Source organism: Carassius carassius, chromosome 42 (genome assembly GCF_963082965.1).
Source record: "Carassius carassius chromosome 42, fCarCar2.1, whole genome shotgun sequence".
NCBI classification, from domain to species: Eukaryota; Metazoa; Chordata; class Actinopteri; order Cypriniformes; family Cyprinidae; genus Carassius; species Carassius carassius.
In genome coordinates, this window is record NC_081796.1 from 25,808,277 (window position 1) to 25,872,493 (window position 64,217).

General features: G+C 37.7%; 4 protein-coding genes across 5 annotated transcripts in view; 3 read left to right on the forward strand and 1 right to left on the reverse strand.

Moving 5' to 3' along the window:
* Nucleotides 1–4,291, forward strand: part of LOC132124433 (receptor-type tyrosine-protein phosphatase eta-like) — an 8,522-nt gene extending 4,231 nt beyond the window's left edge. Inside the window, exons 4-11 of the mRNA XM_059535424.1 lie at nucleotides 530–784; nucleotides 874–1,131; nucleotides 1,886–2,248; nucleotides 2,873–3,124; nucleotides 3,239–3,505; nucleotides 3,630–3,727; nucleotides 3,890–3,957; nucleotides 4,067–4,291. Of these exons, the coding sequence (XP_059391407.1) occupies nucleotides 530–784; nucleotides 874–1,131; nucleotides 1,886–2,248; nucleotides 2,873–3,124; nucleotides 3,239–3,505; nucleotides 3,630–3,727; nucleotides 3,890–3,957; nucleotides 4,067–4,082 (1,577 nt within the window). The 3' untranslated portion in view covers nucleotides 4,083–4,291. The remainder of the gene's footprint in view (nucleotides 1–529; nucleotides 785–873; nucleotides 1,132–1,885; nucleotides 2,249–2,872; nucleotides 3,125–3,238; nucleotides 3,506–3,629; nucleotides 3,728–3,889; nucleotides 3,958–4,066) is intronic.
* Nucleotides 4,292–14,739: 10,448 nt separating this feature from the next.
* On the forward strand, nucleotides 14,740–55,018 carry LOC132124431 (receptor-type tyrosine-protein phosphatase eta-like). Of its 2 annotated transcripts, none has more exons than XM_059535423.1 (11): nucleotides 14,740–14,818; nucleotides 14,918–15,003; nucleotides 18,367–19,128; nucleotides 20,545–20,799; nucleotides 20,889–21,146; nucleotides 22,454–22,816; nucleotides 23,188–23,439; nucleotides 23,557–23,820; nucleotides 23,916–24,013; nucleotides 24,350–24,414; nucleotides 54,186–55,018. In XM_059535423.1, the coding sequence occupies exons 2-11, from the start codon at nucleotides 14,973–14,975 to the stop codon at nucleotides 54,199–54,201; spliced, it is 2,364 nt and encodes a 787-aa protein (XP_059391406.1). In that variant the 5' UTR covers nucleotides 14,740–14,818; nucleotides 14,918–14,972; the 3' UTR covers nucleotides 54,202–55,018. The 2 variants fall into 2 exon arrangements, with proteins under 2 accessions (XP_059391406.1, XP_059391405.1); XM_059535422.1 differs by lacking the exon at nucleotides 24,350–24,414 and adding an exon at nucleotides 54,049–54,113.
* On the forward strand, nucleotides 35,257–53,900 carry LOC132123884 (receptor-type tyrosine-protein phosphatase eta-like). The gene is made up of 9 exons (XM_059534576.1): nucleotides 35,257–35,335; nucleotides 46,844–47,593; nucleotides 50,712–50,966; nucleotides 51,056–51,313; nucleotides 51,910–52,272; nucleotides 52,626–52,877; nucleotides 52,995–53,258; nucleotides 53,411–53,505; nucleotides 53,880–53,900. Exons 1-9 carry the CDS (start codon nucleotides 35,305–35,307, stop codon nucleotides 53,898–53,900), a joined length of 2,289 nt encoding a protein of 762 aa, XP_059390559.1. The 5' UTR covers nucleotides 35,257–35,304.
* An 8,505-nt stretch (nucleotides 55,019–63,523) lies between the features above and the next one.
* The window catches only part of LOC132124434 (glucose-fructose oxidoreductase domain-containing protein 1), a 21,639-nt gene continuing 20,945 nt past the window's right edge, over nucleotides 63,524–64,217 (reverse strand). Inside the window, exon 2 of the mRNA XM_059535425.1 lies at nucleotides 63,524–64,217. This exon is cut by the window's right edge and continues 1,194 nt beyond it. The gene's annotated coding sequence lies outside the window, so the exon portion shown is untranslated.

The window sequence follows — 64,217 nt, forward strand, 5'->3', positions numbered from 1 at the left end:
AGGCCAAGATCTTTAGCCATTTAAAATTACAGTCAACCACTGCATTATAATTACGATCCACACACCTGCACGAAAGCATCTTGGCATCAAGAACTTAAGATCATTTTTCCACTACAAAAAAACTTTTGTGAAATGAATGAAAATGCTAAACGTTCTTTATTGGCTTTGGTGTTTCCATGAAAAAGCTTTAACATCCATGGACATTTTTTAATCCACAAAGTGTTCTTTACAGTGAAAAGGGTTCTTTAGATTAATAAAACACTCCTCCCTCTTATAAAATCGGTTTGTTTGGGAACTGTTTACTGAAAGGTTGTTTAGGGAACCCAAAATGGTTCTTTATGGAGAAACTTTTGTTTTTAAGACTGAAAAAAAGTTATTTAAATGTTCTACAATTTTTTTAAGAACTTCTTCACCGAATGTTTCTTTGAGGAACCCAAAATCAAAACTCCTTTTTGAACCTTTATTTTTAAGAGTGTAAATAACTTGTAAGTTTCTGTTGATATTCGTCTTTGCATCTATTTGTCCGCAGAGCGCTTTTTTGGCCAGATAAACATTTCCAGCGTGACCACAAGCACAGGCAATGTGAGCTGGTCTGAGGGACCCGGTGCTAAGAACATCAGTCACTACAGAGTGGAGGTCACTGGGGACAAAAACCAGACATTTAACCAGAAAAATCTCTTTCAATACATAGAGACTCTGACAGCAGGAACTCTGTACAAAGTTCAGGTGTTTCCTGTGAAATGTGACAGGGATCTCAATCCGCAGAATATCTCCTTCTACACTTGTAAGTAGACTCGGTTTTTTGACTTCATTGTGTGCAACATGATTTCAACACGACTAATGATCAAAATGACCCATGCTGTCCCTTTTTAGTGCCCTCTGATGTGCAAAATCTGATTGTGGTGAGTGTGACAGATGTTAGCGCCAACCTCAACTGGAGTAAACCAGATGGAAACCATGACTTCTACTCAGTAGCATTCATAAATGCATCGAAAGGTGAAGAACACAAGTGTGATAATGAAGGGTGCACTATTACGGATCTTATTCCAGGAACCGAGTATGAATTTACAGTTAAAGCTGTAGTGAATAAGACGATTCAAGGTGTGCCGAGCAAGGTTTCTGATTACACCAGTAAGTGCAGAAAGTTTCATTTCTGATTATATTCATCCATCCCAAGCTCTAAACATTTCCAAATAAAGCATTGCTTCTTGGTTTTAATTCTATTTGAGTTTTAGTATAGCTTTATTGATAAATTAACTTTTATTTTTTTTTATTTTTAGGTTAATTCCAGTTGTTGTTGTTTTTTTTAGCTTTGTGCTTTTCCATTTTTTTGTAAGTTTTTTTCCCCATTTTTAACTAATTAATTTATTATTATTATTAGGTTTTTTTTTAACACTGGTTGAAGAAAATAAAATTGGCACAAAACAAATTTATCAGGAATAGCGTTAGGGGAAGCCACTTTTTTCATGCATCGTAAATATCATGTGGCTCTGAGAGTGCACTGATGAAATATTTATACCAAATCATTTTGATGACTGATTTTGGCAACGAACATCTGAGATGCTGTGTGATGCGATTGGTCAGCTGGTTAGTCCAGTTATCCAATCACATCCTCCGTTGCGCATCAAGGGATTTATTCAGTAAATGTGCTTTCATTGTAGCTTGTGCATCTTGTCAATTAAAATGCTTTTTTTTCTAATTAATGTATAACTTGGCACTTCCATCCAGCGTGCGATAACCTCAGATTCATATAGGCTTTAACAGGTGGATGGAAAACTTAGCTATTCTCAAAGTAGCATGCATTCCCGTGAATACAAGGCAAATTTGGGATAAAACTACATGCTTTTTTATAGACTAACTGCTTTTTTTGGTATTTACTTTTCAGAGCCTTCAACTGTCAGGAAGCTAAGATCAGCAGACAATGACAGTACAGTCATAATGGCCTTTTGGGATCCTCCTACTGGCAGTCATTCAGGTTACCGCTATTGTCTTAAAGAAGTCAATAACAGCCTCGAGTGTACTTACTGCAACATCGCATCAGACATCAGCAATACAGCAAACAACAACATCACAAACAGCAGTGATACAACAACTGTCAGTATTACAGACTGCAAAACAGTGCATAGAACAGAAACATTTATCAAAGAGAGTAATAAATCAGACGGCAGCATGTTTTGTCTGTGTGTGGCAGCACTAACAAAGAGCAACAATCTGTCAGGAGAAATGGTCACAATCTTAGCATACACACGTGAGTCTCATGTTAAATTATTACATTCGTTCCCTAATTAAAGGGAAATCATGCATGTACTGTTAATTCTAATGGACCATTTCTAATTGACTGTCATCTTAGTGAGTTAGATAAAGCTGTGAGTTGTGAGTTGAAAGTCAAGCAATTATGGAAGATTGTTTCTATAATAGAGTACAAGATTAAACAGTTATCTTTTTTTTTTACTTGTTTTTCCTCACAATTGAGGTTACACGTATCTCAAAAATCTGACTTATTTCTCATAATTACGAGTTAATATCTCCCAATTAAGAGATTTTGCTTAGAAATGTGAATTTTATTTTACAATTCAGAATTTAGTTTTTACGTATATCTCCCAATTGCAAATTCAATCTCAAGAGTCTAACTTTTTCTTTCAATTGCAAATTCTCACAATTTACAGGGTTGTACAAATCACACTTTAGTTTCCATTTCACAATTCAGACTTTTTCATAGAATCGCCTCTTTACATATACATTTTTTTTTCTTAGAAAAATGTCACAATTACCTTTTGTCATTTTTATTCAGAAACTTTTTATGACTGCTTAGATTTTGTTCAAGTCTGCATTCAACGCCGTTGTATTCTCCTCTCCTATTGTCTTCTCTTAGAACCAAAAACTGTGACCCTCTTTTTGAAACCCAGCTCACAAACCATTTTTGCCAACTGGACAGTAAAAGGGAAGTATGAAAAATTTGAAGTTAGTATTACAACGGATGCATACAATTATACTGCCCAGATTACTACTGCAAACTTGAATTACTCGTTCGATAATCTGAAGGCAGGAGTGAATTACAACGTTTCAGTTGTCACCCTTAATGGTAAACTGAGAAGTAATCCTGCTAATAAATCAGAGTTCACCCGTGAGTAATTATATTGCAATCACAATTTTTTAAATCATTTGTATAGTAGTTTAAATTACTGTCTCCATCAGCTTTTAAGTTCAGCTGTATAACATCTCACAAATCATTTCACAGGGCCTGCTAAACCTCGTGGCGTAAAGGCCACCGCTAACAAAACTACCGTACAAGTAAGCTGGGAAGCTCCAACTGAGTCCGAGGGTGCCTTGATTAAATATACAGTCAAATGTTACACTGCTTTTTGGAAAAAATCTCATGAAGGTCAGACAGCTGATAGAAGCATTCCCTTTACTGGTTTAAATCCAGGAACAAAATATGAGTGTAATGTCAGTGTCGTGGCTGGAAATTTGGAGAGCCTTCCAGAAACTGTTAACGCAAACACAGGTAGAGATTACATTTACTTTATTTCTGAAGCAAAGATTTAGCTTTGCTGTTTGCTTCTATTGTGCTTCATGATTGTGCTGCTATATCCTGGTGTTTAAAACTGTATTTCTTTCTATATTTCCAGAGCCTGAGAAGAGGACACTGGTCTTCACGATGTTGTGTTCCTCTAAAGACCCACTTCATTGTGACGAAATTGAAACTCGGTTTGAACTGTTTGAAAAGGTGAAGAAATATTCATTGACTACATCAAGCTTGTTGCAACTTTACAACACGTTTTACCTTTTACCTTTAAGGCTAAAAAAATAATAATAATCTAAAACAGCTTTGTGCAAATAGCTGTAAAAGTTGACTGAAATTAACTAACATTTCCATTCTGTCTTTCAGCTGAAAAACATAACTTATGACAAATTTCAAGACTTGGTTCACTGGAATATGAGTTGGGCAAAAACTGGGTTTGTAAAATCAGCTGAATCTCAAACAAGTCATATTTGTTGTCATATACAATATATATATATTACAAATTAGTATGATTTATATTTAACTCTGACTCTCATTTCACAGAAACAACATCCTTTGAATCTCTATGACGTGGCCTAAGAGGACAAATCACATACTGACATTTTGTGTGATTTCATGCCTGGTGAATTCTCCATTTGTTTTCTTACATTTACATTAATGCATTTATCTTACAAAAGAGGAACAAAATGAATTAGTCAAAGAGCCAACAATATTTGTTATATACAATGCCAGGTTTATTAGACTAGATTAGGAAACAAGTAAGAGAAGAGGAGAAATCTTGAGAATAAAAAGTTTTGGTAAACACTGCCTTATGGGAAACAAATATTATTATTATTTTTTTGGTCTCCATGAGGAAAACAGCTTATAAATCATACCAAATGCTAAAGGTTTTCTGTGTGGGTTATGGGGTGAGGGTGTAGAATATACAGTATAAAAACCATTTGGTGTGCATTGGTTGTTAAGAGGCTGTTAAGTGCTTGTTTTTAGCTTCTTTTGAAGGTTTTGTTTAGTTTCTTACTCGTTTTTGATCCTGTATGGCATTTTTTTGTTCTTACAAATTGCATATTGACATATTTACTATAAATTGAGTGGTGTGATGATATTTGCTATAGTTCTGGGAGCTATAATTTATCTACAAAACTGTAACATGAATACCTTTTTCTTAAAGACATTTGCTGTAGCTTCATGTGAATTCCATTTTAATGTTCATAATGGATTACTGCTGATTATTTTGGGGATTGGTTTCATTATAATTAAAGATATTACACATGGGTTTGTTCACTTTATTCCACTACTTTATGCAAGTTCTCTGCATAATTACTTTCTTTTCTTTTTTTTAACTTTTCTTTTTACTTTGATATCAGTTTACAGACTCTGTTTTCTGTGATTCTAAATATAGATGAGTCAAACCTGTCTGTCACAGGACAGATCACAGTCTGTTTCACACATAGCCTACTCCGTCTGCACTTGCTATGCATTGCATTTTTTTATGCACCCATGTTAATGGATTAAGGCTGATTTATTCTCAATGTGTCTGCAAGTTTGCTTGGGTGTGAAATGCAAATACGACGTCATCGTGGCCAGAAGTTCGCTTTGAGTGTGCACAAACTCAAATGCACGCATTCTTTTAACTCTCCGCGCAGCTCCGCATCCGAAGGTGCACAAGTTAAGGGCGATTCTAGCCAAAGATCTGGAACCGTTTTTTGGTGTGATTATTATGTGTTTGTTATGGGGCTCTTTAAGAGAGTGGTCAAGGGAGAAAACAAGTAAAAACGGTGTGAAGAGAGGAAGACACATAAATGTTGGCAACTGAGTTAACATGTTCAATGGACCTGCTGTCTTTTGTTTAAGAACATGACAAATTTCACTTCTGCTCATGGAGTCAGTAGTTTATAAGACAGGGTTTTCAAGAATACATTATGATTGTATAAGGTATGTCAAGTCAAGTCAGGTTGAGTTTTATTGTCATTCTGCTACATGTGGGGACATACGATGGAACGAAATGTTGTGCCTCACAGGACTACGGTGCTCCATAAATATAGACATAAAACATTTAAGTAAAACAGTATAAACCTAAATGCAGCTAACCTACAATATACTATATAAATCTTAATATACTCATAAGTAAATAATTAGACAAAAAATATTGATTTGAGTTGAAATACTTGAATGCAAAGCTTCCTTGAAGACAGCTGTTGCTAGCAAGCAGCAAGTTCAAACTAGACGGACATTTAAGGGAAAAATTGCAGTCAAACCACTTATTACATAACATTTCACCATACAAATAATTAAGGCAATAAAAGAATTAAGACGAAAATGTTTTAAAACCTTAGCAGTTTGTTAGTTCTCTTATAATCCATTACAGCGTACAAAACAATCGTAGCAAAATGGCAGCAGCTGCGTTTGTATGAAACGATAGAGGATACCAGAATTACATATAATTAAATAATTGTACAGTACATCATTTTGAATCAAGTTTTAAAATTTTATTAGCTAAACAAACGCAAAGCTTCCACCAAGAAAAAATAGTTAAAGCAAGAGTATAGCGCTGACTGCTGTTATCTGGATGAGCCTGTGTTATTTGCTTTTATCGAGGGATAAAATACTTCGGAATGTCACGACTGACCAATCAGAATCAAGTGTTCCACAGAGCCGTGTGATAAATATAAATAATAATCTATGCATAAACTAGAGAATACAAACTGTACAAATGCTACAAATAAATACTTTACATGTGCAAAGGGAAAGTCAAGCAGCTGGCTGGGGAACCGTGCAAGATGATTTGCAGTGCATGAGAAAAAACATACATATGTTGAGTTATTTCAGGGATATTGTACACAACAGTGTGTGTGAAAAGTGTCTTGTGCGCATAGAGGAGAGTGTGTTACTACAGGTGGTTTGTACAGGCCCATTTGTACAGCAGCTGCAGCATCAGTTCAGTCACTTTGACTCTGACTGACACAGGTTTTTGTACGATGCTTTATCGCTCATGTAAAACACTCTCTCTATGCAAACGTTGCAGTGAACAGTTTGAAGTTCGTCTTATGATCTGTTTCAATGAACAGGAAAATAAACTGAGGTCACTGGAAACTTCACTGACAGATGTGCTGTTGTATTCACAATATAACTGTTTACAGTTTTTTAATGCTGTGTAATGACTGATCCAAAAATAAAGTAACTAACAACTTGTAATGATTGTGTGCAGGGGATTGGGGAAGTTGGGCAATGTGATGTAGGGACTATTTTACAGCAGGGTTACATCTCTATCTTCCAGAGAAAGACTCTGGTTTATATTAACTACAGGTGTGTCTTTTTACAGTACAGTTTATTAACACTATACCGGGGCATTAGGACCCACTCTGAGCACAGGATGAGCTCCACCTGCTGGCCTCACTAACACCTCTTCCCCGAAAGTCTCCCATCCAAGTACTGACCCGACTCAACCCTGCTTAGCTTCAGTGTGTGTGCAGGAGAAAGCTGAAGGTTGATGATGGCTTGTGTAGAAGATCTCCTCAAGCGTCCAATATACAAACCAAAACTTATTTAGACACCAGGAGCCTCATTTATAAAAGGTTGCGTATAAACTGTCCTAAATTTGTTCTAAGATAATTTCTTAAAAATGCTTAAGTGCCATTTAGAGAAAATAAAAACACGTGCGTATGCCTTTCGTCCAGATGTGACAATTATAAATTGCAAATGATCCTCAAATTGTGCACAGCTGACTGGTGAAAATATACATAAATATAGCTATGAAAGAATAAAATAAAAGTAAACAATACAAATATAATAATAAAATGTACAAAATATGTACACTGTAGAATTAAATATAGAATAGAAAATAATGTGCATGAAAGTACACTGTAGTCTTAAATATTAAGATACCCAGGGATGTACAAGAGGTGCATGTGCAAACAGGTTGACACTGTCAGTATGTCAGTGTAAGGTAGTGAATGATGAATATCTTACTGATAAAGTGAATATTAAGTGGAGACATGAAGATGTTAAGAGCCTGGTTTTGAGTTTAGGAGCTTGATGGCAGCAAAGTGAAAAGATGGTTACTGGGGTGGATGGAGTCCTTGATGATTTTAACAGCTCTGTTTTTGCAGCGTTTGAGGTAGATGTCCTGCAGAGAGGGGAGAGCAGACCCGGAGATGCGCTCAGCTAAGCGCACACAGTCTTGACTGGAGCTGTTCCCATACCACACTGAGATACACTGAGTCAATACAATTTCTATAGCCCCTGAATAGAAGGTTTTCAGGATTGCTGGTGAGACCCTGAATTTCCTCAGCTGTGGCAGATGGTACAGTCTTTGCCTGGCTTTATTAACCTGTGTTTGAATGTGTGTAATCCAAGTCAGGTCCTCAGAGATGCTTACACCAAGATACTTGAAGCAGCTCACCCTCTCCACAGGTGTCCCGCTGATCATAAGAGGTGTATAGGGCTGCTGCTGTCTCTTCCTGAAGTCCACAATCAGCTCTTTAGTTTTGCTCGCATTCAGAGAGAGACAGTTGTCATAGCACCATGATTTGAGTTTTCTACCTCATCCAAGTATGTGGTCTCATTGTTGTTGTGAATGAGGCCCAGAACCACAGTATCATCAGCAAATTTGATTATAGATGTGGAGCTGTGCGAAGACACGCAGTCATGTGTGTAGAGAGAGCAGAGCAGGGACTCAGGACACAGCCCTGTGGGGCTTCTACGTTCAGGTTGATGGAGCTGGAGGTGTACTGGCCTAGTTTCACCACTTGAGGTCTGCCGGTGAGGAAATCAAGAATCCAGTTGCAGAGTGAAGAATTCAGGTCGAGGTCTATGAGTTTAGAAGCTAGCTTTATGGGGACTATAGTGTTGAGCTGAGCTATAGTCAATAAATAGCAGCCTTACATAGTTCCTCATATTGCTGTCAATCTGCATAAGAGAAGAGTGGATGTGAGAGATGCTATCATCAGTGGATCTGTTTGGGCGATAGGCAAACTGAAGAGGGTCAAAAGTATCCGGGATGGAGGAGCAGATGACGTTTTTAACCAGTCCCTCAAAGACCTTCATGACTATTGATGTGAGGACAACTGGGCGATAGTCATTCAGACAAGAGGGTTTATAGTTCTTAGGCACAGGAATGAGGACAGATTTTTTAAAGGAGGTGGGAACCACAGAGGTAGCAAGAGACTCATTTAAAAATGGATGTAAACAACCGTTAATAAAAATCTGAATACTATGCAAAATTAATCTTTTACACTGCATCTTTGTTGTTTATGATGAATTTGGTGTTTGCGCGTACAGCACTTTTTTTTTTTTATTGCAGCTTAAATGTTCAACATCTAGCTGAACATCAGTAGTACACCTGCTCAGACCCTGACCTGGATGTAAGTACTTTTCCACGTCAAAGACCGTTTTTATAAAAATTAATGTTGCAGTGGATTTTTCCGTATGCACACTCTTTTTCACAGTGTTTTTTGCTTGATTCAATTTCTCCTTTTCTGCAGTTTGTCTTCTCTCTCAAATGATGCAATACTGCCACCATCTGCTCCGGAGTGCCCTGTTTGTGTCAGAAATCAATTAGACTGATTTCAGATTTAGATTCAATTGATTTCAATCAAAGTGATAGAAATGTGTACAAACAACACTCAATATGAGCAATTAAAATCTACTCGATTAAAGCATGTTCACAGCAGAAATATAAATTAATTGTTTTGAACATACATGTTTAATTTCTTTCATTTCAAAGACCTGCTATATTCTTTTTTTCCCCCGATGTAGCTAATATTTTGTCACATCAGGGGCGTAGCCATCATTTCAGAAGTGACAGAAATGTCAAAAACAATAATTTTATCTAGGCCTATGAATATATATGTGAAGATTTTGTTTCCAAAACGCAATAAATCCATTTGGATTGATTTGAGTAAAAATGTGTTTTCTTTACAAAGAAAGTGGCAAGATGAAAACCACTTTTTTCAGTTTCAAGGTCTCACATTGCATCTATAGGTTACAATAATATAACAAATTTAAATCCAGGTTTTGGTTTTCAAAGATTTATTATAAACTTGTATATTTTTCCCCAAATGCAATAAATCCATTGAATCAATTTGACAATTATTTTTCATATTGAAACTGATGAAAATACACAACATAGTAAGTTGATTTTTTTTTTTTTTTTGGATCCACATATCACAGCCTCTGAACTTGGTCAATACTAATTCTTTTATATCATAATCAATACTTGTATACAGAGACAAGTCATCTTGTTAATGCTATAAATTAATTACAAAATTAAAACGTATTTTGTCAAATTTTCAAAAATTAAAATGCTATAGTATTCAACTTTTCCTCTCCATCGGCGAATGATGATTCTGAAATAAAACGCACACAATGTCTGTTTGCTATAGAAACAAACGCTACTTTAATGCATCTGATTATCAGATAAATATTTTGCTTATTTCAAAACTACAGAAAAGTAAAGGCTCTTCACTTTAGCATTACTTATCACGAGTTCTAAGGAGAGATCATATATCAGCTACTCAAAAAATGTGTCACGTTCGGGATCCAATGAGGCACGGAGATAGAACCAATTGCAGGTAAGTCATTTATTAAAGGGGCAATCCAAAGAATAAACAGTCCAGGCAGGGGTCGATATCCAACAAATCCAAACATAAACAAAACACGAAGACAAGGCAAGGCAAGGCGACGGACATGAATTAACATTAACATTAAACAAGGACTCCGTAACACAGACTCAGACAGACCGGGTATAAATACACAGAAGGATAATGAGGGAACAGGAGACAGGTGGGGAACAATCAATTACTCAACAAGGAGGAAGGTGACCAAATAAGGGAACAGGAAGTGATAAGGTGACAGACACCGTGAGAAAGGGGGACATCTAGTGGAAACCCAGGGACACAACCCAGACACTGTGACAGTACCCCCCCTCTACGGAGCGGCTCCCAGACACTCCACGACAGACACAAAACAGAGACCAGGAGGGAGGCGGACAGGTGGAGGCTCAGGGGGAGGGACGGAGGGCCAGAAAAGAAAAACATGGGGAACCGACACCGGAAGTGTGAACACCAAACAGGGAGACCAGGAGGGAGGAGGACCGGAGGAGGTTCAGGGGGAGGGACGGAGGGCCAGACTGACAGAGAGGAACAGGGACAGGAGTGAACACAAGAACAAAAAACAAAAAACAACATGAAGCCCCCCAGGGCGGAGCAAAAGACCACCACGTCCTTGTGGTCGAAGCCAGAGTCCTCCAGGGCGGAGCGGAAGACCACCACAACCTTGTGGTCAGGGCGGAAGGCCCCCAGGGCGGGGCAGAAAACCACCACAGCCATGTGGTCAGGACCAGAGCCCCCCAAGGTGGAGCAGACCTCCGTGCGGCCGGACCAATGGGATGACTAAACTCTGGTAAACCCCTGGTGTCCTTACTGGACTCCAGAAGATCGGTGCTGGCCTGACTCTGCTCTCGAAGATTATTGGTGACTGGCCTTTGTTCATGAAGACCATCGGTGACTTGCACTTGTACCTGAAGATCATTGGTGACTTGCCCTTGTTCATGAAGATCACCGGTGACTTGACTCAATCCTTGAAAATCACCAGAGACTTGACTCAGTCCTTGAAAATCACCAGTGACTTGACTCAGTCCTTGAAAATTACCAGTGACTTGACTTGACTCTGAAAGGTCAACGGTGTCCAGCCTAGTCTCTGGAAAGTCCATGGTGACTAGCCCTGACTCTGGAAGATCAGCGGTGACTAGCCCTGACTCTGGAAGATCAGCGGTGACTAGCCCTGACTCTGGAAGATCAGCGGTGACTAGCCCTGACTCTGGAGGATCAGCGGTGACTAGCCCTGACTCTGGAGGATCAGCGGTGACTAGCCCTGACTCTGGAGGATCAGCGGTGACTAGCCCTGACTCTGGAGGATCAGCGGTGACTAGCCCTGACTCTGGAGGATCAGCGGTGACTAGCCCTGACTCTGGAGGGTCTTCGGTGACTAGCCCTGACTCTGGAGGGTCATCGGTGACTAGCCCTGACTCCGGAGGGTCATCGGTGACTAGCCCTGACTCCGGAGGGTCATCGGTGACTAGCCCTGACTCAGAAGAGTCCACTGGGACCTGACTCGACTCTGGAGAGTCCACTGGGACCTGACTCGACTCTGGAGAGTCCACTGGGACCTGACTCGACTCTGGAGAGTCCACTGGGACCTGACTCGGCTCTGGAGAGTCCACTGGCACCTGACTCGGCTCTGGAGAGTCCACTGGCACCTGACTCGGCTCTGGAGAGTCCACTGGCACCTGACTCGGCTCTGGAGAGTCCACTGGCACCTGACTCGGCTCTGGAGAGTCCACTGGCACCTGACTCGGCTCTGGAGAGTCCACTGGCACCTGACTCGGCTCTGGAGAGTCCACTGGCACCTGACTCGGCTCTGGAGAGTTCACTGGCACCTGACTCGGCTCTGGAGGGTCAACAGGAACCTGACTCGGCTCTGGAGGGTCAACTGGAACCTGACTCAACTCCAGAGGGTCAACTGGAACCTGACTCAACTCCAGAGGGTCAGCTGTGACTCTCATCCTGTGCAGCGGCGCTGGACAAGCAGCCATCTTGGGCCATGACTCTGGACAGGCGGCCATCTTGTACTGTGGTGCTGGGCTGGCGGCCATCTTGGGTTGTGGCGCTGGACTGGCGGCCATCTTGCACTGTGGTGCTGGACCGGTGGCCAATTTGGGCTGTGGCGCTGAACCGGTGGCCAATTTGGGCATTGGCGCTGGGCTGGCGGCCATCTTGGGCTGTGGCGCTGGAACGGTGGCCAATTTGGGCATTGGCGCTGGGTTAGCGGCCCTCTTGTGCTGTGGCGCTTGGCTGTTAGCCATCCTGGGCAGTGGTGCTGGACTGGTGACCATCTTGGGTTGTGGCGCTTGGCTGGTTGCCATCCTGGGCAGTGGTGCTGGGCTGACGACCACCCCGCCGGAAGAGACAGAAGTGGCTGGGGCATCCCACCGAAGCCGATGCTGCAGGTAGCGCACGAATTCCCAGAATTCCAGTGTCTCTAACAGCGCCATCTCCTCATGAGACACTGGATCATCCAGCCCGCCATTGAAATAGTCCTTGAGGGCCACATCGTTGTAGCCCATGCCATCGGCCAGGGACCAGAACACCTGAGCCAGGGCACCCACTTCATTGCCCTCTTGGCGGAGGGCGGTCAACCGCAGGTACTTGGTTCGCCGCTCCGCCATCTTGGCTGGGGAACGGAAAAATGACATACCGCTGGTTCCTACTGTGACGGACTCCTTCTGTCACGTTCGGGATCCAATGAGGCACGGAGATAGAACCAATTGCAGGTAAGTCATTTATTAAAGGAGCAATCCAAAGAATAAACAGTCCAGGCAGGGGTCGATATCCAACAAATCCAAACATAAACAAAACACGAAGACAAGGCAAGGCAAGGCAAGGCAAGGCGACGGACATGAATTAACATTAACATTAAACAAGGACTCCGTAACACAGACTCAGACAGACCGGGTATAAATACACAGAAGGATAATGAGGGAACAGGAGACAGGTGGGGAACAATCAATTACTCAACAAGGAGGAAGGTGACCAAATAAGGGAACAGGAAGTGATAAGGTGACAGACACCGTGAGAAAGGGGGACATCTAGTGGAAACCCAGGGACACAACCCAGACACTGTGACAAAATGTGTCAGTGAGACGAAAGGATCGCAAGCTCAATCCTGTGACAGTAACTGGAGGTAAACAGTGGAGCATGTGAAGGAGAGATGCGAGGCACAAACAAGGTCTCCATTAATTTGTGCTTGTGGTGATTTAATGTGTATATACTTTGAAAGCATTGAATGGCTATAGAAATCGCGATTAATTCTATTTTTAGAATTTTATATAAATTTCTGTAAAAAAACGACGATTCGTTATTCAAAAAATCAAGTTGCAAGATCGATGCATATGCATCGTCAGGGTTTGTAATCAATGCATTGATAAAACGAGTGAATCGTTACATCCCTAGTAATTAGTAAAACTATTAATGCTGTTTGTGAAGTTGTTAATTATCCTCTGCTGAGATTTTTTGAGATTTAATGTCAAAACTCCCAGCATGCATTGTGGCATGAATAAATTAAGCATTCTGAATTTTCCTATTATTGTCATGAACTCTAACTATTTGCTTTTATTTTTGAAGTTGTTTCTGTTGTGACTTTTAGTAGCTCGTTTTATGATGCCCAGACATGATCTGAACATTTTGTTGATTCTCACCATTGTTGAGTGTCTAAATGTGTACCTAATTTAAAACTCTTGAAAAAAAAAGCATTTTGTAGTATCACAGAGAGATAACTTCTGTATTAATACTTTATGGTGATGTTTCTATCATATTAGTGTCTTAAAGGGTTAGTTCACCCGAGAATGAAAATCTGTCCATCCATCTGTCCAATGTAACTTACATTACAAGTATGCATACCACTTTATTAGAGGAATATAAAATATAAAGAGGACGTCTTGCATGTTTGTAAAGTTCCAAGTAAATATATGCATTTACAGGCATGAGTAGGCAATTGTGTGCCTGATCCTCTTTTATTACATTGTTATATGTTCATCATTAACATCTTCAAAAACCTTCTGGAAAAACTCCCTGGCTCACCTGAGGTTTGCATAACCAAGCATAAATGATGAGTGATATTCCATATATTTGCATTGATTTTACAGTAACAACCATAGCTAGTGAAACTTTAACTGTTCTGTAAGTCTAAGTGTGCTCTAATGCAACTCTCTAATCACAGTGTGGCAAAATAACTTCAGATAATAATTCAAAATTGTCCACTCATGCCTGTAAATTAATATATTTACTTGGAACTTTACGAAACATGCAAGACATCCTCTTAATATTTTATAGTCCTCAAATAAAGTGGTATACATACAATACATCCATCTTCTACCCAGCTTCGAAGCATCATAGGTGTATGTGACTTTCCTCTTTAGGAATAATCCAACAGTGCACCACACCAGTGATACATACATTGATTAGATTATATAGATTATATATTGATTATATTCCACCAATAGATACCCAAAATCATCTGATCTCATTTTTATCTTGGCTTCATTTGTGTTTTATTAAACACACTGTTACAGTAACCAAATCTCAAGCTCAAGAGTCCAAATGAACCACCAAACTCCAGTTATTTGCAAATGTTTAGGGTTGTTATGTAAAGTCACTCTGTGAATAAGTTGTTGTTAGAGGTCAGACTGTAGAGCTCAGGATCAGATCAGGAGCATCCGTGGACAGGAGAGTATTGTGTGCAGTGAGTATTTACCTTCAGTTGATTTATCTGAAGAGTCTAGTTTGTCTTTCTGGTTCCTTTCAGGTTGTTAATTGATGATGTTTTTTATTAATCCAAAAGTTCTCGACTGGACCTAAGATCGACAACCAGCGAATCAACAAGCAGCAGATGTGAGATGCATACACTGTGGCTGCCGCTTCTCCTGAGTAAGTCTGTAAACCTGACAGAGATTTATATGCTTCATACTTTTGTGGAAACAATTATACACTACCATTCAAAAGTTTGGGGTGAAGACTTTTTTATAAATAAACAAATAATACTTCTATTTAGCCAGGATGAATGGAGACAGATCAATACATGTTGTTCTTTGTAACTTTCTATTCATCCTGAAAAAAAATTATCATGGTTTCTACAAAAATATGAAGCAGCACAATAATTGCAATTAATATTAATCAGAAATGTTTCTTGAGCAGCGAATCGACATATTAGAATGTTTACTGAAGACTGGAGTGATGATACTGAAAATACAGCTTTTAACACAGAAATAAATACTATTCTAAAACATACTACAATAGAAATCATGGTACCTGACATTGTATGTATACCACTTTATTTGAGGAATATAAAATAGGATTAAGAGGATGTCTTGCATGTTTCGTAAAGTTCCAAGTAAATATATTAATTTACAGGCATGAGTGGGCGTGTGTTATATTGGCACACTGTGATTAGAGAGTTGCATTAGAGCACACTTAGACTTACAGAACAGTTAAAGTTTCACTAGCTATTGATGTTACTGTAAAATCAATGCAAATATATGGAATATCACTCATCACTTATGCTTGGTTATGCAAACCTCAGGTGAGCCAGGGAGTTTTTCCAGAAGGTTTTTGAAGATGTTAATGATGAACATATAACAATGTAATAAAAGAGGATCAGGCACACAATTGCCTACTCATGCCTGTAAATGCATATATTTACTTGGAACTTTACAAACATGCAAGACGTCCTCTTTAAATTTTGTATTCCTCAAATAAAGTGGTATGCATACTTGTAATGTAAGTAACATTATTTAATTTTTTTGTCAAAGTAAAGGTATGCCATTTTGTAACACTTTCTAGGTGAACCAAGAAATTATATACCATATATATTTGTGTGTGTATATATATATATATATATATATATATATATATATATATATATATATATATATATATTTTCTTTTTTTAAGTAACACTTGTACTCATAACAACATAACAGAAACTATTTTAAATACCATCATAATGTAACATTAATATTACCAGGTCTCCTCATTTCATCATTATACAGAAAAGGCTTAAAATATAACTTTATTAAAATTTCCAAAGGATGATGTGAAGATCGAGCTGCTTGAATAAAATCTACCCGGTCTCATGTCATAAATGTACCTGGGGACACTTTTTAGCGACTTTTTACCAATAAGTACATATTGCTGCAGTTTCCAAAATAAATGAACACTAGAGGCAGTAAAACTCTGATATATTTTATTCCTTTACACTCATATTTACAGAGTTTCGATTAATAAAGCATAATTTTTGCAAAATAACTTTAAAATCAAATTACTTCAAAACAATATTAATATGCTGGGAGATCCCGTGTAAGTACGGTTTGACAAAACATCTGCATATAAGGAAGTTCAAATGGCACGGTTGCATCAACAAATGCATTTTAGTATGAGTTTTGCACTTGTTAACACTATTGGGTATGTTTAGGGTTGGTTTTGGTGTAGGTCATATTTTCAACACGATAGAGCATTAACTTTTAGCAACAGTCCCCAGATATTTGAATTTTGATCAACCGCAATACTTACCTGAAGCAACATACTGTAGCTGTACTATTAAAAGCGCCCTCTACTGTATAACAGTGTACAGTGTAAAAACAGCTACATTTGAGGCGTTCAGTCATTTTTAAGGCAAGGTTAGGCAGTTTCTGGGCTCACCTAGTGGAACTATGAAAATAAAGCTTGCCCAACACAAACATTACAGACTCTTTCAGGTACGTAAATGTGAAAGCATGTCTCAACAGTTAAAATGAAAGTACTTTCTATAAAAGGTCCAACATATTAAGAATGACTTTTACCTAATGATGGGAGTATTATGCTTTTCAAAGCTTCGAATCAGTTGAACTAATTGTTTCGTAAAATGATTTACTGTTTTGAAATGTCTGAAACACAACACACTGGTGACTGCTGGTCAAACAGAGTAAATACAACAAAAACTCTGGCCAAACATGCATAAAAACAGCTTTTAAAAAACCCATTGCAAATGTTTCATTGAAAGTGTAATGTATTAAATGCAATTAACAAATCATCTATGATTATGTGTTCTTTTTCAGGCCTTGTTGTCTTTGTTCTATTGATGGTTCAGTTAAACAGAAAAATGAGATACTATTAACTACTATTATTCCTTTTAATTATACAAAAGTTTCATTAAAACATCTACAAATTTGTACAACTGATCCAGGATAAGGTAATAACTACATAGACGCTTGTTCAATGGATTGCCACTGAGGGCGATCTCAGTAAGTTTCACCTGTTTACAGAGATCATTGCCCCCAGTGGTAATCCATTGAAATTTCAAAATGGTTATGATGTAACGAAGCCTCAACTAAATTCATTTGACTTTGGCAATTTTGGCTCGTTTCCATTGAGCGTTACGGTTCGGTACAGTACTGTATGGTACGCAGAAGTTGTGAAAGGTACCAAAATAGTGAACTGTATCTCGTTCTTGCTACCCTTCCATTGGGGTACCTAGCACAGCAAAGGATACCAAAAGGGAGGAGCCAAATTCACCGCAGAATGTTGATTGACTAGAATTGTCACTTTTGCGTGATACAAGGGAATAAACTCATTAAGCTTTGCTGTTCATGGGTGTTGGGCTTATTGGGTGTATTTTATAATTTTATATTTTCACACAGACAATAGCCGCTTCAATACGTCTTCTTGTCTGTTCTTGTTCTGCATAATTTTGACATTGTGTCATGAAATGTAGTTTTAATAGTAGATAAATCGTAGTTCCTGTGGCTCAGTGGTAGAGCACTAGCAGAAGCGTTAGCAATGCAAAAGGTTATGGGTTTGTTTCCCGTGGAACACATGTTAAGTATAAAAATGTATGCACTGTAAGTCTTTTTGGATAAATGTGTCTGACGAATGTAAATGTAATAGTTTTTCAGGTGAGAATTGAATTGTTTAGAACTCAAATTTCAACTTTATATGTAAAGATAGTTCCTATTTGATCATTTGCTATGCTGATTGCGGAGCTCCAGGTGATCACCGGGCACTCAGTGCTCATTTATCAGCAAAGAGCAGTTCTTCTGACATTTTCCGATGGCTCTGATGTGTCTGTAGTGATTAAACATGAGATACAATTTGGGTTGGCTGTATTTAACAGGCATTCGTGGTCTCATTAATCTATTATTTGTTCCTAGTTTTGTTTAACTTTATATATTTAATTTAACTTTACCGTAGTACAGCGCTGAATTTGTAGTTAATTTTTTTAATCATGACAACTTGTTTCTCAAATGATCACATTCAGGCTCAGTCATTTGGGCAGAGGAGCAGTACTTTCCTCAGTCATACAATGCAACATGGGATGAGGGCAGACTTCACTGTCAATCCTGTTTCAAAGAACTGACGACCATCACCAGCAGAAACGTCCACCTCATTGTCCAGGACCCCTCTTTTGACTGCTGGGTTGGACTACGCAAGAGTTACAATGGCTCCTTCCCATGGGCCGCATGGTCCAATGGGGATCCTGTTAGATATCAGAATTGGTACCCTGGTCATCCTGTTCCAAATAAAGAAAAGAAACTAATTCCTATATGTTCTTCAACTCCACAAAGTCCACTGAGCACCCTAATAACTACCCAAAAATCTACCCCAATGACCTCAACACAAACCTCCACAATCACTTCTGCTTCGTTATCTTCGGTATCTGCTTCGGTATTTCAAACAAACAAAGAAAACGATACATGCCCCATACTTTACAAATTGCTTTTTTGCTTAAATATGTCATGTGATGATCTTGAAAGTTCCATGACTATATGCAATAGAACACCAACTGCTACCCCTGAGACTACAACATACAGCACCACCCCTGAAGTCACAACATTAAGCACCACCTTTAATGCTGCAACAAATGGCACCACAACCGAGAGCAGCACCACCAGCAACTGCGTCTTTGAACCAGAGCCAGATGCTGAAGAATACATTGAGGATGCTTGTGTGGTCCTGCTCAGCTTTGGGATGTGGAAGGAAGAAGACTGTAACAGAAAACTACCTTTCATCTGTTATGAAGGTATAAGGTCTTTGTTTTAGAGCACATTATCGTATTGTTAGTCCCCATTTACACTGCATGGTTCAAGTGACCCAATTCCGATTTTTTTCCTCCTATTTTTCCTCTCATGGCACAGATCGGATATGACGGGTGAACATGTAAGCAGGAAAAAAAACCATGGATTCCGATGTTCTCAGATCGGATTCAGGCCTCATTCATATGTGGTAATACATCGGATATATGAATCGGATACGTGCATTTGCGTGTGCCATGTAAGCAGACAAATCGGAAATTCCCCAGTAAATGCGAGTCGTACGTCATTAAAAAAGTGATGTTAACTCAGGTGGACACCACCAACTGAGGTCACATGACTTATTATAGGCGCGAAATACGCCCAGGCTGCAACAAGGGCTCTCCTCTTTTTTCTCCGCCGTATGCGACCAATGTTTTGCTGATTTTTTTGTTGACTTTTCAAAATATTGTGGAAAGCAAAACACTATATCATTTTATTTGCATCTGCATCCATTGTATTTCGTGCTGTTTTACTTCCTTTTCCGGGTCAGAACATCTACGTTTGGTAGTTTCAGCAGTGTATGGTGTAAATGCAAAAATCGGATACGGGTCACTTTTGAAAGATGATGTAAGCGTGTCGTCAAAAAAATTGGATACAGTCAGAAAATCGGATTTGGGGCATCAAGACCTGCAGTGTAAATGCAGCCATGGATTCATATTGTTAGTACTCAGACAATCTTAAAAAGAAAGGTTCCAAAAGGATTATTTTATTTTTTATTTATTTTTTTTACAGGCAAATTGTATTGTATTGCAGGCCAAGATCTGTAGCCATTTAAAATTACAGTCAACCACTGCATTTTAATTATGATCCAAACAAAGATGCTGCACACATAGAGCACGAACAGTTTCTGATTTAATTAGATTACATACATGAAGCACACCTGCACGAAGGCATCTTAGCATTAATAATTTTTTTTAAATATTAAGATCCTTTTTCCACTACAAAGAACCTTTTGTGGAATGGAAATGCTACACGTTCTTTATTGGCTCTGATGGTTCCATGAAAAACCTTTAACATCCATGGAAACCTTTTATTCAGCAAAAGGTTCTTTATAGTGAAAAAAGTTCTTTAGATTAATAAAACACTTCTCCCTCTTATAAAATTTAGTTTGTTTAGGAACTGTTTACTGAAAGGTTCTTTAGGGAACCCAAAATGGTTCTTTATGGAGAAACTTGTTTTTAAGACTGAAAAAAGTTCTTTAATTATTAAAATGTTCTACAAAAAAAATTTTTTTAAGAACTTCTTCACTGAATGGTTCTTTGAGGAACCCAAAATCAAAACTCCTTTTTGAACCTTTATTTTTAAGAGTGTAAATAACTTGTAAGTTTCTGTTGATATTCGTCTTTGCATCTATTTGTCCGCAGAGCGCTTTTTTGGCCAGATAAACATTTCCAGCGTGACCACAAGCACAGGCAATGTGAGCTGGTCTGAGGGACCCGGTGCTAAGAACATCAGTCACTACAGAGTGGAGGTCACTGGGGACAAAAACCAGACATTTAACCAGAAAAATCTCTTTCAATACATAGAGACTCTGACAGCAGGAACTCTGTACAAAGTTCAGGTGTTTCCTGTGAAATGTGACAGGGATCTCAATCCGCAGAATATCTCCTTCTACACTTGTAAGTAGACTCGGTTTTTTGACTTCATTGTGTGCAACATGATTTCAACACGACTAATGATCAAAATGACCCATGCTGTCCCTTTTTAGTGCCCTCTGATGTGCAAAATCTGATTGTGGTGAGTGTGACAGATGTTAGCGCCAACCTCAACTGGAGTAAACCAGATGGAAACCATGACTTCTACTCAGTAGCATTCATAAATGCATCGAAAGGTGAAGAACACAAGTGTGATAATGAAGAGTGCACTATTACGGATCTTATTCCAGGAACCGAGTATGAATTTACAGTTAAAGCTGTAGTGAATAAGACGATTGAAGGTGTGCCGAGCAAGGTTTCTGATTACACCAGTAAGTGCAGAAAGTTTCATTTCTGATTGTATTCATCCATCCCAAGCTCTAAACATTTCCAAATAAAGCATTGCTTCTTGGTTTTAATTCTATTTGAGTTTTAGTATAGCTTTATTGATAAATTAACTTTTATTTTTTTTTATTTTTAGGTTAATTCCAGTTGTTGTTGTTTTTTTAGCTTTGTGCTTTTCCATTTTTTTGTAAGATTTATTTTTTTCCATTTTTAACTAATTAATTTGTTATTATTATTAGTTTTTTTTTAAAATCAAGATAGGAAAGTATATATTGTCAGAAAACAAGGTGGGGTGTTGGGTACCTACATAAATTAAGTTTACAATTTAACTTATGTACAAATCTGAAATATCGTATAAAACAACAAGATAGTGTTATTTTAGCATTTATTAGTTTTATTAATATTTTGAATAAGCTATATATACAGTATGTATATATATATATATATATATTTATATATATATATATATATATATATATATATATATATATATATATATATATATATATATATATATATGTGTGTTATTTCTAATTACATTTCAGTAATTTTGCTATGTGCCATTGTCATTTTATTAGTTGTTTTAATTGTTTTAAATTATTTTATTTTAATTTCAGGTAGTTTTAGTTATTTTTATTTTTTTATTTTTTTATTATCCAGTTAATAATTTCAGTGCTTCATCTTTAACTTGATTTAATTTTATTGCCAAGGCAACATTTTTATTTTTATTTTGCGCAAGTTTTTCAATTAATATTTATATCTTATTTTACCTTAGATTTTTGTTATTGATAACAGCCTAACACTGGTTGAAGAAAATAAAATTGGCACAAAACAAATGTATCAGGAATAGCGTTAGGGGAAGCCACTTTTTTCATGCATCATAAATATCATGTGGCTCTGAGAGTGCACTGATGAAATATTTATACCAAATCATTTTGATGACTGATTTTGGCGACCAACATCTGAGATGCTGTGTGATGCGATTGGTCAGCTGGTTAGTCCAGTTATCCAATCACATCCTCCGTTGCGCATCAAGGGATTTATTCAGTAAATGTGCTTTCATTGTAGCTTGTGCATCTTGTCAATTAAAATGCTTTTTTTTCTAATTAATGTATAACTTGGCACTTCCATCCAGCGTGCGATAACCTCAGATTCATATAGGCTTTAACAGGTGGATGGAAAACTTAGCTATTCTCAAAGTAGCATGCATTCCCCTGAATACAAGGCAAATTTGGGATAAAACTACATGCTTTTTTATAGACTAACTGCTTTTTTTTTGGTATTTACTTTTCAGAGCCTTCAACTGTCAGGAAGCTAAGATCAGCAGACAATGACAGTACAGTCATAATGGCCTTTTGGGATCCTCCTACTGGCAGTCATTCAGGTTACCGCTATTGTCTTAAAGAAGTCAATAACAGCCTCGAGTGTACTTACTGCAACATCACATCAGACATCAGCAATACAGCAAACAACAACATCACAAACAGCAGTGATACAACAACTGTCAGTATTACAGACTGCAAAACAGTGGATGGAACAGAAACATCTATCAAAGAGAGTAATAAATCAGACGGCAGCATGTTTTGTCTGTGTGTGGCAGCACTAACAAAGAGCAACAATCTGTCAGGAGAAATGGTCACAATCTTAGCATACACACGTGAGTCTCATGTTAAATTATTACATTCGTTCCCTAATTAAAGGCATTTTTATGTATCATGCATGTACTGTTAATTCTAATTGACCATTTCCATCACTAAGCTGTAAGCTTAGCGCATTAGATAAAGTTGAATGTTAGTTGACAGTCAAACAATTATGGAAGAATTTTTTCCATAATGGAATAAAAAATTACTAGCATTTCCTAAGTTCTGACAAACTCATGCTCTCTCCTCTCCTTTGAGTGTTTACTATTGTCACTTTGCATTATTGACACACTATTTTACTATTTAATATTGTAAAATTGCTTTGACACAATCTGTATTGTTAAAAGTGCTATATGAATGACTGGTGACTTGACTCCTCTCCATACAGGCCCAAAATCTGTGGACCTCACTTTAATACCTTCCCTTAAAGATATGAAAGCCACCTGGGAAATAGATGGGAATTATGAAAAATTTGAAGTAACAATTACAAGTGCTGATGCAAAGGATATTCATTCATATAATACTACAGACAAGTTTTACACTTTCAGGAATCTGAAGGCAGGAGTGTTTTACACTGTTTCAGTTGTCACTCTTAATGGTGACCTTAGAAGTGCTGCTGTTAATAAATCAGATTACACCCGTGAGTAATCAATACATTGCCATCACTATTTTTCAGTTCATTTTTCCAGTTGCTTAAATCACTGTCTTCATCATCTTTCAAGTTCAGCTGTATAAAATCTCAAAAATTAATTCACAGGGCCTGCTAAACCTACCTGGGTAAAGGCCTCCGCTAACAAAAATAACATACAGCTAAGCTGGGGAGCTCCATCTGAGTCTGGTGGTGCCTTGATTCAATATATAGTGAAATATAACACTTCATTCTGGGATGAAACTAATGAAACGGCTACAACTGAGACAAATATCACCATTTCTAATTTAAGACCAGGAACAAAATATATGTTTAATGTCATGGTCTTGGCTGGAAATCTGAGTGATCCAGCCACTACTACTACAAACACAGGTAAAGAGACGACATTTGGTTTATGAAGCAAAAATTCGGCTTTGTTTACTTCTATTGCACTACTTGAACATTATGACATCTTTCTTTATTTCCAGAGCCTGAGAAGAGGACACTGGTCCTCACGATGTTGTGTTCCTCTCAAACCACACTTCATTGTGACGAAACTATAACTCGGAATGAACTGTTTGAAAAGGTGAAGAAATGTTCAAAGACTACATCAAGCTTGTTCCAGCTTTACTGTAACAGAATTATTATAGAATGAATGCACACAAGAAATAAAGTTGATGATTAAAAAAACCACAATGACCAACATTTACATTTCATAAATTGTTAAAGTTTGTGCATTTGCACTGTTATGCCGATTACAAAAAATTGCATTAAAATTTAACAGTAACATTTTTTTTATTATTATTTAAATCTTTTATCTTTAATGCAATTTATATTTTTTAAGAAACATTCTACAACAGCTTTGTTTAAATAGCTGGAAAAGTTAACTGAAACAAACACACATTTTCATTCTGTCTTTCAGCTGAAAACATTTTTTTATGACGAGTTTGAAGACTTGGTCCACTGGGAGCTTAAAGCAAAGACCAGGTTTGTAAAAACAGCTGAATCTCTAACAAGTCACATTTATTGTCATGGGTATTTTTTTTTTTACAAATTAGTATTTTTAAAATGTAAAATTATTATTTAAATTTATATTTATCTCTGACTCTCTTTCCCAGCGAAGACATCCTTTGAATCTCTGACGAGGCCTTCAATCAAGATAAAAATCACATACTGAAATGTTGTGTGTTTTTGGTAAACCCTTGATTACGGGAACCAAATGTCCTCACAGGGATAGCAAAACCTGATATTTTTGACCTTGTGGGGTCTTATAAATCATACTAAATGTATTTTTTTTTATTTTGTGAGTTATGGGATGAGGGTATATAATATACAGTTAATTTACAGTATAAAATCATTATGTTTTTGGAAAGTGCATTGGTTGTTAAGAGGCTGTTAAGTGTTTGTTTTTAGCTTCTTGGAGGGTTTTATTTTGATTCTCACTCGTTTTTGGATCTGCATGGTATTTTTTCTTCTTACAAATTGCATATTGACATATATACTATAAATTGAGTGGTGTGATGATATTTGCTATAGTTGTGGGAGCTATAATTCATCTCCAAAACTGTAACATGAATAACTTTTTCTTAAAGACATTTGCTGTAGCTTCATGTGAATTCCAGTTTTAATTTTCATGATGGATTACTACTGGATCAACTTTGGGGATCGGTTTCATTATAAATAAAGATATTACACATGGGTTTGTTCACTTTATTTCACTACTTTATGCAAGTTTTCAGTATAATTACTTTCTTATCACTGGCCTGTGGCGGGGGCTTGTAGTCAGAAAATGGTCTGAATGGCTTGCCACAGGCTCCGTGTGTCTTCGCTGTCTTTAAAGTGAATTTAGATTTTTTTTTTGGCATATGACCGTTTTGCATTTTTGATGCCACAGGACAGATTGGCTCTTGCTGTTTTGAGGGTTTATTTATCTCCTGATCTGAATGCCTCATCTCTGGTCTTTAGCAGCCCACAAACCTCTGCTGTCATCCACGCCTTCTGGTTCGCACATGTGGCGATGGTCTTGGTGACTGTCACATCATCAGTGCACTTTTTGATATAAGCAGTCACTTACACACAGTGTAGTGCTGCAGGTCTATGTGGTTGTTGTACTTGCTACATCATTAGAAGAATGGCATCTACGCTAATATTAGTCTGTTTCTCTCTTATTCCGAGGTCACCGCAGCCAGGGGCACAACTATCCAGTGTTAGAGGGGTATGCAGCAAAACATTTTGCCCCCCCCCCCCACTTCTAAATAAATAATTGTGCCGGACATCATCATATATGGGCTTGAAATAATAAATGTTTATTTTAAAGTATATCAGACAGCCACTGTAAGCCTATGGTATATATGTACACACACACACACACACACACATATATATACATATATATTATTAGGGGTGGCACAGTTCAAATGTTCACAGTTCGGTTTGTTTCACGGTTCAAGAGTCACGTTTCGGTACAGTTCGGTATGTGCTATGTTTATGGAGAAACTATAATAAAAAAAAAAAAATCTAACTACGAGCAACAGCAAAAATAAATACAAAAGAGTAAAGTTTTTTTGTTTTTTTTTAGGGAGGTCTAGTATTATAGTTTTTAGGTACGAAAATTGAATAAAGTAATCAAATGTAAAACAGAATCGCATATTTGACTGTATAAATTAAAGATTGTTCTTTATTAAAGTTACAAAAGCTTTTTAATCAAGAGCAGTGAGTGGTTTATTTGTTGTTGCTGTTCGATTAATGTAAAGACTGTCACTTTAAGAGAATGCACTGATCCAGTAGGCCTACGTACCAAGACGGGCATTTTGACATAATTTATGTCCGAATTTGTCCATTTAAATACAATACTTTAGACAGAGTTTATTTTAGCGCGCATTCTGAGGCGCGGGTTTGCACGCTTCGGAGGAGCGCATTCAACCACAGTGTCATGCTAGCTTTCACTATTCTAGACTGTGTGTTCTGCCTCTAAATAGTCCAATCAGCGTTGAGTCGCATTTTGTGTAGTACCGCCCCTTTTTGGGCGATTTCTGTCAAACTGAGAATCGCCCCGAGTACTCTCATAGACTTCCATTCAAAGATCATTTTTTTTCAAACTGCAGGCACTGCAATGCAATCTCAATGAGTTCCGGGAGGGCTAGCCCTAACGTGCTTTCGTCATCGTGCGTAACCTTAACTTGTGCAACAACTGGTGGGAACAGTGACATCCAATAATATTTAAAAAACTGTTTTTAATTTTAACAACAAGAAAAAATGAAAAACTTCTTTAATATCTTTATCAAATGTGAAAAAAAAGAGAGACGGCTATGCAAATTTAGTTGTCAGCTGAACTTGATCGATATCACGGCAAACGTTACCTCAGCGCAGATTAATTCTATCGTGTCATTGAAAGAAAGACCATTCATTCATCGAAACAATAAGGATAAATTGGCAATTAAAGAATTAGGAGCACCAAAACCAAATTTAAACATCAAACAAGAATCTACAAAGGGAGGGAAGTTGTATAAACAAGGATTTTCGAGGATTTGGTATGAGCGGAGAAAAAGGCTAGCCGGCTGCGAAGTAGCTGACGCTTTATTTTGCTCATTTACCGCTGCATTTTGTTCCATCACGAGAGCGTAACGGACATCGCATGGACAACTACAGGCGTCACCGAAATGCATCATCTATCGGAGAAGGTGAAAAAAACACGAAAGAGCAAAGATGCATATGGATAGTATGGAGCAGTGTAATGTAAGGGAGAAATGTAATATAAGTGAGTAATGTAAGTAAGCAGTGTAATGTAAGTGAGTAATGTGATATAAGTGAGCAGTGTAATACAAATGAGCAGTGTTCTATAAGTGAGTAGCGTAAACAGTGATTTATGTGACTTCAATTATTTCTTATTAAACTGAAATCGAAGTAAAAAGTTTTTTTTGGAAAAACCACATCCTGGCGTCAGTCTTCATTTGCTGCTGAATTGTTAACACGCATATAGAAACATAAGGAGAGCAAGAGATTGATTCTCAATGTCAGTTTCTTTTTATTTAAAACTATAGTAGTTCAGTTCCCTTTACATCTTTAAGTAGCCGTTAATTTATCAATTGAATTGAATAAGAATGACTTATCCTCATTAATCATGCAAACATTTGCCCCCCCTGAGAGAATTGGCAGGAGCCGCCACTGCCCGGGTGATGATGGATTAAGTGTCAGCTCATTTTCCAGTTTTGCATATTCTAAGCTAGCTACATATTCTGTCTGCTACATTCCCAGTGTTAGCAAACGCTAGCTAGTCTGTTAACAGGAATAACGTATTTGCAAGCCTCCAAGCATAGACGTCACATTTTAAATCCTACCTGTTTGCTTTTCACCATTCACTTATTTAGCTGCTGTCACATCCCTTGACATGCCATCTCCTGTTCCCTCTTTCTTTTTCTATTTTTAGCCCCCGATAGCTTTTTTGTTTTATCCATATTTTTCGAGTTTCAATGACAACGCACTAACGTTACTGCTGCTCACTCGGCGCTCATTTTAAGTCACCGGCTATTATGAAAAAGCAGTTGAGTTTAGTTGTTCGCTGATGGTGCTGTAAAGCTCGCGAAGCATGTCCTTGGCATTTGTACATGGGGGGATGCAGACTGAGACAATAAAAATGGCCGTGACAGATAGAATTGTGACATTTCACAAACATAAACTCCACCAGCAATGAACAGTGTTTTGTCACTACCACAGCATTGTTACACCACTCTTTGTTGATGTACAAACACAAGCCAGAGTCTCACCAGACAGAGCTGTGTCTCTGTCCACTCGGTAGCAGGGAAGTCTGAGCAGCTGAATAGCAGACTCTGAGATGTTGTTGTTTAGCCATATTTCAGTGAAAAGAAACACAACAATCCCTTGTCTCATGCTGTAGACCAACTGAGTTGAATTAAGTCCAGTTTATTTTCCAGAGAGTGAACGTTTGAGAGCATGAGTTATAGAATCTTTGGACTGGTGGGGTTAGCCCTTAGCCTAGCTCATGTGCCTCCACATTTGCTACGCTTCTGCCCCCTTTCACACCACCGCTGTTTGGTGTGGGTAGTGTCAGTAGGCGAGGCCGTGGTCTCAGGGTTCGGCTTCAGCAGCAGACAAAAGCCTCGTCGCTTCTCAGTTGTCACCGGTGAAAGCTGATGTTTGTACAGACCGCTGATTTGTAGAAGGCTCTGTCGATCATAGAGTTGATCACTTTATTAACCAGTTAATTATCACAATATCTTCAACAGTGCTCCACTGTTACTTTTAGTGTGGACTCATATAAATACTGAGCAGTACTTCTTTATCACTGGGGTTTTTGCTGTTGTCGTCTGTGGTTTTTAACAGTCATTATGAGCTTTTAAAAGCTGTCAGACTGTTGACTAGCAGTTAAAGTCTGAGCATTCAGTTAACATGCTGTGTGATTCTTGATGTATTTTAAGTATGCTTAGTGAAGTGCTCAGACATTTTTATTCAGCTGCTCTATTGGTATGTTTCACTGCTATTCATTTTGAATGTGTCAAATCAAATCATGTTTGTTGATGACAATGGAGGACAACATCAAATTATTGTTTTTTTTGTGCTGAACTCTGTCTGAGCACTGGACAATCCTGACTCATTTTGGAGCACACTTGTAGTGGTGTGTTTGGTCTCTGTGTGTCAGTAGTGAGTGATAGTGTTTGAGCAGCTGCTGCATCAGTTCAGTCATTGTGACAGTAATTTTTACGGTTAATGACGTGTCTGACAGTAATAATGTGCAGCATCTTCAGTCTGGAGTATATCAACATAATGCTGCCAGCATCCAGTTCAATATGGTGATGAAAGTCCTTTTTGATGGTTGTTGATTCAGTTCTAGTGAAAAACAGTTGTTGTGATGTTTATTTTTAAATGTTTGACAGAGCTATAAACAGATGCAGAGCTCTGAAGTGTGTCGTCATGTAAAACAGACTATGTAAATGCTGCAAGAGTGAACCATTTTAAGTTGTTCTGTATCATTGAACAGGAAAATAAACTGATATCACTGGAGACTTCACTGAAAGATGAAAGTGTTATTGTGTTTGCTATATAGCTGATATTTTTTTTTATTAAACTCCAAATATTTTAACCAAACAAACATAGTTTCATATGAAAGGCACAGACTGATTCAATAATTTATGACTATATATTCAGAATATGAGTGTATGCTTCTGTATGACCTTAAAGGGTTAGTTCACTCAAAAATAAAAATTAGGCTGCGTTTTACTCACCCACAAGGCATCTTATGTGAATGTGACTTTCTGCTTTAAGACAAATCCAGTTGGAGTTATATTAAAAATTGCCATGGATTTTTCAATCTCCTTCATTGCAGTCAGCGGGTGTTGCATTGCTTCAGTCCAAAAGACGTGGAATAAAAAGCGCTCTTCCATAAAAAATAAAAAAAGTGTCTCACACGACTCCAGGGGGTGAACAAAGGCCTCCTGTAGCGAATCAATGCAGTATTGTAACATTTTTTGCAAATTTAGAACGATTAATCTACCCAATTCACAATTAAATTTAGATTATAAAGTTAAAAAAACCATGTCTCAAGATTGATGTATATGCATCATCAGGGATTTGTAATCAATGCATCGATAAAATGAATGAATCGTTACACCCCTTTTCACAACTGATTCAACTCATCAGCTAATTAGTGGAGACTGCAAGACCTGAAGTGGGTGTGTGAGATTTAGGGAGACATACAAAACATGCAGTTCTGGGGGTCCTTCACAGAGAGGTTTAAGAACCTCTGCTATAAACAAATGCTGGTTTTCATGAGACTCACTGGCGCATACGCAAATCTGATCTTATACGTTATGCTCCCGGATCTGCTTCTGTGTACAAATGTTGGCGCAAGCTAGATCAAAGCAATTATTAAATTTTAAATATGGATATTTTACGTACAAAAGTGCATTGAGTCCCTACTGGAGGCATTTGTTGTGGCATAAGCTTTTTGTTGATTGTCACCACTGTTACTGTTATTCTTACGTTAATTATTGATGTCTGTGTGTCTTAATAATACAGTCGCTCAAAACATTCAAAGCACAAAGTGTTTCTAAATTAATTTAGATCATCATGTTAGATTAATGAAAGATAATCTAAACAATCCAATATTAAACACTGGATTAGTTTACAGAGTCGGATTATATGATTATAATGATGAATACACAGCCATCATCACCTACTCATATTTTCTCTTAGTTTTGCCATAACGAATGTGCTTTATAAACCCAAAGTCACCCCAGTTAAAGAAAAACTAAGGTTGAAAAGTCAAAGGCCAATTACTAATTACTAACTATTAAGCACTAAGCACCATAATGGTGACTTCAAATGAAACATTTTGTAGACATGAAATTAAATAAAAAAATTATGTCAGTCTGGTTAGTAATTAGTAGGGCTGTGAATCTTTGGCTAGACAGCTATTCAATTCGATTCATATTTTCAATTCGATATAAGAAATATTTGTTTGCAAATTAATAATGATTTAATTAAATTCACAAATAAATTCAATTCGATTAATGATTCTGCATTTGTCAGTTGTGATGTTAAATTAAGCTATCAACATGTCAACTTGCAACATGTCGAGAAACTTACAGCTTGTATCCTCTCATGAAGTTATACATGCAGCACGAGATGAGAACACATTTTTATCATTTTCTGAGTCATGAAAAATTCTGCTTTCATGATATATTTCCTTCTTTCTTAACTGCAAGACGTTTGCCCGGTCTAGTTGCGGTTAAATCTGCACTAACAATGTGATCCTGTCACGCATCACACATGCGCATATCAATAAGCCAACAGAAAGCAGATTAATGCATTTAAATGCCATGTGAAATTGAAGAGGCAAAAAACTACCTGTTGCGACCGGCTTATGTTTAAGTAATTTATGACCTTACTCTGATAAAAGAAAACAGGTTACCGCATTTATATGAACAAGTGCATTTTCGGCTTATTAAGCATAATTGGCTTAAGCATGTGCATGTAAACATGCTCACTGATGCAGTTCAATTATACCCTGCACAAAGCAAACAAATGTAGGTAAATGTATGGAAATAAGCCCTATTAACAAAGGCCTATTGAGAAAAATTTAAAACATACACACAAAAAGAAACAGCTGAAAAATTGAAAATGTACTTCAGCTCTGTGGATGATTTGCCATTTAGGGAGGGTTTTTTAAAGTTAATTAAAACAAAACATATTTACCTCATAAAGCTGATTTAAAATAACAAATATAAGCAATTATATGGAGAAAAACTGAATAAAATACCATGTATAAAATAAATAAATAGGCCTAGTAAAATTTGCAAAATATATTTGACTTAATTCACAGAAATGAAAGGAAAACTGTGACAAGTTCTATATGCAGTTTTCTGTTTCTGTCCATTGTTCAAAAGTAACATGTTAACGTAAACGAAATCAATAGCCTATGGCAGAAAGAGACATCTGTTTGTTTTCTTTATTTTGTAAAACACAGTGTTTTGTTGTTATTGTTTGTTGCAGCCGGTTCATTATCAAAATAAAATAAGTCAACCAAACACATTCTGAAATACAATCCATTTTGCATTCACTCTCCAAACATTGTACATGTGAAGGATGAATTGCTTGCAGTGGAGTTCAAAGCATAATACCATTCAAATACATCATGAATATGGAAACATTTGTGGTTTCGTGCAGAATAAGAAAGGAATGCTATATGTGAGCCTGAGCCCTTTTTAGTTTCAGTTTATGAAGGCCGTTTCAGCCAGTTTCAGTTCATTAATTTGTTTTAGGTTAATGTTTAACTAGCCTTGTAGGCCTGTTATTTTTCCTTATTTTCTGAATACCATTAAATTTAAACGATTTGATATGGAGTGAGAAGAACTAAAATAGATTTAGTAATGTTTATCTGTATTTATAATGTGGCCTTTATGTGGCTAAAAACTAGTGAATATTTGCGTTTGTGTGCAAGGGCGCATACGTGTTTTTGTCATTGCGCATTACAATTAGTGGCAATTAGTTCAATTTCTCCTTTTCAGCGCTTTGTCTTCTCTCTCAAATGATGCAATCCTGCCACCATCTGCTCCGGAGTGCCCCGGTTAATTAGATTGATTTCAGATTTAGATTCAATCGATTTCAGTCAAAGTGACAAAAATGTCAAATACAATAATTTTATGTAGGCCAATGAATGTATATATGAAGAGTTTGGTTTTAAAATGCAATAAATCCATTTTGATTAATTTGAGTAAAAATGTGTTTTCTTTACAAAGAAAGTTGCAAGATGAAAACCATTATTTTTTGTTTCAAACTTTCACATATCGTCTTTAGGTTATAATTATATAAAAAAAAATACAGGTTTTGGTTTTCAAAGATTTATTATAAAATGTTATAAAAATCTTTTCAAAATGCAATAAATCCATGACACTTTTTTCTCTCAAAATGCAATAAATCCATTGAATTAATATGAAGATTATTTTTCATATTGAAATACACAAAATAGTAAGCTGATCCCAATAGCACAGCCTCTAAACTTGGTCAATACTAATTATATTATATCATAATTAACTTAATATATTATGTTGATTTAACATGCACAAAAGTTGTGATTGACCTTTAAGTTGAGCAAACTCAAAAATCTGCTGAAGCTAGTTGCCTTAAAATTGCTCAATTTAAAGGTCAATAAGTTGTATACTTATATACAGGCACTTGTCTAAAAATACATCCATCCATCAGTGAATCATTACACCCCTAGTAATTAATGAAGCCGGTAATGCTGTTTGTGAAGTTGTTAATTATTCTCTGGTGAGATTTTGAGAGATTTATGGTCTACTTTTATTTCAGTTTATTTCTAAGGCTGTGGCTGGAAGCCACTTTGTTTTTCTCTTTTTTCTGTTCTTCTTGTTCCTCTTTCGGTGATTCTGCTTGTTAACATCAGATGTTTGTTACTAATCACTCAATTTATCACTTAATTATCACATTTTCTGCACTTTTGATTGGTCTTGGTTTTGGAAGTCTGTTCTTGACTACATGCCTGATTTCTATGCAACATTTCAAAAATGAGGCTTCAGGTCTCATCTTACAGGATGCTGGATGCAAATAAGATAAAACAGGCTCAATGAAACCACATGTGATACGATGATATGATAAAAGTCTGTATTGTGCTGGTGAGAGAATAAACCGAATACTGAAAAATATAGTAAACAAAATGTAAAAATTTAAAGGGTTAGTTCAGCCGAGAATGAAAATTTGTCCATCTTCTGCTCACCCTCAAAGCTTCCTAGCTGTATGTGACTTTCCTCTTTCATAATAATCGAATCAAAGTGATATTAAAATTTGTCCTTGCTCTTCCAAGCCTTTCATTTGGGGTGTTTGTTGTCAACAGTTCAGAAGACATGAAATAAAGTGCACGCATCTGTAATAAAACATCCCTCTCGCGGCTCCAGGGAATGATATAAAGGCCCCCTGTTGCGAATCCAATGCGTTTTTGTAAGATAAATATTTGTGCTGGGTGAACTAACCCTTTAAGACACTAATATGACAGAAACATCACCATAAAGTATTAATACAGAAATGATCTGTCTGTGATACTACAAAATGTTTTTTTTGCAAGAGTTTTAAACTAGGTACACATTTAGACACTCAACAATTGTGACAATCAACAAAATATTCAGATAACAGATAATTTCTGAACATCATAAAACAAAACAAAAAAGTTCATGACAATGCTAGGAAAATTCAGATGCATAATTTATTCATGCCACTATGCATGCTGGGAGTCATGCATTGTGGCATGAAGCTTTTTTTGATGGTCACCATTGTTGAGATTCATACTGTATGCTGATTGATGGGCGGCAGATCCTTTTCCTATTTAGCGCATAAACTCTGGAATAGCCTATCCTACCTAACATTGTTCAGAAGCCAGACACACTCTTGCAGTTTAAATCTAGATTAAAGACCCATCTCTTTAACCTGGCTTGCACATAACACATTAATATGCTTCTAATATCCAAATCCATTAAAGGATTTTTAGGCTGCATTAATTAGGTAAAACGGAAACAATTCCCATAACACCCTATGTACTTGCTACATCATTAGAAGAATGTCATCTACGCTAATATTAGTCTGTTTCTCTCTTATTCCGAGGTCACCGTAGACACCAGATCCAGTCTGTATCCAGATCAGAGGGTCACTGCAGTCACCCGGATCCAGTTCTCTTCAGACCAAAAAAAAAAAAACAGCAGTTCAATTTCCAGGCTGCAGCAAAGTCAGATTGTGCAGAAGAATCATCTGTTTCATGTGGTCTTGTCCTGGTGCTCCTCTGAGACAAGGTCTTTACAGGGGATCTGTATCTGGGGCTCTAGTTGTCCTGGTCTCCGCTGTCTTTCAGGGATGTAGAGGTCCTTTCTAGGTGCTGATCCACCATCTGGTCTGGATACATACTGGATACGGTTGACTGCAGTGACCCTCTATATATTGATTATATTCCACCAATAGATACCCAAAATCGACTGATCTCGTTTTTATCTTGGCTTCCTTTGTGTATTATTAAACACACTGTTACAGTTACCAAATCTCAAATTAAAGAGTCCCAATGAAGCATCAAACTCCAGTTATTTGCAATTGCAGGCTCAACTGGGAAGGTTTAGGGATTTTTATGCAAAGTCACTCTGTGAATAAGTTGTTGTTAGAGGTCAGACTGTAGAGCTCAGGATCAGATCAGGAGCATAAGTGGACAGGAGAGTATTGTGTGCAGTGAGTATTTACCTTCAGTTGATTTATCTGAAGAGTCTGGTTCTTTCCCGGTTGTTAAATGATGATGTCTTTTATTAATCCAAAAGTTCTCGACCGGACATAAGATCGACAACCAGCGAATCAACAAGCCGCAGATGTGAGATGCATACACTGTGGCTGCCGCTTCTCCTGAGTAAGTCTGTAAACCTGACAGAGATTTATATGCTTCATACTTTTGTGGAAACAATTATACACTACCATTAAAAAAAGAGAAAAAAGAATACTTCTATTTAGCAAGGATGAATGAAGATGGATCAATACATGCTGTTCTTTTAAACCTTCAATTCATCAAAGAGTCCTGAAAAAAATTATCATGGTTTCCACAAAAATATGAAGCAGCACAATAATTTTCAACATTGAGATTAATCATAATGTTTCTTGAGCAGCGAATCAGCATATTAGAATGATTTCTGAAGATCATATGACACTGAAGAGTGGAGTAATGATGCAGAAAATTAAGCTTTGATCACAGAAATAAACTATTTTTATTAAATATACTACAATAGAAATCATCTACTTTAAATCATAATTAATATTTCACATTATTACTGTTTTACTTTATTTGTGGACCAAATAAATGCAGAATAGAATTTCAAAAACATTAACAAATCTTAATTTTTTTCAAACTTTTTGCTGGTAGTTTTTTTCCACTTTGAGGAATATAAAATACGAATGTTTAAAATAGGAAAGTTACTGTAAAATCAATGCAAATATAATGAATATTGCTCATCATTTAGGCTTGGTTATGCAAATCTCAGTATTTCCAGGTACTGAGATACTGAGTTTATCCAGAAGGTTTTTGAGGATGTAAATGGCAAACACATGAAAATGTAATAAAAGAGGTTCAGGCACGCAATTGCCTACTCATGCCTGTAAATGAGTATATTTACTTGGAATTTTACAAATATGCAAGAGGTCCTCTTTATATTTTTTACTCAAAGTGATATGCATACTTGTTGTTGTTGTTTTTTTGTCAGTGTAATGGTATGACATTTGTAACACTTTGTGGGTGAACCAAAAATTATATACCAAAAAATATATATATTTAAAAAAGTCACATTTGTACTCCTCATAGTCAAATAAATACATGCTCGACGCTTCACCACAATGATAAAACCCCCAAAACAACAACTTAACAGAAACTATTTTAAATATCAACATAATATAACATTAACATTACCAGGTCTCCTTATTTCATCATTATGTTTAAATTTGCAAATCATGATGGGAAGATTGAGCTACTTTAATAAAACCTATCTGGTCTCATGGCATTAAGGTACCTGGAGGCACATTTTAGCAAGATACGAAATACTTACCAATAAGTACATATCGCTGCAGTTTCCAAAAGAAATGAACACTAAGGCAGTAAAACTCTGGCACCTTTTATTCCTTTTCACACAAATGTACAGAGTGTCGACCAATAACGTATAATGTTGGCAAAATAACTTATAGAATATCATGTCATGACTTCAGAACAATATTAATATGCCGGGAGATTTGAAAACCAATGCTTTTGAATATTAGCATCACAAATATCCAGCTTCATATCTATGGGTTTATCATAGACAGTAGGTTTGTTCGGTAGCTCTTGGAGTACTCAAGCAAGATTGCGCTTCACATGGCTGCTTCAGTGCTTGGCTCTCCATTGTTTTCATCCAAAAGGTCGTTTTCATATTAATGTTTTGTACTCTTTTATTTGCCCTCTGGTTTGTGTTTCGTGTAGCTCAGTTGGTAGATTATTGCGTTATACCTTGATATGTAATCATGCTATCATGGGTTCGATCCCAGGGAACGGACCTGCATGAAAATGTATATGCTCAATAAATCATAATTTAGCATGATTTCTGTGAGGGTTAGGTTTAGGGGTGGGGTTAGGTGTGGTCATTCGAACGAATAAGCCACCTAGTAAAATATGTAGGAAATAATGTGAGATCGGTGTAAAAAGCCCACGCATTTCATTTAAATAAACGTGCGTTTTGATTGGTAATGACGTGATACGTCATTTCATGACGACAGACACAACGCGATACTGTCATTATTTTTACACCCGCTAGAGGGCGCTTAACTTTAAAACGTAAATATAGGTCATAATAAGGTGCTTGCACAAACGACCTATATGGTCGTTTTTGGTTGGAGAACAGGCTCGGCAAATCTCCGCTCTTTACCTAACAAAACAGACGAACTCCTTCTGCTCTCTCGGACAAATAAGTATTTCTCACACTCTTCTGCTCTGTGTTTCATGGAAACCTGGCTGAATGACGCCATACCGGACAGCGCGCTCCATCTGCCAGGCTTTCAGCTGTTTAGAGTGGATTGGGAATCAGAATCAACGGGGAAATCGCGTGGCAGCGGGACATGCTTTTACATCAATGAACGGTGGTGTACAGATGTAACTGTGTTAAAGAAGATGTGCTGTCCTGATCTAGAAATGCAGTTTATCAACTGCAAGCCGTTCTATTCGCCGCGGGAGTTTCACTCGTTCATTCTGGTGAGTGTTTACATCCCTCCGCAAGCGCATGTGAGCTCAGCTTTACAAAAACTCGCTGATCAGATCACAGAGACGGAACAACAACACCCAGACTCCGTTTTAATCATTCTTGGGGACTTTAATAAAGCCAATCTCTCACATGAACTGCCAAAATACAGACAGCATGTTACATGTCCCACCAGAGACAGTAATATATTGGATCACTGTTACACCACAATAAAGGATGCATATCACTCTGTTCCACGAGCAGCTTTGGGACGTTCTGATCACTGTCTCGTTCATCTTATACCGACCTACAAGCAGAAACTTAAATCTGCTAAACCTGTAGTAAGAACTGTAAAGAGATGGACCAGCGAAACAGAGCAGGATTTACAATCTTGTTTTGACCTCACTGATTGGAGTGTTTTTGAAGCTGCTACCACCAATCTGGATGAACTCACAGAGACTGTAACATCCTATACTAGTTTCTGTGAGGATATATCCATTCCTACCAGGACTTATTTAACATTCAACAATGATAAGCCATGGTTTACAGTAAAACTCAGACATCTTCGTCAGGCCAAAGAGGATGCCTACAGAAATGGGGACAGAGTCTTGTACAATCAGGCCAGGAACACACTGAACAAAGAGATTAGAGTGGCTAAAAAGACCTACGCTAAAAAATTGGAAGACCAGTTTACTTCCAACGACTCAACTTCAGGACTGAGAGCCATCACAAACTACAAGACACCATCCCCTTGCACTGAGGCTAATCAACGACTTGCTAACGACCTGAATGAGTTTTATTGTAGATTTGAAACCCCCAACACCCATTCTGACCATCTCCCTACACAACCATTAACACCTCCTGCAATCCCCCTCTCCATACCTCCTGCTCTTCAAATCTGTGAAGATCGCGTGCGCCAGGTCTTCAAGAAGAACAAAAGAAGAAAAGCACCAGGCCCAGATGGCGTTACACCAGCCTGTCTGAAAATCTGTGCTGACCAGCTGGCCCCCATCTTTTCACAGATCTTTAACAGATCTCTGGAGTTGTGTGAAGTGCCTTCCTGCTTCAAATGCTCCACCATAATCCCCATTGCAAAGAAACCCAAGATAACAGGATTTAACGGCTACAGACCTGTGGCTCTAATGTCTGTTGTCATGAAGTCGTTTGAAAAACTGGTTCTGGCTTATCTGAAGGACATCACTGGACCCTTACTGGACCCCCTGCAGTTTGCTTACCGAGCAAACAGGTACGTGGATGATGCAATCAACATGGGATTGCACTTCATCCTGCAACATCTTAACAAAACAGGGATTTATGTGAGGATCCTGTTTGTGGACTTTAGTTCGGCTTTCAACACCATCATCCCAACAACCCTCCAGACCAAACTGACCCAGCTCTCTGTTTCTAGCTCTATCTGTCAGTGGATCACCAGCTTTCTGACAGATAGGCAACAGTTAGTGAGACTGGGGAAATTCATGTCAAACAGCTGCTCCACCAACACTGGTGCCCCTCAGGGATGTGTTCTCTCCCCTCTGCTCTTCTCCCTGTACACCACCGACTGCACCTCTAAAGACCCCTCTGTCAAGCTCCTGAAGCTTGCAGACGACACTACAGTCATCGGCCTCATCCAGGACGGTGATGAGTCTGCTTACAGACAAGAGGTTGAGCAGATGGCTGTCTGGTGCAGTCTTAACAACCTGGAGCTGAACACGCTCAAAACAGTGGAGATGATCGTGGACTTTAGGAGAAACCCCCCTGCACTCCTCCCACTCACTATCATGAACAGCACTGTGACTGCAGTGGAGTCATTCAGATTCCTGGGAACCACCATCTCTCAGGACCTGAAGTGGGACATTCACATTGACTCCATTGTGAAAAAGGCCCAACAAAGGTTGTACTTCCTTCGCCAGCTGAGGAAGTTTAACCTGCCACAGGAGCTGCTGAGACAGTTCTACTCAGCCGTCATTGAGTCTGTCCTGTGCACTTCAATAACTGTCTGGTTTGGTTCAGCAACAAAATCAGACATCAGAAGACTACAGAGAACTGTTCGGACTGCTGAAAGGATTATTGGTGCTCCCCTGCCCACCCTTCAAGAACTGTATACATCCAGAGTGAGGAAAAGGGCTCAGAAAATCACTCTTGATCCCTCACATCCAAGTTACCCCATCTTTGAACTTTTGTCATCTGGCCGGCGCCTCAGAGCCACAAATACCAGAACAGCAAGGCACAAGAACAGTTTCTTCCCCCAGGCAATCTACCTCATGAACAGTTAAATGCTCCCCACTTATGCTTATGCAAAAAATGCAATATCCATATATTTATTTGTTACCCCTCCATCCTAGTACATCCCTGCATCTTACTCAATCATATGCCATTATCATTTATAGCACAATTGTTTATACACTTATTTATTTGCCAAATTTTTTTTTTTGTCTGTGTGTTGTTGTCTCTGTGTACTGGAAGCTTATGTCACTATAACAAATTCCTTATATGCACAAGCATACTTGGCAATAAAGCTCTTTCTGATTCTGATTCTGATTCTGATGAGGTGAGGAGCTCTGGTTCGAAATCCCGTGTAAGTACGGTTTGACAAAAATAGTTCAAATCTGCATATAAGGAAGTTTAAATGGCACAGTTGCATCAACAAATGCATTTTTATATGAGTTTTGTATAGGTTTAGAGTTTTTGGTTTTGGTGTAGGGCATATTTTCAACATGATAGAGCATTAACTTTTAGTGACAGTCCCTGGATATTTAAATTCTGAACCGCCACAATACATACCTGAAGCAACATAATAAACAGAGGGCAAGGCAGGCAACTGCCTGGGGCCCCACATTTTAAGGGAGCCCCAAATGGCCAACCATTTAAACCAACATGAATGTTAATATTAATAGCTATAACATGCAGTGACATCTCTCCATCCTAGAGCCCTGCATAACAGAATTTCCGATCTCAGCCCATCTTTTTTCTTCTTCTCCCACCTTATACTACTGTTCTAGCTATTGAAATAGTTCAGTTCAGAAATAGTTTTCGTTTTTTTGTTAAGTTAATTTAGAAAAACATTTGGAGTACTTTTTGTTTGTTAAATATAAATTATTATAATTTTTATAAAGTATATATATAAGTAACAATAAAAAATTGATGATTGATCAATCAAATCATCACAAATTGCCTTAAAAAAATCTTTAGATATATAACAGTTCAAGTATATGACAATGTTTAAACGTTAAACATAGATAAATGTGTGCTTTATCCAATATTTTGCATGGAGAGTGCAAGCTAAAGTGCACTTTGCAGTCTTGAACATCAGTTCTTCACAAAAATGAACCGAAACTCATGATAACTCATGATAAATATACATACAGAAAGCTTTAAATTACTATTAAACGAAATTAAACAAATCAAAAACAAAAACTGTAAAGAAGCACTTCTCTCTAAAGGCACGTCTAATGAAGAGGTGGCGAGTCAGGATCGGCAACTTCAGAAAACACTAGTTTATTAGTAAATAAATCTCCCTACTATTTCCCCCTGACACAATTATGGTAAAAAATTTTTCCGATGCTTTGTGGCAAGTTTAAGCCTATTGCATGCATTTGAATGCTGATGGCATCTTATGTTGTTTCCACAAGCACAGCGATTTTTCATCACTAATTGATGGATGTCTAAAATATAAAAATAAGGAGAAGCCCAAAACAGGCACGAGGCCCGGCCCGTATCTGAACTATGACGTGAGAATTGGTAAAAAATTCGGGGCACCCCTATGGGGTCCTCTCTCTCGATACACTGGTTAAACTTTTGCCTCCTCCGCCACCTTTTTCAAACAGGTGCAGCGCATCCTCGCTGTGCTGTAGGTTAGAAAATGCATGATCTGGAGCGGAGCAGAACGCGGGACCCAAATGTTTTTAATCCATTCCTTTGGAAGTTGAGCACACACAATTTAGGAATAAACTGTAAAAAATGTGTGCACACACACATAAACATGCATGTTAAACATAAAAGAGAGGAAAAATCTATCAGGCAGCCTGAATCAAAAAAATGAGGAGGAAGAAAGGAAACAGAACAACAATAAGCATAGGCACCAATTTATGTTTCTCCACACACTCTATTCCACTTCAAACCAAATATAAAACATTTTATTCACCATTGTTTCCATGAGCAGATGATAACGGGCTAGGTTGTCATGCAACAGTTGTGCCTTAAATATTTGAACATTCTCCTTTCGATATTGTGCTTGAATTCATTAGGCTACATAAAATATATTATTCGTGTCTCGCTAAGAGAAACGCACAGGCTGCAAATACATGGTTTCAGCATCCACATCTGAGTGAGAGAGCTGCGTCCTCTTTTGTGAATTATATACTGTTAGATGTGTTCTGTCCAAATGCAAATTTTTCATTAAAAGTGTAATGTATTCAGTGTAATAAACAAATCATCTAATACTCCTAAATATTACGTTTTTGTATAATATGTGTTCTTTTTCAGGGCTTGTTGTCTTTGCTTTATTGATCAGTTAAACAGAAAAATAATAGACTATTAACAACTATTATTCCTTTTAATTATACAAATGTTTCATTAAATGTCTACAAATTTGTAAAACTGATCAAAGATCAGGTAATATTTATATAGACGCTTGTTCAATGGTTTGCCACTGGGGGGGGATCTCAGTAAATCCGCATGTTTTGTGGTTCACAGAGATCATCGCTCCCCCGGTGGTGAACCATTGAAATGTCAAAACAGTTATGATGTAACAAAGCCTCATTTTACTGAAATCATGTGACTTTGGCAGTTTGATATGTGCTCTGAACCAGTGATTCGAAACAAAAGATTTGAAAAAGTTTGAAGCTTCATGAAGCAAAGTTTAGAAAGCAGCCATTCCTACTTTTAAGTTGAAGTTTAGCTTACCTGTCAAGAAGAAACTCCAAAAGTTCTTAAAAAAACTAACATTAAATGAAATTATTCCATCTTGTAAAAACATTGCTTATGCTTGCCCTTGTTTTACCCCATTGTCCTTTTCTGTGAATTCTGGCAAATCTTCAAAATTTGCCTTTCACTTCTGTAACAGAATCTGAAACTATTTTTCCACACTGGACACAAACACCCTTTTGGTCCACCTGATACTGGGGAGAAAGGCCACCCTGTCATCACATTTGGATTGAGAAGATATATTGTATATAGTATGAGCATGAGTGTGAGCCCTAAATAAGAATCAGAATGAGCTTTATTTCCAGGTATGTTTATACATACAAGGAATTTGTTTTAATGACAAGCTTCCGCAGTGCAACAGAATGACAGGGATAGAACAAAAACACAGATAATAAAAGAATAAAAAAATATAACAGGTAAGTAAGGAATAACAATATACAAATTGACAATTGTATGTGCAGGCATATTCCAACACACAGTTGTATGTACAGGCATATTATGTGTAAATTTAAAGTATAGATTAAGTATGTGTGTTAGATAAATAAGTGTATGAATGTATAAATAGTGTTATGTGTTCCACAGTTATTGTCAAGTGTTCATGAGATGGAATGCCTGGGGAAAGAAATTGCTCCTGTGTCTGGTCGTTCAGGTGCTAAAAGCTCTGTAGCACTGACCAGATGGCAACAGTTCAAAGATGAAGTGTGCTGGATGTGAGGGGTCCAGAGTGATTTTGCCAGCCCCTTTACTCACTCTGGATGAGTACAGTTCTTGGAAAGAAGGCCCTCTTTAGTCTTCTGAGGTCAGATTTGGTAGCTGAGTGGAACCAGACAGTTATTGAAGTGCAGAATATAGATTTGATGATTGCGGAGTAGAACTGTTTCAGCAGCTCCTGTAGCAGGTTGAACTTCCTCAGCTGGTGAAGTAAGTACAACCTCTACTGGGCCTTTTTCACAATAGAGTCAATGTGAACGTCCCGTTTTAGGTTCTGGGAGATTGTGGTGCCCAGGAACCTGAATGACTCCACTGCAGTCACAGTGCTGTCCATGAAGATGAGTGGAGGGAGAGCAGGGGGGTTTATCCTGAAGTCCACCATCATCTCCACTGTTTTGAGTGTGTTGGGCTCCAGGGGGTTGAGACTGCACCAGACAGCAAGCTCTTTAAGCTCCTGTCTGTAAGCAGACTCGTCACCATCCTGGATGAGGCCGATGAGTGTGGTGTCGTCTGCAAACTTCAGGAGCTTAACAAAGGGGTCTTTAGATGTGCAAGCATTGGTGTTCAGGGAGAAGAGCAGTGGGGAGAGAACACAGCCCTGGAAGCTCCAGTGCTGATTATACAGGTGTTGGATGTGTATTTTCCAAGCCTGCTGCCTGTCTGTCAGGAAGCTGTTGATCCACTGACAGACGGAGGTGGGCACGGAGAGCTGAGTTAGTTTGGGCAGGAGGAGGTTTGGAATGATAGTGTTAAAGGCCAAGCTGTAGTCCACAAACAGGATCCTCACATAAGTCCCCGTTCTGTCTAGGTGTTGCAGAACATAATGCAGTCCAATGTTGACTGCATCATCCACAGACCTGTTTGCTCTTTAGGCAAACTGAAGAGGATCCAGGAAGGGTCCAGTGATGTCTTTCAGGTGGGCCAGCACCAGTTTTTCAAATGACCTCATGACCACAGATGTTAGAGCCACAGGCCTGTAGTCATTTAGTCCTGTAATTTTGGATTTCTTTGGGCTGGGATTGTTGTTGGGGCGTTTGAAGCATCAAGGGACTTAGCACAGCTCCAGTGATCTTTTGAAGATCTGTGTGAAGATGGGGGCCAGCTGGTCAGCTCAGGATTTCAGGGAGACTGGTGTAACACAATCTGGGCCTGGTGTTTTTTTTTTCCTTTTCTGCTTCCAGAAGACCTGGCACACCTCATCTTCACTGATCTGAATTGCAGATGTGGGGGAGAGGGGGGTTGCGGAGGAGTGAATGGTGTGAACGGTTGTGGGAAGAGGTGTTCAGGGTGGGTGTGTGGTGTTTTTTTAAACCTGCAGTAGAACTCATTCAGATCGTCTGCCAGTCGTTGATTCTCCACAGTGCTGGGGGATGGTGTCTTGTAGTCACTGGAAGTGAACTGAGTCCTTATTTATTCAGAGTAATTCCTCTTTGCCAATCTGAGCTACTTTTCCAGTTTGTGTTTAGCCTGTCTATACAAGATATTGTGCCCCTTCCTGTAAGCATCTTCTTTGGCCTGATGGAGCTGTCTGAGTGTTGCAGTGAACCATAGTTTGTCATTGTTGTAAGTTAGATGAGTCCTGGTAGGAATGCACATGTCTTCACAGAAACTGATATAAGATGTTACAATCTCTGTGAGCTCGTCCAGATCGGTGGCAGCAGCTTCAAAGACACTCCAATCAGTGAGGTCAAAACAAGCTTGTAAATTCTATTCTGCTTCATTGGTCAATATTTTTACAGTCCTTAATACAGGTTTAGCTGATTTTAGTTTCTGCCTGTAGGTCGGTATAAGATGAACCAAACAGTGGTCTTTATGGTGGTATAATATATTACTGTTTCTTGAGGGACATGTAACATGCTGTCTGTATTTTGGCAGCTCACGGGACAGCTAAATTAAAGTCCCCAAGAATGATTAAAACAAAGTCCGGGTGTTGTTCTGTCTATGTCATTTGATCATCGAGTTTCTGTAAAGCCAGGCTCATATGTGCTTGCAGAGGAATGTAAACACTCACGAGAAATAAAATGTGAAACTCCCACAGCGAATAGATCGGCTTGCAGTTAATGAAGAGCACTTCTAGATCTGAACAGCACATCTTCTTTAAGACTGTTACATCTGTAAACCACCTTTTGCTGATGTAAAAGCATGTCCCGCTGCCACGCGATTTCCCCGTTGATACTGCATTGTGGTCCACTCTGAACAGAAGCCCGGAAGATGGACCGTACTGTCTTGAATGGCATTGTTTAGCAAAGTTTTCATGAAACATAGAGCAACCGAGTGTGAGAAATCCTAATTTGTCTGGAAGAGCAAAAGGAGTTTTTCCGTTTTGTTGTGTAGAGAGTGGAGGTTTGCCAGATGGATGCTAGGCAACAATGTTTGAAATTTGCACTTTCTGAGCTTAACAAGCTTGGCAGCTCTCTTCCCCCAATTGTGCGTCCTGAAGTGCGTGATCAGTGCAGCTGCTCTGCCAACTACTTTGTCCAGCAAAACATCAGAATAGTCGAAAATCTTGCATCAGGAGCACCAGAACATTAAATGTCAAAAAAATAATTTTTAAGGTTAAAAAACACATGATTTTCCACATAATGTACATAATTGTTGATCCTCTATGTCCCACCTTTCTAAAAAGCGTCGATTTTTACAAAGCTCATTGTTCTGAAAAGTGACGTGTGCTCTGATTGGCCAGCTAGAATGTTACGCCCCTTACCATACTGTGATGCCCTGTGTCCCGGCTCAAGTACACAAAACCAATAAAACCCATTTCAAACGAGGCATTTGTTGCATCCAGTGGGGATATAATTACTTATTCTGTCTTTTTACGCGCTGCATTGTGTATAATGCTGCGTAAACATAAAACCATGTCTGCATTTGTGATCAGAGAAACAACAAACAACAAGCGCTACTCTACACTCTTCAAAACTTGCGTTTAAATCATCAGTGGTAAATTCTTTCAATTTGAAAACGTACTTACAGACTGTGAGACAGAAGTGCCAGACTGTCCTTGCAAAGTTGGAATTGCCCCACTTTATAGGAACAGCCTTTGGCACATTGTAGGCTACTGGTTCAGGAAACAGTCCTTGTCCGCCGTAAAATGTGCAGCAAACATCTGAATATTTGGATTGAATTGTTCTGAAACAGTGTTGTAAATACAAGTTACCTACTGATTTCTAGTTGAGTCCTCGTTTGGAAGGCCAAACAAAGTAGTTTTGCTTTTACAAAAAAACACAAAAGTGATTCCACAACATGGAAGCGGCAGCAACAGCGAGAGTAAAAGTTACACCTGTTAGAATTAGCCATTTTAGGAGGGTGTGGTTGACTCTTAACTTTTCTAAAGAATTTCTCTTCAGATTTGAGACTTTAGACTTATAAAGACTTTGCATTTGCAACTTTACAGATCTTTTTTATGCAACAAGAGCTTGTAACACATTAAAGAGAAAGGAAAATTTTTAAATGCATTATATGTCCCCTTTAAGAGAAGTATTATTTTTCTATTATTTTTAATCACGACAACTTGTTTCTCAAATGATCACATTCAGGCTCAGTCATTTGGGCAGAGGAGCAGTACTTTCCTCAGTCATACAATGCAACATGGGACGAGGGCAGGCTTCACTGTCAATCCTGTTTCAAAGAACTGACGACCATCACCAGCAGAAACGTCCACCTCATTGTCCAGGACCCCTCTTTTGACTACTGGGTTGGACTACGCAAGAGTTACAATGGCTCCTTCCCATGGGCCGCATGGTCCAATGGGGATCCTGTTAGATATCAGAATTGGTACCCTGGTCATCCTGTTCCAAATAAAGAAAATAAACTAATTCCTATATGTTCCTCAACTACACAAAGTCCACTGAGCACCCTAATAACTACCCAAAAATCTACCCCAATGACCTCAACACAAACCTCCACAATCACTTCTGCTTCGGTATCCTCAACATTTCAAACAAACAAAGAAAATGATACATGCCCCATACTGTCTGAAATGCTTTATTGCCTAAATATGTCATGTGATGATCTTGAAAGTGCCATGACTATATGCAACAGAACACCAACTGCAACCCCTGAGACTACAACATACAGCACCACCCCTAAAGTCACAACATTAAGCACCACCTTTAATGCTGCAACAAATGGCACCACAACCGAGAGCAGCACCACCAGCAACTGCGTCTTTGAACCCGAGCCAGATACTGAAGAGTACATCGAGGATGCTTGTGTGGTCCTGCTCAGCTTTGGGATGTGGAAGGAAGAAGACTGCAACAGAAGTCTACCTTTCATCTGTTATGAAGGTATAAGACCTTTGTTTTAGAGCACAGCATCGTATTGTTATTCATATTGTTAGTACTCTGACAAACTTAAAAAGAAAGGTTCCAAAAGGAAGTTTTCGAGGCATTACCAAAAATCAAACAAATAAAGTTTAACAAAAAATATAAATCAGAAATAATGATATGCTTCAGTTAGGGAAGTAGAAAGATGTAGCCCAAACTGGTCGTTCAATGTAGACGAATTATGTTAACTAAAATATCTCGCTTGGCATTGAACTTTGAGCTTTAGAATTTTACAGATATAATTTTTACTCTAACAACAACATTACACACTAACGTCTCGGTTACGTACGTAACCCTCGTTCCCTGATGGAGGAAACGGAGATGTTATGTCGAACGACATATGGGGTCTCACTTGGGAGGCCAGTCATCTCTGAATTTAAGAGAAAACGCCAATGAAAATTGGCAAGTGGATTAACACACCTGAGCCACTCCCCGTGCCACTCCCCGTGCCAAATAGGGCGAGAGGTGCATCCACTCATTAGGTTTTACGCTGAGGAGCCGAGAACGTGTCCCGGCAACAGCGAACGGTTCAAGGTTGTGGCATGGGGACATAACGTCTCCGTTCCCTCTATCAGGGAACGAGGGTTACGTACGTAACCGAGATGTTCCCTATCTGTCGGTCACTACGAGTTATGTCGAACGACATATGGGGTCCTATGGAAAACGCCACAACCTGAACATCGTCACAACCCTGTGGCGCTGCAATTGTCGACAAGCCCTGGCGTGCCACAAAAGCTACGCTTAAGGTCGTAACCTTCCCAAAGCCCCAGCGCAAATTCACTGACCTTGGTACTGAAGGGGCCAAAGGGTGAGTACATCGCTGCTGGAGAAGGCCACGCTCACATAAAGTTAATGGAAGGGATTTCAACCTTCAGAGAAAGATTGCTTCAAATCTTCCCTATTTGTTATTTCAGCTGGCAAGACAATGGGGAAGCGAGCCTAGGAAAAGGTCGCTACGGAGACCACATCCTACCCGTAGGGAGGTGACATGTGGATATACCGATATGGACTGACCCAGGGGGCAGTACTACATATGGAAGGGGTCTCTGAGGCAGGTCCTACCTTGGAGTAGGGATGGAACGGCTGCCAGAAGAGACTGACAGAACGGGTCTGTCAAGGGAAGACATGGGTTTGCCAAGAGGGAAACCTTACCGTGGAAGAATACACATATGGGATTACCCGTAGGGAACCAAGCCATATGAACACCTAGCCCAGTACAGGGGCTGACCGGAACTCCGGGCATGCTAACGCCAGTACTGGGCTTTGCGACAGACTGCTCTGCCAAGTCTGACTTCCGATGGTGCTGGAGGATGCTCGACCAGGGTACGCCAACCGGGGAACTCTACTGGGAGAAGAAAGGTGCTCACATCCCCGTGTTAGGGGGAATGGCGCAGCGAGCGTGACACCCAGCCAGCCCTTCCCGCCAATTACCTGTTACCCAACACACGGGAAGAAACTGGCTCCACACGGAGGTTGTAAAACCTCGCAAAGGTGTTAGGTGTCGCCCAGCCCGCAGCTCGACAGATGTCTGCCAGAGAGGCGCCGTGCGCCAGTGCATAGGAGGGGGCCACACTCCTTGTGGAGTGGGCCCTCACCCCCAGGGGGCACGGCTCGCCTTGGGAATGGTAAGCCAAGGCGATGGCATCCACTATCCAGTGGGCCAACCTCTGCTTAGAGACAGCCTTCCCCTTCTGCTGACCTCCAAAGCAGACCAGTAGCTGCTCAGAGCTTCTAAAGCTCTGGGTGCGGTCCACGTATATGCGAAGCGCTCTTACGGGACACAGCGACGCCAAGGCTGGATCTGCCTCCTCCAGGGGCAGCGCTTGCAGGTTCACCACCTGGTCTCGGAAGGGAGAGGTGAGTTGCTCTTTTAGAAAACTGTCTCTTTTAGCCGAAGCGCCCAGGGGAATCGCCATCACAGGGACACCGCTGTACTGCGCCGTCACACCGACCAGGAACAGCTTCTTTAAAACAAAGATGAATGGCTTTGTAGTGACTGCTCTCATCGACTACTCGGCTCCAAAGCAAAAATCTAATGAGTGGATGCACCTCTCGCCCTATTTATACCCATTGGCACGGGGAGTGGCTCAGGTGTGTTAATCCACTAGCCAATTTTCTTTGGCGTTTTCTCTTAAATTCAGAGATGATTGGTCTCCCAAGTGAGACCCCATATGTCGTTCGACATAACTCGTAGTGACCGACAGATAGGGAACTAAAGTTTGAAACATGGGATCACGAAGAACGGGACCTTTAAGACATTTTTTAATTACAGCTTTATGACATAAAGCAAATTATATATAAAATATAAACAAAAGTATTACACACAAAAAAAATACAAAGTATTGAGTATTAAGTACATTAGTATTAAATAAAAATAACAAATGAATAAAAAAAACCAATACTTATATTCATGTTTTAATTTCTTTATTTCAAACATTCTTAAATTTAGGGACACACCGATCTTGATTTTCCGATCAACACACCGTCTGATTTCATGTACCTTTTTTTATTGGCCTATTCTGGTAATTATTATTATTATTATTATTATTATTATTATTATTTAATATACAAGAAAGAATAAAAATATTAGTACATTGACAAGATTTATTTTCTCTACAAATACAGTCAACCACTGCATTTTAATCACGATCCAAACAGACATGCTGCACACATGGAGCATAAACAGTTTCTGATTTAAATTAGATGAAGTACATAAAACGAACCTGCACGAAAGCATCTTAGCATCAATAACGTTTTATAAAATCTTAAGATCAGTTTTTTTAGGTTCTTTAGTTTAATAAAACACTCATCCCTCTTATAAAATTGGTTTGTTTAGGAACTGTTTACTGAAAGGTTATTTAGGGAACCCAAAATGGTTCTTTATGGGGAACTTTTCAGACTGAAAATGTTCTTTAGATAATTAAAAATGTTCTACAGAAATTGTTCTGTTAAGAACTTCTTCACTGAATGGTTCTTTGAGGAACCCAAAATCAAATCTCATTTTTGAAATTTATTTTTAAGAGTGTAAATAACTTGTAAGTTCCTTCCAATATTTGTCTTTGCATCTATTTGTCCGCAGAGCGCTTTTTTGGCCAGATAAACATTTCCAGCGTGACCACAAGCACAGGCAATGTGAGCTGGTCTGAGGGACCCGGTGCTAAGAACATCAGTCACTACAGAGTGGAGGTCACTGGGGACAAAAACCAGACATTTAACCAGAAAAATCTCTTTCAATACATAGAGACTCTGACAGCAGGAACTCTGTACAAAGTTCAGGTGTTTCCTGTGAAATGTGACAGGGATCTCAATCCGCAGAATATCTCCTTCTACACTTGTAAGTAGACTCGGTTTTTTGACTTCATTGTGTGCAACATGATTTCAACACGACTAATGATCAAAATGACCCATGCTGTCCCTTTTTAGTGCCCTCTGATGTGCAAAATCTGATTGTGGTGAGTGTGACAGATGTTAGCGCCAACCTCAACTGGAGTAAACCAGATGGAAACCATGAATTCTACTCAGTAACATTCATAAATGCATCGAACACTAAAGATCACAAGTGTTATAATGAAGAGTGCACTATTACGGATCTTATTCCAGGAACAGAGTATGAATTTACAGTTAAAGCTGTAGTGAATAAGACGATTGAAGGTGTGCCGAGCAAGGTTTCTGATTACACCAGTAAGTGCAGAAAGTTTCATTTCTGATTGTATTAATCCATCCCAAGCTCTAAACATTTCCAAATAAAGCATAATTTCTTGTAACCAATGCACACAGGAAACGAGAGATCCAATCGCAGTATTTTAATGGGGTATCCCATCCCATGGGGTATCCCACCCCACCCCAGTGGGGTGACTATGGGGAAGTGAGACCACTAGTGGACACCCAGGGAAACACAGACCAGACACTGAGACATTTCTTTGTTTTAATTTGAGTTTTAGTATAGGTTTATTGATAAATGAGCTTTTATTTTTAGGTTATTTCCAGTAATTTTTTTGTTTTGTTTTGTTTTGTTCTTTGACATTTTTTTTTTGTAAAGATTGTATTTATTTTGTAATCAGGATAGGACAGTATATATTGACAGGAAACTAGTTGTGTGTGTGAGAGGGGGTCGGGGGGTAACTGTGTGATAACCTCAGATTCATATAGGCTTAAACAGGTGGATGGAGAAATTAGCTGTTTTCAAAGTAACAAGCATACCCATAAATACAAGGCTAACTTTGGATAAAACTACGTTTTTGTTTGACTAACTGCGTTTTTTGGTATTTACTTTTCAGAGCCTTCAACTGTCAGGAAGCTAAGATCAGCAGACAATGACAGTACAGTCATAATGGCCTTTTGGGATCCTCCTACTGGCAGTCATTCAGGTTACCGCTATTGTCTTAAAGAAGTCAATAACAGCCTCGAGTGTACTTACTGCAACATCACATCAGACATCAGCAATACAGCAAACAACAACATCACAAACAGCAGTGATACAACAACTGTCAGTATTACAGACTGCAAAACAGTGGATGGAACAGAAACATCTATCAAAAAGGCTAATAAATCAGACGGCAGCATGTTTTGTCTGTGTGTGGCAGCACTAACAAAGAGCAACACTCTGTTAGGAGAAATGGTCACAATCTTAGCATACACACGTGAGTCTCATGTTAAATTATTACATTCTTTTCCTTATTAAAGGCTTTTCATATATCATGCATGTACTGTTAATTCTAATTGACCATTTGTAATTGACTGTGAGCTTAACGTATTAGATAAAGCTGAATGTGAATTGAAAGACAAACAGTTATGGAAGTTTTTTTCAATAATGGAATACAAAATTTGTAGCATTTCCTAATTTCTGACAAGCTCATGCTCTCTCCTCTCCTTTGAGTGTTTACTATTGTCATTAGTAACTATTTACTATTTAATACTGTAAAATTGCTTTGACACAATATGTATTGTTAAAAGCACTATATAAATAAAGGTGAATTGACTCCTCTCCATACAGGCCCAAAATCTGTGGACCTCACTTTAATACCTTCCCTTAAAGATATGAAAGCCACCTGGGAACTAGATGGGAATTATGAAAAATTTGAAGTGACAATTACAAGTGCTGATGCAAAGGATATTCAGTCATATAATACTACAGACAAGTTTTACACTTTCAGGAATCTGAAGGCAGGAGTGTTTTACACTGTTTCAGTTGTCACTCTTAATGGTGACCTTAGAAGTGCTGCTGTTAATAAATCAGATTACACCCGTGAGTAATCAATACATTGCCATCACTATTTTTCAGATCATTTTTCCAGTAGCTTAAATCACTGTCTTCATCATCTTTCAAGTTCAGCTGTATAAAATCTCACAAATTAATTCACAGGGCCTGCTAAACCTACCTGGGTAAAGGCCTCCGCTAACAAAAATAACATACAGCTAAGCTGGGGAGCTCCATCTGAGTCTGGTGGTGCCTTGATTCAATATATAGTGGAATATAACACTTCATTCTGGAATGAAACTAATGAAACGGCTACAACTGAGACAAATATCACAATTCCTAATTTAAGACCAGGAACAAAATATATGTTTAATGTCATGGTCTTGGCTGGAAATCTGAGTGATCCAGCCACTACTACTACAAACACAGGTAAAGAGACGACATTTTGTTTGCTAATGAAGCAAATATTCGTCTTTTTTGCTTTTATGCTGTTCATTCTAACATGTTATTAGAATGAGCATTTTAAAGTCATTTTTCTGACAGATTTCCAGGTGTTACAAATCGTCTTCCTTTATCTCCAGAGCCTGAAAAGAGGACACTGGTTCTCACGATGTTGTGTTCCTCTCAAACCACACTTTGTCACGAAACTATAACTCGGAACGAACTGTTTGAAAAGGTGAAGAAATGTTCAAAGACTACATCAAGCTTGTTCCAGCTTTACTGTAACAGAATTATTATAGAATGACTGTACAGTACACGAGAAAAAAGATGACGATTAAAAAAGACACATTGACCAACATTTAGATTTCATAAATTGTTATTTCTCTTTTTTACTGATTACAAAAACCTGCATTAAAATTTAACTATATACCGTATTTTTCTGACTATAAGTCGCACCTGAGTATAAGTCGCATCAGTCAAAAAATACGTCATGACGAGGAAAAAAACATATATAAGTCGCACTGGACTATAAGTCGCATTTATTTAGAACCAAGAACCAAGAGAAAACATTACCGTCTACAGCCGCGAGAGGGCGCTCTATGTTCCCAGTGTAGACTACAGGAGCAGTAAGCAGCATATATATACATTTTTTTTTTTTAAACCTTTTTATCTTTAATGCTTATTAAAAATAATAATAATAAAACAAACTCTAAAACAGCTTTGTGCAAATAGCTGGAAAAGTTAACTGAAATAAACACAAATTTACTCTGTCTTTCAGCTGAAAAAAAAATTTGATGATAAATTTCAAGACTTGGTCTACTGGAAGCTTAAAGCAAAAGCTAGGTTTGTAAAAACAGCTGGATTTTTTATTAAAAAAGGAATGATTTATATTTAACTCTGACTCTCATTTCACAGCAAAGACATCCTTTGAATCTCTGACGAGGCCTTCAATCAAGAAAAAAATCACATACTGAAATTTTGTGTGATTTCATGCCTGGTGAATTCAGGAATTTATTTTCTTCCATTTCCATTAATGCATCTTACAAAAGAGGAACAAAAGCAATTTGTCAAAGAGCCAACAATACATGTTATATACAATTTTATTAGCTTAGATTTGGAAACAAGTGAGAGAAGAGGAAACATTTAGAGAAGAAATAGAAGTTTATGGTAAACCCTTGATTACGGGAACCAAATGTCCTCACAGGGATAGCAAAACCTGATATTTTTGACCTTGTGGGGACATTTTTTGGACCCCATTAGAAACACTTATAAGTCATCCTAAAGTTTTTTGTTGTTGTTGTTTTTCTGTGTGAGTTATGGGCTGAGGGTATAGAATATACAGTTAATTTACAGTATAAAAACCATTATGTTTTTGGAAAGTGCATTGGTTTAAGAGATTGTTAAGTGCTTGTTTTTAGCTTCTTGGAGGGTTTTATTTTGATTCTCACTCATTTTTAAATCTCTATGGTATTTTTTTATTCTTACAAATTGTGTTTTGACATTTACTGTAAATTGAGTGGTGTGATGATATTTGCTATAGTTGTGGGAGCTATAATTTATCTACAAAACTGTAACATGAATAACTTTTTCTTAAAAACATTTGTTATAGCTTCATGTGAATTCCAGTTTTAATTTTCATGATGAATTACTGCAGTTTATTTTGAGGATTGGTTTCATTATAAATAAAGATATTACACATGGGTTTGTTTGCTTTATTTCACTACTTTACTGTGATGTTCATTTATACATATAACATTATCCATAGAAACAAATGTTAATGATAAATCCCCTGTTATGTTTGTTCTGGCTACTGTATACAGGCCACCAGGGCACCATACAGACTTTATTCAAGAGTTTGGTGATTTTACATCCGAGTTAGTTCTGGCTGCAGATAAAGTTTTTATAGTTGGTGACTTTAATATCCAGGTTGATAATGAAAAAGATGCATTGGGATCAGTATATATAGACATTCTGAACTGGGTTAGACAACACGTTTCAGGACCTATTCATTGTCGAAATCATACTCTAGATTTACATGGAATTTATTTTGATAGTGTTGAAATTATGCAGCAAAGTGTTGATATCTCAGATCATTATTTAGTTTTGTGCAAACTTCATATAGCCAAAATTGTAAATTCTACTTCTTGTTACAAGTATGGAAGAACTATCACTTCTACCACAGAAGACTGCTTTTTAAGTTATCTTCCTGATGTATCCAAATTCCTTAGCATATCCAAAACCTCAGAACAACCTGATGATGTAACAGAAACTATGGACTAAAGTCCTAAAGAGAGCAGCCCGAAAAATGGAGCGCAGCTGGAGGAAAACAAAACTAGAGGTATTTCGTATTGCTTGGCGGGAAAGTATCCTACAGAAAAGCATTAAACTGTTATATCTGAGAAGAAAACAAACATAACCCCAGGTATTTATTCAATACAGTGGCTAAATTGATGAAAAATAAAGCCTCAACATGTGTTAACATTTCCCAACATCACAGCAGTAATGACTTTATGAACTACTTTACTTCTAAAATCAATACTATTAGAGATAAAATTGTAACCATTCAGCCGTCAGTTACAGTATCGCATCAGACAGTGCACTATAGACCCCCTGAGGAACAGTTCCACTCATTCTCTACTGTAGGAGAGGAAGAATTGTATAAACTTGTTAAATCATCTAAACCAACAACATATATGTTAGACCCTATACCATCTAAGCTCCTAAAAGAGGTGCTCCCAGAAGTCATAGATCCTCTTCTGACTATTATTAATTCCTCATTGTGATTAGGATATGTCCCCAAAACCTTCATACTGGCTGTTACTAAGCCTCTCATCAAAAAAACACAACTTGACCCCAAATAACTAGTTAATTATAGACCAGTCTCGAATCTCCCTTTTCTTTCCAAGATACTAGAAAAGGTGGGATCCCCACAATTATATTCCTTCTTAGATAAAAATGGTATATGTGAGGATTTCTAGTCAGGATTTAGACCGTGTCATAGTACTGAGACTGCTCTCCTTAGAGTTACAAATGACCTGCCCTTATCATTTGATCGTGGTTGTATCTCTCTATTAGTTTTATTGGATCTTAGTGCTGCGTTTGACACAATTGATCACAACATTCTTTTGCATAGACTTGAATACTTTGTTGGCATCAGTGGAAGTGCATTAGCATGGTTTAAATCGTACTTGTATGACCACCATCAATTCATAGCAGTGAATGAAGATGTATCATATCGATCACAAGTGCAGTATGGAGTACCTCAAGGCTCAGTACTAGGGCCGCTACTCTGCATGCTTTATATGTTACTCTTGGGAGATATCATCAGGAAACATGGTGTTAGCTTTCACTGTTATGCTGATGATACTCAGCTCTATATTTCTTGGCGGCCCAGTGAAACACACCAATTTGAAAAACTAACGGAATGCATAGTCGATATAAAAAACTGGATGACGAGTAATTTCTTACTGCTAAATTCAGAAAAAACAGAGGTGTTAATAATAGGACCTAAAAACTCTTGAAATGTGCTTGTAATAACCTAGAACACTGTCTAAGACTTGATGGTTGCTCTGTCAATTCTTCGTCATCAGTTAGGAACCTAGGTGTGCTATTTGATCGCTATCTTTCCTTAGAAAGCCACGTTTCTAGCATTTGTAAAACTGCATTTTTCCATCTCAAAAATATATCTAAATTATGGCCTATGCTCTCAATGTCAAATGCAGGAATGTTAATCCATGCATGTATGACCTCAAGGTTAGATTATTGTAATGCTTTATTGGGTGGTTTTTCTGCACGCTTAGTAAACAAACTACAGCTAGTCCAAAATGCAGCAGCAAGAGTTCTTACTAGAACCAGGAAGTATGACCATATTAGCCCGGTCCTGTCAACACTGCACTGGCAAACCATTGTATAGATTTTAAAATATTGCTTATTACTTATAAAGCCCTGAATGGTTTAGCACCTCAGTATTTGAATGAGCTGCTTTTACATCATAATCCTCTATGTCCGCTACGTTCTCAAAGCTCAGGCAATTTGATAATACCTAGAATATCAAAATCAACTGCGGGCGGCAGATCCTTTTCCTATTTGGCGCCTAAACTCTGGAATAACCTACCTAACATTGTTCGGGAGGCAGACACACTCTTGCCATATAAATCTAGATTAAAGACCCATCTCTTTAACCTGGTTTACACATAACATACTAATATGCTCCTAATATCCAAATCCGTTAAAGGATTTTTAGGCTGCATTAATTAGGTAAACCGGAACCGGGAACACTTCCCATACCACCCGATGTACTTGCTACATCATTAGAAGAATGGCATCTACGCTAATATTAGTCTGTTTCTCTCTTGCTCCGAGGTCACCATGGCCACCAGATCCAGTCTGTGTCCAGATCAGAGGGTCACTGCAGTCACCCGGATCCAGTACGTATCCAGACCAGATGCTGGATCAGCACCTAGAAAGGACCTCTACATCCCTGAAAGACAGCGGAGACCAGGACAACTAGAGCCCCAGATACAGATCCCCTGTAAAGACCTTGTCTCAGAGGAGCACCAGGACAAGACCACAGGAAACAGATGATTCTTCTGCACAATCTGACTTTGCTGCAGCCTGGAATTGAACTACTGGTTTCGTCTGGTCAGAGGAGAACTGGCCCCCCAACTGAGCCTGGTTTCTCCCAAGGTTTTCTCCATTCTGTCACTGATAGAGTTTCGGTTCCTTGCCGCTGTCGCCTCTGGCTTGCTTAGTTGGGATCACTTCATTTGCAGCGACATCGTTGACGTGATTGCAAATAAATGCACAGACACTATTTAACTGAACAGAGATGACATCACTGAATTCAATGATGAACTGCCTTTAACTATCATCTTTGCATTATTGACACACTGTTTTGCTAATGAATGTTGTTCAGTTGCTTCGACGCAATGTATTTTGTTTAAAGCGCTATATAAATAAAGGTGACTTGACTTGACTTATAGTTACAATCATAATTCCTCAATATTTCTGTCTTGTTTCCAAATATATAAACATTCTTAAATCAAGATACATTTACTTGCATAATTATTAAATAGCTTTAAATAGAATTACTGAAATAAATGAACTTTTCCATGGCGTTCTAATTTATTGAGATGCACCTGTAATAAAACACTTCCATCGTGTGCTCTACTGCATTTATGCATCGATTTAAAAGGCACAACCCACTTACAAAATAATGTGAATGTGAAAGTGATGTGACGTAGCCAGGTGCATACACATACCTATAGACTGAACACGTAATACATCACATAGTCCTGCTAAAACACCCCAACAAAATCTCACTCCAGCCAGGAAAGTGAATTTGTCAGCCCTGGTTTATTCAAAGAATCAGACTTCCTTCCAGACTTTCTGAACGGCTTCATGTAAGATCATGTGAACAAAAACACACATTTCTCTTATCCTACATGTACAAAGAGAGAAGTGCGAGCATGAACACTCAAACACAGCATTCACAGGTCAACTGTTCGTAATAAACACTCAACTGAGTTAAGGACCGTTCAGATATAGAAAAGAAAATATTAGGCTGCTAATAGCCAATACTTTGTCTATGACTGATAAATAGGCGTCCGTCACTTCAAAACATATTTAAGAGTCCATGCGTCCACGATATACATATAGTGCAATAAATATATGCAAAACCATCCATAAATAATCAAAATGTACAGGATTCCTTTAACATATGGGCAACACAGCACTGCATATGGGCAGCATTTGCAAACTAAACGTGTGATTTGTGTGACGTTCCTTTGGTGCTCCACCAAACATAACCCAGTGACAAACGTTGATTGTAAGAATGTTGTGGGAACATTGTTTTTTAAATCTATAAAAAACATGTTGTGTTCTAAGAAGGTTATGGTACAAAAACTTTTGTGTATTTTTTTTTTTTTAGAACATTTTACATACAACTTTGTTTACTCAAAATTTGAATAAATTATTTGAAGATTTTTTTTTAATATTCTAAGAATGTTAAATTCTAAGAATGTTCTTGTGATTAGAACATTATTTAAAGATTATTTAAAGATTTCTTAAAAAAAAAATTCTTAGAACTTTCAAGTACAAATAACTTCATAAGAACATTCCGATAACATTCTAAGAATGTTTTCCCTGAACATTATGAGAAGGTTCCAAATGTATTAAATTTAAGAATGTTTTGTCCTAAAATTTATATAACTTAAAAAAACAAAAAATTATTGAGGTTCCTGAGAAGGTTCCCTGTTAACTGGGCTTACATTCTGGCAAGGATCTCTTAAAGTAACACTGGTAACACTTTAGAATAGGGAACACTTATTCACCATTAACTACAAATTTTCCCTCAATAAATTCCTAATTTGCTGTTTATTAATAGTTAGTAAGGTAGTTGTTAAGTTTAGGTATTGTGTAGGATTATGGATATAGAATAAGGCATTAATATGTGCTTAATTACTACTAACAAATGCTAATATTCTAGTAATATGCATGCTATTAAGCATCTAGTTAAGAAACCCTAAAATAAAGTGTTACCATAACATTAATAGCACTTTAAGTCAAAGTTATCTGGTCTTTAATAATATTCTCCAAATGTTTGCACAAAAACATTTAGACATCATTAAATGCTACTACTTAATTTAGAATGTTCAAAGAGCTTTTAAAAGTAGCATTCTCCTAATGCATTCGAAATGTAAACATTTAATGATCTCTTAACATTTGCATATATAAGAAAAACATGTTTTAAATAAAAAAGACATTTTGAACACAGAGCATTCTCTAACGTTTTCATAACTTAATGGGAATGCTATACTATACGTAACAGTATACTGTTGCTTTAGAGTCATAGCAACTGGGATTAATACATTTTGTTACTCAATATTTACTCAAAATTCACTAAAATATTAGAAAACATCTGCATGGTCCATGGAACCAGATAATTATTTATTTTACTAAGCAGGTGCACGTTGGTTTCTGGTAACATTTAACAGATATTATGATTAACATTTGTGTGTTAAAGTCTCCCTACATTTTCCATATTCCACAATCCACAGAGTGTTCTTCCACCCTTTAAAACCACCAGTGCTGACTTCATATACCAAGCACAGCACAAAAAGCAGAAACCAAACAAGATTTTGAAATGGTATAGGACATACTTTAAAACTGACGCTCAGTGTGCTCTAAATGAGGACATAAATTGTAATAACAGTAACAGACCCAAACAGGTTTTTCTGCTGAATCCCTTCTTTAATCAGTCTCCATCTCACACACACACACACACACACACACACACACAAAGGTGTTTGCACATGCTGCCCAGCAGGAAGAGTATACAGTACATATTCACAAACACAGAGAACAAGCGCAATCTTACACTGAAACATATCCAGTTGTAACAGTTTTTTTTCACAGGTTCAAGTTTCCATCGTTTCATCGTTGAGCTTTGTTCAGAAACAGGCAAGTTCAAGCTTACAGTAATCGGCATTTGACTCCAGTGTGTTCATGTTAAATCAGTGATAAACACCTCTGAAGACGACCAAACGTCCCTCTCATGACTGACATCACAAGAACATTTCATTCTCAACATCCCTGGGACTCACTGAAGTTTGAGTCTCGGACAATCACAGAAACTGTTTTATATCGCTGTCAGGGATGTAGCAACAACATTGCTGTTTTATGTGTTGTAAAAGAATAAAAATCAAGCCCTATTTATATTGCAGCCTCAATGTCTCACATCATAGAAAAATCATCTCTGGAGGTCCAAGTGACAATCTGTGGAAGGCCATTTCTGTCACATGAGAAAAATAATTATACTTTAAAAAACAATTATATAAGTCATAATCATGACATGATATGGCAAAAAGTTGAAATTATGACAGTCAAAGTTAAAGTTATGGGGGAAAAAAAACTAAATTATGACATACTAAGTCAAAATGATAAGAAATGGAGTCATTATTATGACAAATCAAATTTGAGTTAAAAACTCAAAAAAGCCTAAACTATGATAGTCTGACAAAAATTCTAAATTTACAGTCTAAAGTTTGACATAGAACGTCTCAATTATGACAAAAAGTTTAAATTATGATATAGTTGAATTATGACAAAAATAAAAAATATGAAATACTAAGTCTAAATAGGCATAGTTATGACAAAAATGAGATAAAGTATGAGATAAAAACTTGTGACAAAAAACTGAAATTATGAGAATTGATTTGTGACAATAACTCAAATAAGTCATAACATAAAAAAGTCAAAATTGAGATAAAAGGTCATAATTATGACAAACAGCTGAAATTTTGAGATAGTCGAACTATGATAATGTTTTGAGTGATGACAAAGTCTAAAGTATGAGATAGAAAGTCAAAATGACAAACGTTAAAATTCTGAGATAAAATGTAAAAACTGACTCAAGTTGAAATTATGACGGGCGTTTATGAATTTTTCTTAAGTCATAATTTTGACATTATCTCATAATTGGCTTTGTAATAATTTCAACTTTATAATGATCATAATGACCTATTATCTCTCAAATATCTCGACTTCGACTTTTATTTCAGAATTATGACTTAGTATATAATTTCTATGTCTAATAAAACAACTTTTTGTTGTTTTTTTTGTTTTTTGAAATTGGGCTTCCATACACTTTAGCTTATGCTGTTCAGTTTGTGTCATAATTATCAAAATTACTAAATGAGACCCTTGAGAGCTCTTGACCTCCTCAGACTCTGAATTATTCACATCTATGGCAACACTCATAATGTGAACATGGATTCATGTGTGGGTTGTAATTTTGATCGTTTTATCACTACATAAATCTACCGCTTGCAAAATATTAGACAAAGAGAGCCTGTTTCACACCGTCTTTATTTCACTGAATCATGATGATTGCAGCAGTATAAAGCTACAGTTTGTGCTTTGACTTATGTAAATATGCATGTCTCCCATGTAAATGACATTTCATTGTATTTGCTTACTCAAAATGCTCAATTTATGGCCATTGTTTTCTGAAATATTAAATTTAGCAGCGTTACTCGCTGCTTCTGTGTAAGTTGCCTGGGAGAGAATGATATTAAATGCTCTCTTGTCCAACAGAGATGATTTTTCCTTGAAGACACATTTCTATTACTTTCGACCAAGCAATGGTTTCAGTAAAAAATGCAATGAATCACATTTGCGAGGGAAACCGGGACAGGTTTAGTTTGGGACTTTTAATCGCTGACATCACACTTCCTGTAGAAATGCACAAGCAAAGGCCTCTATTTCCTGTCTTACAGTACACACACTACCTGATTTGATATGAAACACTCTGAATAAGAAATAAATACCATTTATAAACTACACAGAACATGTTTCCAGTAATGTACAGCAGGTGTTTCTCCAAGCAGCATTAAAATATGCATAAAACACAGCCACATGATTGGACTCTCCAGTCTTTCGTGGTGACGCAGAGAGAAGTTGCACAGTGATGGACGACCGCCAACACACCGGTCTCCAGTGCATGCATACAGTCGACAAATAAAATACTGCAGAATTGAGCTTAGCAAAACATATGGACTCAAAAATCTGATTTTAAAATCTTTTCAGTACGTTAATCATCTTGAGAACTCAAGCCATATACACACAGCAAGGGTTCAGTAGTGACAACTGCATTTAAATATGAATGATGTCTCCTAAACTAGATATACACCAATACATCTTCAGACTGAAAGCTCTCTAGCACCTTTAGCATGTCTGCAACAGTTTGGTTTATCTTTTTCAGGCTTAAAAAAGGCATTTACTGGGCCTCAAAGAAGTGCAACGTTCCTCAACAGTCTTAAGCAGCGGTTCTCAACTGTTTCACAACTGGAAATTCAAAGGGGAAATTATAAATAAAATGCAACTATAATCAAGTATAGTAAGGAGAAAAAGCATCTTTCTGTCATTTGTCCACACGATTTCTATAAAATCATCGGTCTTTCGATTGAAAAGAGTCAAATTAGACAGAAAAAATACCAAAAATCAGGAGCAAATCTACATCAGGTAAAAAAATAAATATAATCCAGATGATGAAATTAGATACACATACAGATAAATAACATTTCTGCTACTATTTATGCATTTACAAAATCGTTTTCCTATTCAGTCTATCATTTTGTTACCTTTGCATATATTTGGGTCTAAAAAGTTAATGCTAATATCAGTCTATTATATATTAATATTATACACACTACAAGTCAAAATAATTTTTTAAAAATGTTCTTTGTTTCTTCTGCTCACCAACACTGCATTTATTTGATCAAAAATAGACTAAAGCCAGTAATATTGTGAATTATTATTATAATTTAATATCGCTGTTTTCTATATATAGTATATATATAGTAAAATGTAATTTATTCCTGATCAAAGCTGAATTTTCAGCATCATTACTCCAAGCTCCAGTGTCACATGATCTTCAGAAATCATTCTGTTATTGTTATTATGGCCCAGTTATTAATAATAGTTACTTATAAGCATAAAACATAAGCATATTCAAAGTTTTTGACCTGTGGCATATAATATCATTTCAGCGTTTGATTTGAAGGAGATTTTGGGTCAGCACATAATGTCAGATCCTGAAGCAAAACCAGTTGAGAACCACCGACGGTTAACATGACGTGACGTTTGCCTTTTCATATTTGGCAGATTTACAATTCAAAATCTTACAGGTGGAAAACAAGGGACCGTAAAGCCACAGCTATGACAATCAAGATACCAGTCAAACACGTACAAACATCGGGATTTTAAATATATCAGTATTAACAAAGCAGAAACATCTGATCGTGTCCAGATCGATCTCATAACACACAGCAGAATCCAGTAGTTTGCAGTGCGAGTGGAGATTTCATGCGTTTGCAGGCATGGTTCGATGCAGGAATGTGTGTTTGCATTAAACACGTGCTGACGGATGCTGCATCGTTTCAGATA

Excerpts from the sequence above, each read along its gene's own strand:
- LOC132123884 (XM_059534576.1), top strand. The coding sequence starts at position 35,305 with ATGCATACACTGTGGCTGCCGCTTCTCCTGA. Across the intron at positions 52,878-52,994 it reads TAATAAATCAGATTACACCC|GGCCTGCTAAACCTACCTGG; the intron begins GTGAGTAATCAA and ends ATTAATTCACAG. Across the intron at positions 53,506-53,879 it reads GGAACGAACTGTTTGAAAAG|TGTAGACTACAGGAGCAGTA; the intron begins GTGAAGAAATGT and ends CTATGTTCCCAG.
- LOC132124431 (XM_059535423.1), top strand. The coding sequence starts at position 14,973 with ATGCATACACTGTGGCTGCCGCTTCTCCTGA. Across the intron at positions 22,817-23,187 it reads CACAATCTTAGCATACACAC|GCCCAAAATCTGTGGACCTC; the intron begins GTGAGTCTCATG and ends CTCTCCATACAG. Across the intron at positions 23,821-23,915 it reads CACTACTACTACAAACACAG|AGCCTGAGAAGAGGACACTG; the intron begins GTAAAGAGACGA and ends CTTTATTTCCAG.